This window comes from Macaca fascicularis, chromosome 9, assembly GCF_037993035.2.
Source record: "Macaca fascicularis isolate 582-1 chromosome 9, T2T-MFA8v1.1".
Lineage (NCBI taxonomy): Eukaryota > Metazoa > Chordata > Mammalia > Primates > Cercopithecidae > Macaca > Macaca fascicularis.
Genome location: NC_088383.1, coordinates 49619183 through 49691012, shown reverse-complemented (window position 1 = coordinate 49691012; position 71830 = coordinate 49619183). Strand labels below are relative to the sequence as shown.

The window sequence follows — 71830 nt, the reverse complement described above, 5'->3', positions numbered from 1 at the left end:
GTAGGATGCTGCAGACACCTCTCCATCTTCACAATAATCCTACCTCATTCCATTTCTGGGTCAACAGTGGATTGACTGACCTAAGACTATTTTCCCTCAACTGCAAGAATAGAGAGTTTATAAAAACCAGGTCTTGAGGGAATACAGCTTCATTTCAATACAGCTGTAAAGAAAAAATTCCTAGAAAACATCAGAGCCCAACAATGTGCTGGGATTGTATGTCACATGGCTAGTATCGGTTGCTGTCATTAATGTTGGGGTACATGGAAAGGATAATACTTGCAGGAATGGGAGCCTCATAAAGCTTAGTGAGTTTGCTGGTATTAGAAAATGTTGGGGTTTTTTTGTTGTTGTTCTTGTTGTTTGTTGTTTGTTGTTTGTTGTTTGTTGTTGTTGTTGCTGTTTTGAAACGAGGCCTCACTCTTGTCACCCAGGCTGGAGTGCAGTGGTGAAATCTCATCTCACTGCAATCTCCACTTCCCAGGTTCAAGCAATTCTCCTGCCTCAGCCTCCTGAGTAGCTGGGATTACAGGCGCCCACCAGCACACCCGGCTAATTTTTGTACTTTTAGTAGAGACGGGGTTTCACCATGTTGGCCAGGCTAGTCTCGAACTCCTGACCTTAGGTAAGCTGCCCGCCTTGGCCTCCCAAAGTGCTGGGATTACAGGCATGAAAAAATTTTGGTTTCATAGATTTCTAACAATGCACATGGAAGAAATTTTAATATTCTATAGATGGCTTACCTCTGCTACTCTTAGCTACACCTGTATTCCACTGTTTTATCTTATTCTAATTCTACTTGTGAAAATGGCAATAATTATATTCATTGTAAATTTTCAGGCTATTATGAGGGTAAACAGAAATATTCACAACTGCATTTAAGCTCTTTGATAAAACAAAATGAGCCAATAAACCTAAGGCGTTCCCATTTTTAAATAAAACAACCGGAGAACATCATATGTCTGCATAGGTAATAGTTGGTTTTAAAATGTCATTTCTGGCCACATGTAGTAGCTCAAACCTGTAATCCCAGCAGTTTGAGAGGCCAAGGAAGGAGGATCGCTTGAGTCCAAGAGTTTGAGACCAGCCTGGGCAACATAATAAGACCCAGTCTCTACAAAAAAAGTTTTAAAGATTAGTTGGGCATGGTGGTGTGCACCTGTAGTCCCAGCTACTCAGGAGGCTGAGGCAGGAGGATTGCTTGAGCCTGGGAGTTGAAGGCTGCAGGGAGCTATAATTGCATCACCATACTCCAGCCTGGGTGACAGAGTGAGACCCTGTCTCAAAATGAATGAGTGAATGAATGAATGAATGAATGAATGAATGAAACAAATAAAAATAAAGTATCATTTGTAATACAGCCAAAGAGATCATCTGCTAGCTCATTGAGCCACTTCCAAGGTTCAGACAGGAGATTAGTGTAAACATGCACATGCACTGGTTGGGCAATGCCCTTCTCAGGACTTTCACTCAACTCAGGGTTGCTGCTGTTATTCTCAATTTATTTTAAACACAGTAAATAAGTTAGTATGGATAAAAAACACTATGTAAACCAAAATACATGTCTGAAATTAATCTAAATGTTCTTCAGTACACTCAGGAAGATATTTTGACCCATGGATCTCAAATGCTAAACTTGAATTGCTTCAGAAGAAGCACAAAGTCATTGAAAATTTCAGAAAGCAATATGTGTATATTTACATGTGTACACACATAGACACATACACAGTTTCTTCTAAAGATGACTCTCAATTTTGGTTTCAAACTTATTGAATCAACATGATGATATCATTAATAGTTACATTATTTATGCATTTATGGATTGAAATACCAAGAAGCATACGTACTTCCCCTCCCCCATGTTCCAATTTTCTTATGCAACAAGTTGGCAAGCCTAGACGTTCATCAGGAAATCTGTTAGAGAGTAAGTACTGGACACACTGTCTTATGATAACATTTGCTCTCTTTCTCCAGTCGGGATTATATAATTCACTTGACTGTTGTAGTTATCAAGTTGCATTTGCTTATGTGTCTGTCTCCCCATTGGACAGTGAATCCAGGAGAGTAGGGATTATGATTTTTATCTCTGTGTCTAATCATTTTTCTGCCCCCAGGAGCCAGCTGCCTTATTCAGTAAACGGATGCTCTTCGACACTGTAATCTTGATTGGTCAATTTCTGTACTATATAAGGTTTTGGGAAGCAGAGATGGACAATGATGAGACAGAGTGGATGAACTCAAAAGAAGATGAGGTTGTAGGGAGAATGCAGGAAAGGAAGGAAGGGGGTATCTTTGTAGAGCAGGTAGCAAAATTGGAAGTCAAAGTGTCCAGTGGCAGTGGTGATAAGTGTTGACCAACCTCAGTTTGATGAAGGTGGCGGGAAAGTCAATTTAAACTTTTCACTGGGAAGCAAGGTATTTCTGAGTCTAATGCTTATGGAGAATTGGCCTCTGTATTTCCCTCCAGACTTTTATGAAGCACCCAGCCTGGCCCAAACATAAGCCAGATGCTGAATGGCCTGCCAATGGCCTGCCTATGTGAAAACTATTCAGTTTGATTAAGAAAAATTTCATCATATTCTGGTTTGTATATTAAGCCTGCTAACATCAAAGTACACAGAATTTTCATTTTTATGTCAGCTACTTAGCTGTCATTTTGAAGCGGTGCAATTATTAAATTAAATTAAATCACAGGCTGGGCACAATGGCTCACGCCTGTAATCCCAACACTTTGGCCGAGGTCAGGAGTTGGAGACCAGCCTCGCCAACATGGCGAAATCCTATCTCTACTAAAAATAAAAAATTAGTCAGGCATGGTGGTGGGCACCTGTAATCCCAGCTACTCAGGAGGCTGATGCAGGAGAATCGCTTGAACCCAGGAGGAGGCAGAGGTTGCAGTGAGCTGAGATCATGCATTGCACTCCAGCCTGGGCAACAAGAGCAAGACTCAATCTCAAACAAACAAACAAAAAGCACAAGTGCTAGCATCAGCTTTCACCATTCCCCTAGAAGAGATCAGCTTTTTTGGTGTTAACAACGTGTTCTATAGCACGAAGGCAAGACTACTGTCCACCGTCTGACCTCCTTTCATATCTCCCAGAGGGCTGTGATGAGGGCCACTGCTGCTGGCTGTGGGGGTCTTCATTCCCCTGCCTCTCACCCCTGTACCCTCAGGGCACATGAACCTTTCCTTTTTTACATGGCAGACTAGCTGTGGCTTCTGGTGGCCATGTCGCTTCAGAAGTGTGGTTTTTAGTAGGTACAGATATACTAGGATCTGTCATTCAATTAAAGCTTCTAGGAACTGAAAGACAGCAGGAGATAAAGAGAGCAGGAGAAAGAGGAAGCATGGTTATTAGAAGATAAATGATCTTCATTTCAAATGAAGACTGCTCAGTGAAAAATCTCCTTAAGGCACTATTTCCCAAACTTGCCTGTTCATGAGTGTGAATTACACAGGGACCCTGGGAAAAATCCAGGTCCCTTGGTGCCATTTTAGAACCACTAAATACATCTGCAGAGGTAAGAGTCTGGATAATCTGTGTTTTCAACATGCCCTGGAAATTCCAACAGTCAGGGAAATTAGGGAATCACTAATTTAAAAGAAGTTCGCTCCATCAACTTAAGTCATTAAGATTTGAATATATCAGGATTAGCTCTCAAAAACACATGGCTTCTTGGAGTAAAAATTTCACTAGAATTGAATTTTAAAATTATTAAACCCCCTAATGCTATCCCTCCCCTAGCGCCCCACCCACTGACAGGTTCCAGTGTGTGATGTTCCCCTCCCTGTGCCCATTTGTTCTCATTGTTCAACTCCCACTTACCAGTGAGAACATGTGGTGTTTGGTTTTCTGTTCCTGTGTTAGTTTGCTGAGAATGATGGCTTCCAGCTTCATCCATGTCCTGCAAAGGACATGAACTCATGCTTTTGTATGGCTGCAGAGTATTCCATGGTATATATGTGCCACATTTTCTTTACCCAGTCTATCACTGATGGGGATTTGGGTTGGTTCCAAGTCTTTGCTATTGGGAACAGTGCTGCAATAAACATACGTGCACATGTGTCTTTTAGTAGAATGATTTATAATCCTTTGGGTATATACCCAGTAATGGGATTGCTGGGTCAAATTGTATTTCTGGTTCTAGATCCTTGAGGAATCGCCACACTGTCTTGCACAACGGTTGAACTCATTCACACTCCCACCAACAGCGTGAAAGCGTTCCTATTTCTCCACATCCTAATGTAGCACCGAATGTCGATGACAGGTTGATGGGTGCAGCAAACTACCCTGTCCTGTGTATACCTATGTAACAAACATGCACATTCTCCACATATGTCCCAGAACTTAAAAGTATAATAATAATAAAAAAGATTGAAAATTTAAAATGCTAATACAAAATTAGGCTTTAATTATTTGCAGAAAACATTGTATTTTCAATGTGAAAAACGAAGGGTTATTGCATGTATTATCAATAAAGTTACATAGTTTCTCATAAAAATAACATTAAAAATGGAAAATTCTAAAAGAAAAATAACTAAATTCCTTTAGGACTATTTAAATATGTATCTGTCAATTTTAACATGAAAATTATCTTACATTTATACATCCCACATTCTAATAAGGACTAATTGACATGAATTATGATCAGTAAAGAAATACGTGTATGCGTGTCTGTATACTTATAGGTATATATCTGTTCCTGTAAAAATATCTCTTTTAGAGTCAGAAAATCTGTTTGGTCCCAGTTCTCACTAAAGATACTTAATAAACTCAATAAACTTTACTCTTAATGAGGTAAGAATGAGAACACAGGCGCCAGCAATGAGCTGGGGTTCCTCTGGCACAGGCTTCAGAGATCCTACCTTTAACATCCTCCTTTCATTCATTTGAGCCTGATAAGAGAGGAGTCTCTTGGGAGAGGAACAAGTATACACCTTGGGATCAGACAGCCCATGGTCAAAGTTGAACTCCACCACTGTTCAGCTGTGTGACTTTAGGCAAGTGACTTTCCCTCTCTGATCCTCATGATCATTTTTGGTAAAAACAGCACAGTGACAGGTCTATGAAGATTGGAGGAGCTGAAATAAAAATGTGTGTCTTAGTTTGAGTTTCCTGGAAGTAGATCCTGAGGCAAAGATTCAAGTATAAAAATTTTATCTGGAGATGACTCTAGGACAGCAATTATGCTGCCAGTTCTTCCTTAGGGTACTAATTGCAGGAAACACTAGTACAGGAGTGGAGAACTGAAACAGGAATGGAATGCAGCAGTTAAAGGGACCTTCATCAAGAAAGTTTCCACTGTGGTCAGTCAGGACTCAGCCCTGCCGGGTACCTCTGAGACACAGCATAGAACATGTGTCTCAGAGTCATCCTACTCAGAGCAAGGGAGTTTGGGTATTTATCCACTCTTACCTACCAGTCACTTCTCAGGGCTTCTTCCAAGGGCATGATTCCTCCAGAATGCCCTGCCTGCACTGCAAGAATGAGACCTGGAGGGTCAACGGCAAGGGCCCTGACAGCACTTCCAGCAATGAGCACAGCCTGGGGTGGAGAATTTCAGTCCCTCAGTGACCCCAACACACACACACACACACACACACACACACACACACACACACACACACACACACACACATTCCCTCTCTCTCTCTCTCTATTGCTCTCTCCCCCTCTCTCTCTCTCATGCACACACACATTCTTTCTCTCCCTCTTCTCTCTCACACACATTCTTTCTCTCTCTCTCTCTCTCTCCCTCTGACACACACACACACACACCACACTCCAACACCAACACAGGGTATATGTACATACACACACATGCATACATGACTGTTACCCACTCAGATCCTGGTGAATCCATGGGATAGAAGATAAGGTGGGAATCAGAGGGAAGAGCAAAATTAAGGGGAGTGAAGGTCTTGGGAACAAAATGCAAATGCAGTCAGAAAATCAAGAGGGAAGAGGAGCGGTCTGGACACCAAATGCCTGCTGGTGGTACCTGCTCTACACACACTGTCAGTCATTCCCCAAGCAGCCTCGTAGGGTAGAAGGAATTCCCCTCAACTTACAGATGGCAGAAATGTAGTTCAGAAAAGAAAACTGACTTTACTAACTGATTTTACTGCTCCTGGGCTCTGCTCCTTTTCTTGCTAGGCAATCATAGCAGAACTGACAAAAACATTTTCCCCCTTCACCACCTGGACCAGAGCCAATGAGAGGGGCTGGGGAACAGGCCATGAGGCCCTGCACCCACCATTCAATGTCTTCAGGACTGTGGCCCCTCAGGATTGTTGCACCACATGCTGGCAGCACTCCCGGTGTCTGGGTGTCTTGTGAAGTTGTACAGGATCCAGTAGAGGCCACTGGCTCTGCTGTCATACCCAGAGGCAGCCAGACAGGCTTGTGACTCTTGGCTGCTTCAGCACCAGAGGATGAACAGCACTTATGCACTGAGGCTTTTGGGAGAATGAGAAGAGGGAAAAGAAGGGCAGAATGGAGTGATGTAGGTCCATCCACCACATCCCTGAATGGAAGGACCCCTGTTCCCACAGTAGTCCCACACCGAGACCACCACCGGCATTCATGAATATGCCAGCCTCCATTTCTATGTCCTCGTCTGACAACTCCTTCCCATTTTCATCCTGGAGGCAAGACTCTGAACGTACTAGCTCTGAGGGCACCTGAGTGTAACCTGAGACAGTGCCTGAAGACCTTTCATCCAAGCAGGATCCCTCCCTTGCTATCTCCAGACCTGCCCCACAAGCTCCCTCCCTGGTCTCCTGGCTCTTGTTCATTCCTAGGCAGCCTTCTACAGTCATCTCTAAGATGAATCTGACTGTCACACCTTTATCCAGCATCTTCCATGGCTCCCCAGAGCCTTCCAGATGAAGTGCAAGTTCTTTCATCAGATGCTTGATCCCAAGCTCCATTCTACCTCCTGAATTAAGATCCCGGAGAAGCCCGCCTCTCTCAGCACAAGTGCCTCAATGAAGTCAGAAGCCTTGAACGTGGCCTTGGCCTTGAGGAAGTCATCAACACCCTGGCTAGTGAGGGTGCAGTACTGCTCCAGGATGATGGTGTCTGAAGTTGTGCACCAAGTCAGAGGCCCTGCAGAAGCATTGCTCCTCAGGAATGAGGTAGTACAGGAAGTCCGTGCACAGGCAGATCTGCTGCTGCCATTACACTATGAGGGCACTGAGCTCCAAGATGGCGGCAACGTATTCACTGGCATTTCTGCAGGGTGAGGCTGGGGAGAGGAAGCAGCTCCACAACACATATGAAACCCTGGAAGCCCTTCCCAGCCAAAATCTCTGGACCACACTACTTCCAGAAACGGCTGCCCTCTGAGCACACTTGTCTCTCTGTCTTCCACTCCGAGTTCCCTCCTGGCCCCACATGCCCCAGTCTGGACCAGGACTTTGAGCCCAGCAGGTGTTCAGTCCATGGTGTTGACTGCTCCCTGGGCCAGAAGAGCCCTTGGTGGCTCTGTGACTCCTCCTGTGGGACCACTGCCTCTGCCTCAGGACCTCCCGATTCCCATGGGAAGAACCCAAGGCTGTGGATTGCCCCACCTGCCCAGGGATCCTCCAACCCCATAGGCCTTACTCGATGCCTTAGCCCTCCCAGAACATGACATGCTTCTCAGAAGGTGACTTATTTCCAATGCCATCTGTGGATGTTTCCTGGGGACCTCTCGCTGTTCTCCTTTAAAATCTGTAGGTCAGGGCCAAGAGGAGAAACCAGCCCAACCTCAGAATAAACAAAAGGCCCACTGCCACAAATGGCAACCGCCAAACAGTCAGCAGTGCTTCTGGAAGGAAGGAGGCTTCATTCTGCACAAAACTCCTCGTTTGGCTTCTTTCTGTATCCGGGGAGGGGTAGGTACCAAGCCCAGCTTACCTGTGGTGTCTGTGCCTAGGATGTACAATGGGCCCCTGTTCCCACTGCAGGGTTGATGTTTCCTCCAGCTGGAGATCTGGGCTCCTGACACCGCCTGGCCTGTTTGTCCTGCACTGGATGAGCGTGGAAAGGCTGTACCTGGTATTTCCCTAGGCCCTTGGTTTCCACCATCTAGACATCCAGCAGGAGTGGCCATGCCCTGCCCCACACCTGAAAGGGAACTCCCTCACAGAGCAGCCGAGACATCTACAGAGGGAAGAGTGCTCGGTGAGACAGGCCACAGAGGTCCCCGGGGAGAGAGCTCGGTGAGACAGGCCACAAGGGTCCCCGGGGAGAGAGCTCAGTGAGACAGGACACAGGGGTCCCAGGGAGGATCGGGGGTGGAGGATTCTGGAGGTTTCCAGCCTTGGGCTCTGTGGTTCCTCAAAGAGGTTAGGTCCACCTAGTACCAGGCCTCCCCTCCCATGATTCAAAGAACGGATGAGTGTTCAATGTCAGGAACTCTGATCTGGACCTGTTTTTTCATTTACGTCACCAAGAGACAAGCCCTAGCCCCTCAGCTAAGGATGGTCCAAGCTCTGGGATGAAATTCTCCTCCAGCAATGTGATGCTTACAGGGACAGGTAGAAAAGCTGGTGACCAGGCCTGCTGTCCTCTGGGTAAGGACAGTGTGCCACCCACCCTCTGAGAGTCAGCTGGTGCCAGGCCACAGCACTGGGCGCCTGTACCCCTGGCTCTGCAGACACTAGTCATGGAGGTCCCTCCCTTTCCGCATTACCTTCTTGCTGCTCCTAGATTTCTTCTAGTCAGTAAGCACTTTGAGTCATTTTTCTGTGCATCTGATTTTACATGTTTGCTCTCAGATGACACGCGATAAAGTATGCTGAGCTGCCTGGATTCCTGGAGGAGACCTTGGATGCTGAGTCTTGGGCTCCAGGGCCCTGATGGCCCTGAATCAGAAGGAGCCAGGGAAGGACAAATATTGGGGCCGAACCCCTATGACCCAATGGCCATTGGTTGCCTGGCCTTATAGTCCCAAGACACCCTGTCCTCAGGTCAGAGACACCATGGGCTTTGGTCAGGTCCCAGCCTCCCAGTAGTGTCCTGGCACTAGCAGGTGCTTACCCCTGAGCCACAACCGCAGTTCTGGGTTTGGGGTTTGGTAAAACCACCTCAAGGACAGAGTCCTGGGGTCAGATTTGGCAGGAACCATGGTGCCTCCCAGAGATGGTGTGCCACTCCCACTTGCCATGAAATGTGCACACAGGCTGTCCCCCTGTCCATCCCATCCTGCTGGACAGGATGGAGGAACTCAGGGAACAGGCAAGGTGGGCAGCTGGGGTGCAGGAAGAGGCAAGAACATGCTGGGAGGTCAGACCCTGTGAGGGCTGTGGAGGCATCAGGTGGAGTGGGCTTCAGGTGCACCTTCAGTGCACTGGGCATGTCTCAGGCCAGGCTCCCCCGACCCTGGATGTGTGATGTGGCCACTCCCTGGGGGACTGCTGTCAGGACAGAAATAAGGAGATTAATCATTTGTGAAGGATCCACCTGCCACCATCATTTTTCACCCCTCACCCCCAACATAATCGCCCCATTCTCCCTATCTCCCACCTTCCAACCCCCACTCTCCACCATGATTAAATCATCTTCCACCAGGCCCCACCTTTAACATTCCCCATAACAATTCCACATGAGTTTTGGTAGGGACACAAAGCTAAATTTTATTATTCTGTCCTTGGCCCAAATCTCATGTCCTTCTCACATTGCCAACGACAATGATACCTTCCCTACAATCCCCCAAAGTCTTACATCATTTCATCATTTATACAAATGTTCAAAGCTTAAAGTCTCATCCAACACAAGGCTGCAGACCCTTAGACTCATGAACCTCTGAAATATAAAGCAAGTTAACTACTTCCAAGGTACAATGCTTATACAGGCAATAGGTAAGCATTCCCAGCCAAAAGGAGTAATTTTGCCAGTAAGAACAAAACACAGAAAGGACTTACAGGCCCCATGAAACTCCAAACCCGGAAGGCCAGTCATTCAATCCTACAACTCCAAAATTACCCTTTTTGAAACCTTGTCCCACATCCAGGGCACACGGATGTAAGGGCTGGGCTCCCAAGGCCTTGGGCAGCTCTGCACCTGTGGCTTTGCAGGGTTTATGCCCCAGGGCTGCCTTCATGGGCTGGGCTGGTGTTGAGTGCGTGTAGCTTTTCCCCACTGACAGTACAAGCTGTTGTGGGGTCTATGAATCTGGGGTCTGCATGATGGTGGCCTCCAGTGTGGGGGCTCCAACTCCGTATTTTCCTTCTGCACTTCCCTGGTAGAGGTTTCTTATGAGGTGCTGCCTTTTTGGAAGGCTTTTGCCTGGACACCCACACATTTCCATGCATCCTCCAAAATCTATACAGAGGCTCCCAAGCCTCTAGTCTCATGCTCCATCCAACCAGTGGCTTAACACTATGAGGAAGTTCATGACAACTCACTATCACGAGGTCAGCATCAAGAAGATGGTGCTTAATCACTGGTGAAGGATCCACCCCCCAACCCACCTCCACCCCCTACTGTTTCCAGGCAGAAGCCTGAGGCAGAGGCAGAGCCTCTTGGAAAACCTGTACCATGCCAGTGCAGAAGAAAAACATGGGCTTGGAACCCCTATGCAGGAAGCCACCATCCTCCAAACCCCAGGTTCATAGCCCCACCAACAGCTCGCTCCTTCAGTATGGAAAAGCTACTGGCACTCAACATCAGCCCAGCCCATGAGAGCAGCCGTGGGGCTACACCCTGCAAAGCCACAGGTGCACTGTCCTAGTAGAGGTTTTCCACCAGCCTCTGCCTCTGCAGCAGGCTACTCCTCCTTCCTACTACCCCCACCCTCCCACCACACTACAGCCAGCTTACTCCTCACCACCCTACCCACCCCTTTTCCCTCCAACCCCACCCCCCTCCCATCCATGATAAAATCACCTCCCACCAGGCTCCACCTCCAACATTCGGGATTGCAATTCCACATGAGTTTTTCTAGGGAAATATAGCCAAACCATATTATTCTGCCCTTGACCCCCTCCCGCTGAATCTCATGTCACTCTCACGGAGTAAAATACAGTCATGCCTCTTCAAATGTTTCCAAAAGCCTTAACTCATTCCAGCATTAACTCAAATGTAAAAAGTTCAAAGTCTTATCTAATACAAGGTTACAGTCTCTTCTGCCTATGAGTCCCTGAATTTCAAATGGAGTTCTTTTAAGGTACAATGATGGTACAGACATTGTGTAAGCTTTCTCAATCCAAAGGGAAGAAATTTCCCAGAAAAATAATACAAATGGGACCACAGGCCCAATGCACATCCAAAACCCAGCAGGCCAGTATTCATTGAATCTCAAAGCCCCTAAATCATGAAGCAAACTATCAGAAGGACAGCATTAAAAAGATGGTGTTTAACCATTTGTGAAGGATCTGCCTCCCACCCCTGCCTTTCCCCCGAACCCCACCACAATCCCTGCAATGCTCCTCACTACCCCCACCTTCCAACCTCCACTGTCCACCATGATTGAATCACCATCCACCAGTCCCCACATTTAACTTTTCCCGTTACAATTGCACAGGAGTTTTGGTAGGGACACAGAGCCAAATCATATTATTCTGTCCCCGGTCTCCCAAATCTCCTATCTTTCTCACACTGCAAAATACAATGATGCCTTCCCTACAGTCCCCCAAATCTTAAATAATTCCAGCATTTACTCAAATGTCCAAACCCCAAAGTCTCATCTGAGACAAGGCTACAGTCCTTTCTGCCCCTGAGTTTCTGAATTATAAAGCAAGTTAACTACTTCCAAGGTACAATGATTGTACAGCCAACGGGTAAACATTCCAGGCAACAGAAAAAAGAAATTGCCAGAAAGAAAAACAAAACACAGATGGGACTCACAGGATACATGAACATCCATTACCCAGGAGGCCAGTCACTCAATCCAACAGCTCCAAAATCATCCTTTTTGAATCTTTGTCCCACATCCGGGGCACAGGGGCATGGGGGCTGGGCTCCCAAGGCCTTGGGCAGATCTGCGCCTGTGGCTTTGCAGCGTTCAGCACCCAAGGCTGCCTCTCATGGACAGGGCTGATGTTGAGTGCCTGTGGCTTTTCCACACTCAGGGTGCAAGCTGTCGGTGGGTCTATGAATCTGGGGTTTGGAGAATGCAGCCTCCCTGTGTGGGGGCTTCAACCCTCTATTTCCCTTCTTTGCTGCCCTAGTAGAGGTTTTCCATGAGGCTCTGGCTCTTGGAAAGGCTCCTGCCTGCACACCCAGGTTTTTCTGTACATCCTCTGGAGTCTAGACGGAGGCTCCCGAGCCTCTGGTCTCTTGCTCTGTGCACCTAATGGCTTAACACTATGTGGAAGCCATCAAGGCTTGGAGCCACCTCTGAAGCAGTGACCCAAGCTCTATCTGTGCATCCTTCAGTCATGGCTGGAGCTCGAGCTGCAGGGATGAAGGCAGCAGTGTCCTGAGGATGCACACAGAAGCGGGGCCATGCAGCTGGCCCAGGAAACCATTCATCTCTGCTAGGCCCCAGGACCTGTGACAGCAAGGGCCACTGCAAAGGTCTCTGAAATGCCTTCAAGGCCTTTTACCCTTTGTCTTGGCTGCTTGCACTAAGCTCCTTTTTATGCAAATACCCTGAGCCTTCTTGAATTTTCCCCATTAGCTATTTTCTATTTTATTAGCTATTAGCTGTTAGCTATCCTATTTTCAAAAAGAAAATAGGATTTCTTTTTGACCACTTGGCCAGGATGCAAATGTTCCAAACTTTTGAGCTCTGCTTCTCGTTTAAATAGAAGTTCCAACTTAAGGTCATTCCTTAGGCTCACACATAATACAGGCTGCTCATCGCAGACAGGACACCTCTTGAGCTATGCTGCCTAGATGTTAATTCCACAAGATACATCCTAAATCATCACCCCCAAGTTCATAGTTTCACAGATCTCCAGGGCAGGGTCACTGTGCAGCCACGTTCTCTGTTAGGCCAATCAAATGGAACCTTGGCTCTTGTTCACAGGAAATTCCTCATTTTCATCTGAGACCTTTTAAGTCTGGCCTTCACTGTCCATCCTTCTGCCAGCCTTCTCATCACAAGCATTTCACAATTCTCTACAGTGCTCCAAACTTTTCCTCACCTTGCTGTCTTCTAAGCTCTCCCAACTCTCCCGACCTTTGTCTTTTATCCACTTCTGAACCTGCTTCTACACTGTCAGCTATGTTTGTCACAGCCTGGCAATGTGGTAAAAGAAAAGTCCAATTTCAGGGAAAAAATTCACGCAGGCTTCAGATATTTGCATGAAAAGAAGCTGAGCACTGATTGCCAAGACAATGGAGAAAAGGCCTTGAAGGCATTTCATGGCTTGAGTTCACAGTACTGTCTGTATGACCATAAAGAAAGTTTAATTGGCTCACGGTTCTGCAGGCTGCAAAGGAAACACAGTGGCTTCTGCTTCCGGGAGGACTCAGGTGCCTCCTGATCACACCAGAAGGCCAAGGGGCAAGGAGATGTTTCACGTGGCAGGAGAAGGAGCAGACTCAGAGGAAGAAGGTGCCACACCCTGCTATAAAACCAGATCTCATGAGAACTCACTATCACGAGGTCAGCATCAAGAAGACAGTGCTTAACCACTGGTGAGGCTTCCATCCTGGAAAACCACTTCCCACTGTTTCCAGGAAGAAGCATGCTGCAGAGGCAGAGCCTCTCGGGAAACCTCTGCTCAGGCACTGCAGAAGGAAAATACAGGCTTGCAGGCCCCACAGAGGTCCACCACCCTCCGGACCCCAGGCCCACCCTAGCAGAAGTGGCTGGTTGCTCCTTGAGCCAAAATGGCTTTGCCTGCAATGCACAGGCCCCAGCCACCGACACACTGCTCCGAGTGAGCTTGTCCTGCCTTGTACCAAATTCTAAGTCAGTCCAGGGCCACAAAAGGCCGAGGCCCATGGGTGGTAATCCTGCCTGCTTTCTGCACTTGAACATAAAGTCCTCCTGAAGACGGCCTGTGGTCTGCCTTTTGGCAACCAACAAGACCTCAGTGCCATAGGAGCCCTGAGGCCGCAGTGCCATAGGAGCCCTGAGGCATGGACCGGAGCACGAAAGGCAGCACACACCCTGCTCCTGAGCCTGCTGCTCATTTCCTCTATATGGTTCCATTTGAAGCACGGTTGTTGCACTGAGGCTTGTGCATGCCAGGCAAGGCCAAGCTGGCTCAAAGAGCAACCAGCCACCTCTGCAAGGGTGTGCCAGGAGCAGGTGGACCAGCCACGAACCTCACTCGCTGATGGACATGGTACATCAGTTCTTCCACCCTAAAGGTAGGGCCGAGAGGCAGACCTCAGGCCATCTTGAGGAGGACTTTATGTTCAAGTGCAGAAAGCAGGCAGGATTACCACCCAGTGGACTCGGCCTTCTGTAGCCTACAGTGCCACACGAGCCCTGAGGCATGGACTGGTGCCATCTCCTTTATACAAAAATTAACTTAAGATGGATTAAACAGTTCAACATGCAATCTGCTTTTCCTCAGGTCTCTGTTCCATCAGACATTAGGTGGCAGCCACTCAGGTTGTGGGAACCAGGCCATTCCTGAGTCCTTGAGTAGCTGAGGCTGCTGGATGGTGCACCTGCTCCAGGTGCACGCTTGCAGAGGTGGCTGGTTGCTCTTTGAGCCAGCTTGGCCTTGCCTGACATGCACAGTCCCCACCTACTTACATGCTATTCTGAATTAGCTTGTCCCAAAGTCTGAGTCTGGCCAGGACCACAGAAGGCCGAGTGCCTGGGTGGTAATCCCACCTGCTTTCTGCACTTGAACATAAAGCCCTCCTCAAGACGGTCTGTGGTCCACCTCTTGGCAACCAACAAGCACGCATTACCATACAAGGCCTGAGGCACTGACTGGAGCCCCAAAGGCAGCGCATACCCTGCTCCTCAGCCTGCTGCTTGTTTCCTCTATATGGTTCCATTTGTAGCAAGGTAGTTGCACTGAGGCTTGTGAGTGTCAGGCAAGGCCAAGCAAGCTCAAAGAGCAACCAGCCGCCTCTGCAAGGGTCTGTCAGAAGCACGTGGAACAGCCACCAACCTCACTCGCTGATGGACATGGTACATCAGTTCTTCCACCCTAAAACTAGGGCCGAAAGGCAGACCACAGGCCATTTTGAGGAGGACTTTATGTTCAAGTGCAGAAAGCAGGCAGGATTACCAACCAGTGGACTCGGCCTTCTGTGGCCTACAGTGCCACACGAGCCCGGAGGCATGGACTGGTGCCATCTCCTTTACACAAAAATTAACTTAAGATGGAATAAACGGTTCAACATGCAATCTGCTTTTCCTCAGGCCTCTGCTCCAACAGCCATTAGGTGGCAGACACTCAGGTTGTGAGAACCTGGCCATCCCTGCTTCCTTGTGTAGCTGAGGTTGCTGGATGGTGCACCTGCTCCAGGTGCTCCCTTGAAGAGGTGACTGGTTGCTCTTAGAGCCAGCTTGGCCTTGCCTGACATGTACAGGCCCCAGCTACTTACATGCTGCTACAAATCAGCTTTTCCCAGAGTCTAAGTCTGGCCAGGGCCACAGAAGGCCGAGCCGCTGGGTGGTAATCCTGCCTGCTTTATGCACTTGAACATAAAGTCCAACTAAAGACGGCCTGTGGTCTGCCTCTTGGCAACAAAGAAGCCTGCACTTCCATAGGAGTCTCGAGACATTGACTGGAAACCCAAAGGGAGCACATACCCTGCTCCACAGCCTGCTGCTCATTTCCTCTATATGGTTCCATTTGTAGCATGGTTGTTGCACTGAGGCTTGTGCATGTCAGGCAAGGCCAAGCAAGCTCAAAGAGCAACCAGCCACCTCTGCAAGGGTGTGCCAGGAGCAGGTGGACCAGCCACCAAACTCACTCGCTGATGAACATGGAACATCAGTTCTTCCACCCTAAAGGTAGGGCCGAGAGGCAGACCACAGGCCATCTTGAGGAGGACTTTATGTTCAAGTGCAGAAAGCAGGCAGAATTACCACCCAGTGGACGTGGCCTTCTGTGGCCTACAGTGCCATACGAGCCCTGAAGCATGGATTGGTGCCATCTCCTTTATACAAAAATTAACTTAAGATGGATTGAACAGTTCAACGTGCCATCTGCGTTTCCTCTGGCCTCTTCTCCAACAGTCATTAGGAGAAGCCACTCAGCCTGTGGGAACCTGGCCATCACTGCTTCCTTGAGTAGCTGAGGTTGCTGGATGGTGCACCTGCTCCAGATGCACCCTTGCAGAGGTGGCTGATTGCTCTTTGAGCCAGCTTGGCCTTGCCTGGCATGCACAGGCCCCAGCTACTTACATGCTACTACGAATTAGCTTGTCCCAAAGTACGAGTCTGGCCAGGATCACAGAAGGCCGAGTCCCATGGGTGGAAATCCTGCCTGCTTTCTGCACTTGAACATGAAGTCCTCCTCAAGACGGCCTGTGCTCTGCCTCTTGGCAACCAACAAGCCTGCAGTTCCATAGGAGCCCTGAGACATGGACTGGAACCCCAAAGGCGGCACTCAGCCTGCTCCTGAGCCTGCTGCACGTTTCCTCTATATGGTTCCATTTGTAGCACGGTTGTTGCACTGAGGCTTGTGCATGCCAGGCAAGGCCAAGCTGGCTCAAAGAGCAACCAGCCACCTCTGCAAGGGTGTGCCAGGAACCAGTGGAAGAGTGACCAACATCACTCGCTACTAGTCAGGGTACGTTAGATTTTCTACCCTAGAGGTAGGGTCAAAATATCATCTGCTTTTCCTCAGGCCTCTGCTCCATCAGTCGTTAGGTGGCAGCCACTCAGGTTGTGGGAACCTGGCCATTCCTGCATCCTTGAGTAGCTGAGGTTGCTGGATGGTGCACCTGCTGCAGGTGCACCCTTGCAGAGGTGGCTGGTTGCTCTTTGAGCCAGCTTGGCCTTGCCTGACATGCACAGGTCACAGCTACTTACACGCTGCTCCAAATCAGCTTTTCCAGAGTCTAAGTCTGGCAAGGGCCACAGAAGGCCGAGTCCCCTGGGTGGTAATCCCGCCCGCTTTCTGCACTTGAACATAAAGTCCTCCTCAAGAAGGCCTGTGCTCTGCCTCTTGACAACCAACAAGCCTGCAGTTCCATAGGAGCCCTGAGACATGGACTGGAACTCCAAAGGCAGCACACACCCTGCTCCTGAGCCTGCTGCTCGTTTCCTCTATATGGTTCCATTTGAAGCACGGTTGTTGCACTGAGGCTTGTGCATGCCAGGCAAGGCCAAGCTGGCTCAAAGAGCAACCAGCCACCTCTGCAAGGGTGTGTCAGGAGCAGGTGGAACAGATGCCAACCTCATTTGCTGCCGTTCAGGGTACCTCAGTTTTTCTACCGTAGAGGTAGGGTCCTAGTGCCATCTGCTTTTCCTTAGGTCTCACCTCCATCAGCCGTCAGGTGGCAGCCACTCAGGCTGTGGGAACCTGGCCATCCCGGCTTCCTTGAGTCGCTGAGGTTGCTGGCTGCTCCACCTGCTCCAGGTACACTCTTCCAGAGGTCGCTGGTTGCTCTTTGAGCCAGCTTGGCCTTGCCTGGCATGCACAGGCTCCAGCTACCTACACGCTGCTCAGTCAGCTCGCCCTGCCTTGGCCCAAATTCTACGTCTGGCCAGGGCCACAGAAGGCCGAGTCCCCTGGGTGGTAATACTGCCTGCTTCCTACGCTTGAATATGAAGTGCTCCTCAAGATGGCCTGTGGTCCGCCTCTTGGCAACCAACAAGCACGCATTGCCATTCGAGGCCTGAGGCACTGACTGGAGCCCCAAAGGCAGCACACAGTCTGCTCCTGAGCCTGCTGCTCATTTCCTTTACGTGGCTCCATGTGCAGCACGTTTGTTGCACTGAGGCTTCCGCATGCCGGGCAAGGCCAAGTTGGCTCAAAGAGCAACCAGCCACCTCTGCACGGGTGTGCCAGGAGCAGGTGGACCAGCCACCAACCTCACTCGCTGATGGACATGGTGCATCAGTTGTTCTACCCTAAAGGTAGGGCCGAGAGGCAGACCACGGGCCGTCTTGAGGAGGACTTTATGTTCAAGGCAGAAAGCAGGCAGGATTACCACCCAGTGGACTCGGCCTTCTGTGGCCTACAGTGCCATATGAGCCCTGAGGCATGGAATGGTGCCATCTCCTTTATACAAAAATTAAAGATGGATTAAACAGTTCAACATGCCGTCTGTGTTTCCTCAGCCCTCTGTTCCATCAGTCATTAGGTGGAGGCCACTTAGCCTGTGGGAACCTGGCCATTACTGCTTCCTTGAGTAGCTGAGGCTGCTGGCTGGCCCACCTGCTCCAGGTGCACCCTTGCAGAGGTGGCTGGTTGCTCTTTGAGCCGGCTTGGCCTTGCCTGGCATGCACAGGCCCCAGCTACTTACATGCTACTCCAAATTAGTTTCTCCCAAAGTCTGAGTCTGGCCAGGACCACAGAAGTCCGAGTCCCATGGGTGGTAATCCTGCCTGCTTTCTGCATTTCAACATAAAGTCCTCCTCAAGACGGCCTGTGCTCTGCCTCTTGGCAATCAACAAGCCTGCACTTCGATAGGAGCCCTGAGACGTGGCCTGGAACCCCTAAGGCAGCACATACCCTGCTCCTCAGCCTGCTGCTCGTTTCCTCTATATGGTTCCATTTGTAGCACGGTTGTTGCACTGAGGCTTGTGCATGCCAGGCAAGGCCAAGCAGGCTCAAAGAGCAACCAGCCACCTCTGCAAGGGTGTGCCAGGAGCAGGTGGACCAGCCACCAACCTCACTAGCTGATGGACATGGTACATCAGTTCTTCTACCCTAAAGGTAGGGCCAAGAGGTAGACTACGGGCCGTCTTCAGGAGAACTTTATGTTCAAGTGCAGAAAGCAGGCAGCATTACCACCCAGGGGACTCGGCCTTCTGTGGCTACAGTGCCACACGAGCCCTGAGGCATGAACTGGTGCCATCTCCTTTATACAAAAATTAACTTAAGATGGATTAAACAGTTCAACATGCCATCTGATTTTCCTCAGGCCTCTGCTCCATCAGGTGGCGTCCACTCAGGTCGTGGGAATCAGGCCATTCCTGCGTCCTCGAGTAGCTGAGGCTGCTGGATGGTGCACCTGCTCCACGTGCACCCTTGCAGAGGTGGCTGGTTGCTCTTTGAGCCAGCTTGGCCTTGCCTGGCATGCACAGGTCACAGCTACTTACACACTGCTCCAAATCAGCTTTTCCAGAGTCTAAGTCTGGCAAGGGCCACAGAAGGCCGAGTCCCCTGGGTGGTAATCCCGCCCGCTTTCTGCACTTGAACATAAAGTCCTCCTCAAGATGGCCTGTGCTCTGCCTCTTGGCAACCAACAAGCCTGCAGTTCCATAGGAGCCCTGAGACATGGACTGGAACTCCAAAGGCAGCACACACCCTGCTCCTGAGCCTGCTGCTCGTTTCCTCTATATGGTTCCATTTGAAGCACGGTTGTTGCACTGAGGCTTGTGCATGCCAGGCAAGGCCAAGCTGGCTCAAAGAGCAACCAGCCACCTCTGCAAGGGTGTGCCAGGAGCAGGTGGACCAGCCACCAACCTCACTCGCTGATGGACATGGTACATCAGTTCTTCCACCCTAAAGGTAGGGCTGAGAGGCAGACCACAGGCCATCTTGAGGAGGACTTTATGTTCAAGTGCAGAAAGCAGGCAGAATTACCACCCAGTGGACGTGGCCTTCTGTGGCCTACAGTGCCATACGAGCCCTGAAGCATGGACTGGTGCCATCTCCTTTATACAAAAATTAACTTAAGATGGATTAAACAGTTCAACGTGCCATCTGCGTTTCCTCTGGCCTCTTCTCCATCAGTCATTAGGAGAAGCCACTCAGCCTGTGGGAAACTGGCCATCACTGCTTCTTTGAGTAGCTGAGGTTGCTGGATGGTGCACCTGCTCCAGATGCACCCTTGCAGAGGTGGCTGATTGCTCTTTGAGCCAGCTTGGCCTTGCCTGGCATGCACAGGCCCCAGCTACTTACATGCTACTACGAATTAGCTTGTCCCAAAGTACGAGTCTGGCCAAGATCACAGAAGGCCGAGTCCCATGGGTGGTAATCCTGCCTGCTTTCTGCACTTGAACATGAAGTCCTCCTCAAGATGGCCTGTGCTCTGCCTCTTGGCAACCAACAAGCCTGCAGTTCCATAGGAGTCCTGAGACATGGACTGGAACCCCAAAGGCGGCACTCACCCTGCTCCTGAGCCTGCTGCTCGTTTCCTCTATATGGTTCCATTTGTAGCACGGTTGTTGCACTGAGGCTTGTGCATGCCAGGCAAGGCCAAGCTGGCTCAAAGAGCAACCAGCCACCTCTGCAAGGGTGTGCCAGGAACCAGTGGAAGAGTGAGCAACATCAATCGCTACTAGTCAGGGTACGTTAGTTTTTCTACCCTAGAGGTAGGGTCAAAATATCATCTGCTTTTCCTCAGGCCTCTGCTCCATCAGTCGTTAGGTGGCAGCCACTCAGGTTGTGGGAACCTGGCCATTCCTGCATCCTTGAGTAGCTGAGGTTGCTGGATGGTGCACCTGCTGCAGGTGCACCCTTGCAGAGGTGGCTGGTTGCTCTTTGAGCCAGCTTGGCCTTGCCTGGCATGCACAGGCTCCAGCTACTTACATGCTGCTCCAAATCAGCTAGTCCCAAAATCTATGTCTGGCCAGGGCCACAGAAGGCCGAGTCCCCTGATGGTAATCCTGCCCGCTTTCTGCACTTGAACATAAAGTCCTCCTCAAGACGGCCTGTGCTCTACCTCTTGGCAACCAACAAGGCTGCAGTTCCATAGGAGCCCTGAGACATGGACTGTAACCCCAAAGGCAATGCATACCTTGCTTCTGAGCCTGAAGATTGTTTCCTATATATAGTTCCATTTGTAGCACGGTAGTTGCACTGAGGCTTGTGCATGCCAGGCAAGGCCAAGCTGGCTCAAAGAGCAACCAGCCACCTCTGCAAGGGTGTGTCAGGAGCAAGTGGAACAGATGCCAACCTCATTTGCTGCCGTTTTGGGTACCTCAGTTTTTCTACCGTAGAGGTAGGGTCCTAGTGCCATCTGCTTTTCCTTAGGTCTCACCTCCATCAGCCGTCAGGTGGGAGCCACTCAGGCTGTGGGAACCTGGCCATCCTGGCTTCCTTGAGTCGCTGAGGTTGCTGGTTGCTCCACCTGCTCCAGGTACACTCTTCCAGAGGTCGCTGGTTGCTCTTTGAGCCAGCTTGGCCTTGCCTGGCATGCACAGGCTCCAGCTACCTACACGCTGCTCAGTCAGCTCGCCCTGCCTTGGCCCAAATTCTACGTCTGGCCAGGGCCACAGAGGCCGAGTCCCCTGGGTGGTAATACTGCCTGCTTCCTACGCTTGAATATGAAGTGCTCCTCAAGATGGCCTGTGGTCCGCCTCTTGGCAACCAACAAGCACGCATTGCCATTCGAGGCCTGAGGCACTGACTGGAGCCCCAAAGGCAGCACACAGTCTGCTCCTGAGCCTGCTGCTCATTTCCTTTACGTGGCTCCATGTGCAGCACGTTTGTTGCACTGAGGCTTCCGCATGCCGGGCAAGGCCAAGTTGGCTCAAAGAGCAACCAGCCACCTCTGCACGGGTGTGCCAGGAGCAGGTGGACCAGCCACCAACCTCACTCGCTGATGGACATGGTACATCAGTTGTTCTACCCTAAAGGTAGGGCCGAGAGGCAGACCACGGGCCGTCTTGAGGAGGACTTTATGTTCAAGGCAGAAAGCAGGCAGGATTACCACCCAGTGGACTCGGCCTTCTGTGGCCTACAGTGCCATATGAGCCCTGAGGCATGGACTGGTGCCATCTCCTTTATACAAAAATTAAAGATGGATTAAACAGTTCAACATGCCGTCTGTGTTTCCTCAGCCCTCTGTTCCATCAGTCATTAGGTGGAGGCCACTTAGCCTGTGGGAACCTGGCCATTACTGCTTCCTTGAGTAGCTGAGGCTGCTGGCTGGCCCACCTGCTTCAGGTGCACCCTTGCAGAGGTGGCTGGTTGCTCTTTGAGCCAGCTTGGCCTTGCCTGGCATGCACAGGCCCCAGCTACTTACATGCTACTCCAAATTAGCTTCTCCCAAAGTCTGAGTCTGGCCAGGACCACAGAAGGCCGAGTCCCATGGGTGGTAATCCTGCCTGCTTTCTGCAGTTCAACATAAAGTCCTCCTCAAGACGGCCTGTGCTCTGCCTCTTGGCAATCAACAAGCCTGCACTTCGATAGGAGCCCTGAGACGTGGCCTGGAACCCCTAAGGCAGCACATACCCTGCTCCTCAGCCTGCTGCTCGTTTCCTCTATATGGTTCCATTTGTAGCACGGTTGTTGCACTGAGGCTTGTGCATGCCAGGCAAGGCCAAGCAGGCTCAAAGAGCAACCAGCCACCTCTGCAAGGGTGTGCCAGGAGCAGGTGGACCAGCCACCAACCTCACTAGCTGATGGACATGGTACATCAGTTCTTCTACCCTAAAGGTAGGGCCAAGAGGTAGACTACGGGCCGTCTTCAGGAGAACTTTGTGTTCAAGTGCAGAAAGCAGGCAGCATTACCACCCAGGGGACTCGGCCTTCTGTGGCTACAGTGCCACACGAGCCCTGAGGCATGAACTGGTGCCATCTCCTTTATACAAAAATTAACTTAAGATGGATTAAACAGTTCAACATGCCATCTGATTTTCCTCAGGCCTCTGCTCCATCAGGTGGCGTCCACTCAGGTCGTGGGAATCAGGCCATTCCTGCGTCCTCGAGTAGCTGAGGCTGCTGGATGGTGCACCTGCTCCACGTGCACCCTTGCAGAGGTGGCTGGTTGCTCTTTGAGCCAGCTTGGCCTTGCCTGGCATGCACAGGTCACAGCTACTTACACACTGCTCCAAATCAGCTTTTCCAGAGTCTAAGTCTGGCAAGGGCCACAGAAGGCCGAGTCCCCTGGGTGGTAATCCCGCCCGCTTTCTGCACTTGAACATAAAGTCCTCCTCAAGATGGCCTGTGCTCTGCCTCTTGGCAACCAACAAGCCTGCAGTTCCATAGGAGCCCTGAGACATGGACTGGAACTCCAAAGGCAGCACACACCCTGCTCCTGAGCCTGCTGCTCGTTTCCTCTATATGGTTCCATTTGAAGCACGGTTGTTGCACTGAGGCTTGTGCATGCCAGGCAAGGCCAAGCTGGCTCAAAGAGCAACCAGCCACCTCTGCAAGGGTGTGCCAGGAGCAGGTGGACCAGCCACCAACCTCACTCGCTGATGGACATGGTACATCAGTTCTTCCACCCTAAAGGTAGGGCCGAGAGGCAGACCTCAGGCCATCTTGAGGAGGACTTTATGTTCAAGTGCAGAAAGCAGGCAGAATTACCACCCAGTGGACGTGGCCTTCTGTGGCCTACAGTGCCATACGAGCCCTGAAGCATGGACTGGTGCCATCTCCTTTATACAAAAATTAACTTAAGATGGATTAAACAGTTCAACGTGCCATCTGCGTTTCCTCTGGCCTCTTCTCCATCAGTCATTAGGAGAAGCCACTCAGCCTGTGGGACCCTGCTTCCTTGAGTAGCTGAGGTTGCTGGATGGTGCACCTGCTCCAGATGCACCCTTGCAGAGGTGGCTGATTGCTCTTTGAGCCAGCTTGGCCTTGCCTGGCATGCACAGGCCCCAGCTACTTACATGCTAGTATGAATTAGCTTGTCCCAAAGTACGAGTCTGGCCAAGATCACAGAAGGCCGAGTCCCATGGGTGGTAATCCTGCCTGCTTTCTGCACTTGAACATGAAGTCCTCCTCAAGATGGCCTGTGCTCTGCCTCTTGGCAACCAACAAGCCTGCAGTTCCATAGGAGTCCTGAGACATGGACTGGAACCCCAAAGGCGGCACTCACCCTGCTCCTGAGCCTGCTGCTCGTTTCCTCTATATGGTTCCATTTGTAGCACGGTTGTTGCACTGAGGCTTGTGCATGCCAGGCAAGGCCAAGCTGGCTCAAGGAGCAACCAGCCACCTCTGCAAGGGTGTGCCAGGAACCAGTGGAAGAGTGAGCAACATCAATCGCTACTAGTCAGGGTACGTTAGTTTTTCTACCCTAGAGGTAGGGTCAAAATATCATCTGCTTTTCCTCAGGCCTCTGCTCCATCAGTCGTTAGGTGGCAGCCACTCAGGTTGTGGGAACCTGGCCATTCCTGTATCCTTGAGTAGCTGAGGTTGCTGGATGCTGCAAGCCACCTTGCAGAGGTGGCTGGTTGCTCTTTGAGCCAGCTTGGCCTTGCCTGGCATGCACAGGCTCCAGCTACTTACATGCTGCTCCAAATCAGCTAGTCCCAAAATCTATGTCTGGCCAGGGCCACAGAAGGCCGAGTCCCCTGGTGGTAATCCTGCCCGCTTTCTGCACTTGAACATAAAGTCCTCCTCAAGACGGCCTGTGCTCTGCCTCTTGGCAACCAACAAGGCTGCAGTTCCATAGGAGCCCTGAGACATGGACTGTAACCCCAAAGGCAATGCATACCTTGCTTCTGAGCCTGAAGATTGTTTCCTATATATAGTTCCATTTGTAGCACGGTAGTTGCACTGAGGCTTGTGCATGCCAGGCAAGGCCAAGCTGGCTCAAAGAGCAACCAGCCACCTCTGCAAGGGTGTGTCAGGAGCAAGTGGAACAGATGCCAACCTCATTTGCTGCCGTTTTGGGTACCTCAGTTTTTCTACCGTAGAGGTAGGGTCCTAGTGCCATCTGCTTTTCCTTAGGTCTCACCTCCATCAGCCGTCAGGTGGGAGCCACTCAGGCTGTGGGAACCTGGCCATCCTGGCTTCCTTGAGTCGCTGAGGTTGCTGGTTGCTCCACCTGCTCCAGGTACACTCTTCCAGAGGTCGCTGGTTGCTCTTTGAGCCAGCTTGGCCTTGCCTGGCATGCACAGGCTCCAGCTACCTACACGCTGCTCAGTCAGCTCGCCCTGCCTTGGCCCAAATTCTACGTCTGGCCAGGGCCACAGAGGCCGAGTCCCCTGGGTGGTAATACTGCCTGCTTCCTACGCTTGAATATGAAGTGCTCCTCAAGATGGCCTGTGGTCCGCCTCTTGGCAACCAACAAGCACGCATTGCCATTCGAGGCCTGAGGCACTGACTGGAGCCCCAAAGGCAGCACACAGTCTGCTCCTGAGCCTGCTGCTCATTTCCTTTACGTGGCTCCATGTGCAGCACGTTTGTTGCACTGAGGCTTCCGCATGCCGGGCAAGGCCAAGTTGGCTCAAAGAGCAACCAGCCACCTCTGCACGGGTGTGCCAGGAGCAGGTGGACCAGCCACCAACCTCACTCGCTGATGGACATGGTACATCAGTTGTTCTACCCTAAAGGTAGGGCCGAGAGGCAGACCACGGGCCGTCTTGAGGAGGACTTTATGTTCAAGGCAGAAAGCAGGCAGGATTACCACCCAGTGGACTCGGCCTTCTGTGGCCTACAGTGCCATATGAGCCCTGAGGCATGGACTGGTGCCATCTCCTTTATACAAAAATTAAAGATGGATTAAACAGTTCAACATGCCGTCTGTGTTTCCTCAGCCCTCTGTTCCATCAGTCATTAGGTGGAGGCCACTTAGCCTGTGGGAACCTGGCCATTACTGCTTCCTTGAGTAGCTGAGGCTGCTGGCTGGCCCACCTGCTTCAGGTGCACCCTTGCAGAGGTGGCTGGTTGCTCTTTGAGCCAGCTTGGCCTTGCCTGGCATGCACAGGCCCCAGCTACTTACATGCTACTCCAAATTAGCTTCTCCCAAAGTCTGAGTCTGGCCAGGACCACAGAAGGCCGAGTCCCATGGGTGGTAATCCTGCCTGCTTTCTGCATTTCAACATAAAGTCCTCCTCAAGACGGCCTGTGCTCTGCCTCTTGGCAATCAACAAGCCTGCACTTCGATAGGAGCCCTGAGACGTGGCCTGGAACCCCTAAGGCAGCACATACCCTGCTCCTCAGCCTGCTGCTCGTTTCCTCTATATGGTTCCATTTGTAGCACGGTTGTTGCACTGAGGCTTGTGCATGCCAGGCAAGGCCAAGCAGGCTCAAAGAGCAACCAGCCACCTCTGCAAGGGTGTGCCAGGAGCAGGTGGACCAGCCACCAACCTCACTAGCTGATGGACATGGTACATCAGTTCTTCTACCCTAAAGGTAGGGCCAAGAGGTAGACTACGGGCCGTCTTCAGGAGAACTTTGTGTTCAAGTGCAGAAAGCAGGCAGCATTACCACCCAGGGGACTCGGCCTTCTGTGGCTACAGTGCCACACGAGCCCTGAGGCATGAACTGGTGCCATCTCCTTTATACAAAAATTAACTTAAGATGGATTAAACAGTTCAACATGCCATCTGATTTTCCTCAGGCCTCTGCTCCATCAGGTGGCGTCCACTCAGGTCGTGGGAATCAGGCCATTCCTGCGTCCTCGAGTAGCTGAGGCTGCTGGATGGTGCACCTGCTCCACGTGCACCCTTGCAGAGGTGGCTGGTTGCTCTTTGAGCCAGCTTGGCCTTGCCTGGCATGCACAGGTCACAGCTACTTACACACTGCTCCAAATCAGCTTTTCCAGAGTCTAAGTCTGGCAAGGGCCACAGAAGGCCGAGTCCCCTGGGTGGTAATCCCGCCCGCTTTCTGCACTTGAACATAATAACCTCCTCAAGATGGCCTGTGCTCTGCCTCTTGGCAACCAACAAGCCTGCAGTTCCATAGGAGCCCTGAGACATGGACTGGAACTCCAAAGGCAGCACACACCCTGCTCCTGAGCCTGCTGCTCGTTTCCTCTATATGGTTCCATTTGAAGCACGGTTGTTGCACTGAGGCTTGTGCATGCCAGGCAAGGCCAAGCTGGCTCAAAGAGCAACCAGCCACCTCTGCAAGGGTGTGCCAGGAGCAGGTGGACCAGCCACCAACCTCACTCGCTGATGGACATGGTACATCAGTTCTTCCACCCTAAAGGTAGGGCTGAGAGGCAGACCACAGGCCATCTTGAGGAGGACTTTATGTTCAAGTGCAGAAAGCAGGCAGAATTACCACCCAGTGGACGTGGCCTTCTGTGGCCTACAGTGCCATACGAGCCCTGAAGCATGGACTGGTGCCATCTCCTTTATACAAAAATTAACTTAAGATGGATTGAACAGTTCAACGTGCCATCTGCGTTTCCTCTGGCCTCTTCTCCAACAGTCATTAGGAGAAGCCACTCAGCCTGTGGGAAACTGGCCATCACTGCTTCTTTGAGTAGCTGAGGTTGCTGGATGGTGCACCTGCTCCAGATGCACCCTTGCAGAGGTGGCTGATTGCTCTTTGAGCCAGCTTGGCCTTGCCTGGCATGCACAGGCCCCAGCTACTTACATGCTACTACGAATTAGCTTGTCCCAAAGTATGAGTCTGGTCAGGATCACAGAAGGCCGAGTCCCATGGGTGGTAATCCTGCCTGCTTTCTGCACTTGAACATGAAGTCCTCCTCAAGATGGCCTGTGCTCTGCCTCTTGGCAACCAACAAGCCTGCAGTTCCATAGGAGCCCTGAGACATGGACTGGAACCCCAAAGGCGGCACTCAGCCTGCTCCTGAGCCTGCTGCTCGTTTCCTCTATATGGTTCCATTTGTAGCACGGTTGTTGCACTGAGGCTTGTGCATGCCAGGCAAGGCCAAGCTGGCTCAAAGAGCAACCAGCCACCTCTGCAAGGGTGTGCCAGGAACCAGTGGAAGAGTGAGCAACATCAATCGCTACTAGTCAGGGTACGTTAGTTTTTCTACCCTAGAGGTAGGTTCAAAATATCATCTGCTTTTCCTCAGGCCTCTGCTCCATCAGTCGTTAGGTGGCAGCCACTCAGGTTGTGGGAACCTGGCCATTCCTGCATCCTCGAGTAGCTGAGGTTGCTGGATGGTGCACCTGCTGCAGGTGCACCCTTGCAGAGGTGGCTGGTTGCTCTTTGAGCCAGCTTGGCCTTGCCTGGCATGCACAGGCTCCAGCTACTTACATGCTGCTCCAAATCAGCTTGTTCCCAAGTCTATGTCTGGCCAGGGCCACAGAAGGCCGAGTCCCCTGGTGGTAATCCCGCCCGCTTTCTGCACTTGAACATAAAGTCCTCCTCAAGACGGCCTGTGCTCTGCCTCTTGGCAACCAACAAGGCTGCAGTTCCATAGGAGCCCTGAGACATGGACTGGGACCCCAAAGGCAACGCATACCTTGCTTCTGAGCCTGATGCTCGTTTCCTATATATAGTTCCATTTGAAGCACGGTAGTTGCACTGAGGCTTGTGCATGCCAGGCAAGGCCAAGCTGGCTCAAAGAGCAACCAGCCACCTCTGCAAGGGTGTGCCAGGAGCAGGTGGACCAGCCACCAACCTCACTCGCTGATGGACATGGTACATCAGTTCTTCCACCCTAAAGGTAGGGCTGAGAGGCAGACCACAGGCCATCTTGAGGAGGACTTTATGTTCAAGTGCAGAAAGCAGGCAGAATTACCACCCAGTGGACGTGGCCTTCTGTGGCCTACAGTGCCATACGAGCCCTGAAGCATGGACTGGTGCCATCTCCTTTATACAAAAATTAACTTAAGATGGATTAAACAGTTCAACGTGCCATCTGCGTTTCCTCTGGCCTCTTCTCCATCAGTCATTAGGAGAAGCCACTCAGCCTGTGGGAAACTGGCCATCACTGCTTCTTTGAGTAGCTGAGGTTGCTGGATGGTGCACCTGCTCCAGATGCACCCTTGCAGAGGTGGCTGATTGCTCTTTGAGCCAGCTTGGCCTTGCCTGGCATGCACAGGCCCCAGCTACTTACATGCTACTACGAATTAGCTTGTCCCAAAGTATGAGTCTGGTCAGGATCACAGAAGGCCGAGTCCCATGGGTGGTAATCCTGCCTGCTTTCTGCACTTGAACATGAAGTCCTCCTCAAGATGGCCTGTGCTCTGCCTCTTGGCAACCAACAAGCCTGCAGTTCCATAGGAGCCCTGAGACATGGACTGGAACCCCAAAGGCGGCACTCAGCCTGCTCCTGAGCCTGCTGCTCGTTTCCTCTATATGGTTCCATTTGTAGCACGGTTGTTGCACTGAGGCTTGTGCATGCCAGGCAAGGCCAAGCTGGCTCAAAGAGCAACCAGCCACCTCTGCAAGGGTGTGCCAGGAACCAGTGGAAGAGTGACCAATTTCACTCGCTACTAGTCAGGGTACGTTAGATTTTCTACCCTAGAGGTAGGGTCAAAATATCATCTGCTTTTCCTCAGGCCTCTGCTCCATCAGTCGTTAGGTGGCAGCCACTCAGGTTGTGGGAACCTGGCCATTCCTGCATCCTTGGAGTAGCTGAGGTTGCTGGATGGTGCACCTGCTGCAGATGCACCCTTGCAGAGGTGGCTGGTTGCTCTTTGAGCCAGCTTGGCCTTGCCTGGCATGCACAGGCTCCAGCTACTTACATGCTGCTCCAAATCAGCTTGTTCCCAAGTCTATGTCTGGCCAGGGCCACAGAAGGCCGAGTCCCCTCGTGGTAATCCTGCCCGCTTTCTGCACTTGAACATAAAGTCCTCCTCAAGACGGCCTGTGCTCTGCCTCTTGGCAACCAACAAGGCTGTAGTTCCATAGGAGCCCTGAGACATGGACTGAAACCCCAAAGGCAACGCATACCTTGCTTCTGAGCCTGATGCTCGTTTCCTATATATAGTTCCATTTGTAGCACGGTAGTTGCACTGAGGCTTGTGCATGCCAGGCAAGGCCAAGCTGGCTCAAAGAGCAACCAGCCACCTCTGCAAGGGTGTGTCAGGAGCAGGTGGAACAGATGCCAACCTCATTTGCTGCCGTTCAGGGTACCTCAGTTTTTCTACCGTAGAGGTAGGGTCCTAGTGCCATCTGCTTTTCCTTAGGTCTCACCTCCATCAGCCGTCAGGTGGCAGCCACTCAGGCTGTGGGAACCTGGCCATCCCGGCTTCCTTGAGTCGCTGAGGTTGCTGGCTGCTCCACCTGCTCCAGGTACACTCTTCCAGAGGTCGCTGGTTGCTCTTTGAGCCAGCTTGGCATTGCCTGGAATGCACAGGCTCCAGCTACCTACACGCTGCTCAGTCAGCTCGCCCTGCCTTGGCCCAAATTCTACGTCTGGCCAGGGTCACAGAAGGACGAATCCCCTGGGTGGTATTACTGCCTGCTTCCTGCACTTGAACATAAAGTCCTCCTCAAGACAGCCTGTGCTCTGCCTCTTGGCAACCACGAAGTCTGCGCTTCCATAGGAGCCCTGAGACGTGGACTGGAACCCCAAAGGCAGCACATACCCTGCTCCTCAGCCTGCTGCTCGTTTCCTCTATATGGTTCCATTTATAGCACGGTTGTTGCACTGAGGCTTGTGCGTGTCAGGCAAGGCCAAGCAAGCTCAAAGAGCAACCAGTCACCTCTGCAAGGGTGTGCCAGGAGCAGGTGGAACAGCCACCACCCTCACTCGCTGATGGACCTGGTACATCAGTTCTTCTACCCTAAAGGTAGGGCCGAGAGGTAGACCACGGGCCGTCTTGAGAACTTTATATTCAAGCGCAGAAAGCAGGCAGGATTACCACCCAGGGGACTCGGCCTTCTGTGACTGCAGTGCCCACGAGCCCTGAGGCACGAACTGGTGCCATCTGCCTTATACAAAAATTAAGATGGATTAAACAGTTCAACATGCCATCTGCTTTTCCTCAGGCCTCTGCTCCATCAGGTGGCATCCACTCAGGTTGTGGGAACCAGACCATTCCTGCATCCTTGAGTAGCTGAGGCTACTGGATGGTGCACTAGCTCCAGGTGCACCCTTGCAGAGGTGGCTGGTTGCTCTTTGAGCCAGCTTGGCCTTTGCCTGGCATGCACAGGCTCCAGCCACTTACACGCTGCTCTTAATCAGCTTGTTCCAAAGTCTAAGTCTGGCCAGGGCTACAGAAGGCCGAGTCCCCTGGGTGGTAATCCTGCCTGCTTTCTGCACTTTAACATAAAGTCCTCCTCAAGACAGCCTGTGGTCTGCCTCTTGGCAACCAACAAACCTGCAGTTCCATAGGAGCTCTGAGACATGGCTGGAACCCCAAATGCAGCACATACCCTGCTCCTGAACCTGCTGCTCATTTCCTCTATATGGTTCCATTTGTAGCACGGTTGTTGCACTGTGGGTCTTGCATGCGAGGTAAGGCCAAGCCGGTTCAAAGAGCAACCAGCCACCTCTGCACGGGTGTGCCAGGAGCAGGTGGAACAGATGCCAACCTCATTTGCTGCCGTTCAGGGTACCTCAGTTTTTCTACCATAGAGGTAGGGTCCCAGTGCCATCTGCTTTTCCTCAGGTCTCAGCTCCATCAGCTGTCAGGTGGAAGCCACTCAGGCTGTGGGAACCTGGCCATCTCAGCTTCCTTGAGTAGCCTAGGTTGCTGACTGGTCCACCTGCTCCATGCGCACCCTTCCAGAGATGGCTGGTTCATCTTTGAGCCAGCTTGGTCTTGCCTAGTATCCACAGATACCAGCTACCCACTCGCTCCTCCAAATCAGCTTGTCCTGTCTTGGTGCTAAATTCTAAGTCTGACCATGGCCACAGAAGACCGAGTCCCTGGGGTGGTAATCCTGCCTGCTTTTTACACTTGAACATGAAGTCCTCCTCAAGAAGGCCTGTGGTCTGCCTCTTGGCAACCAACAAGCATGCAGTACCTCACGACCCCTGAGGCACTGACTGGAGCCCCAAAGGCAGCACATACCCTCCTCCTGAGCCTGCTGCTCATTTCCTCTACATGGCTCCATTTGTAGCACAGATGTTGCACTGAGGCTTCTGCATGCCGGGAAAGGCCAAGTTGGCTCAAAAAGCAACCAGCCACTTCTACAAGGGTGCCCCAAGAGTCGCTGGATGAGTCACCAACCTCACTCGCTGTCGGTCAGCGTACATCAGCTCTTCTACCCTACAGGTAGGGCCCCAGTGCTATCTGCTTTTCCTGAGGACTCTGCTCCATCAGCCATCAGGAGGCAGCACCTCAGGCTGTAGGAACCTGGCCATCCCTGATTCCTTGACTGGGTGAGGTTGCTTGATGGCCCACCTGCTCCAGGCGTACCTTTGCAAACGTGGCTGGTTGCTCTTTGAGCCAGCTTGCCCTTGCCTGGCATTCACAGGCTCCAGCTACCTACACACAGATACTCCGAGTCAGCTTGTCCCAAATTCTAAGTCTGGCCAGCGCCTCAGAAGGCCAAGTCCCCTGGGTGGTAATCCTGCCTGCTTTCTGCACTTGAACATAAAGCCCTTCTCAAGACGGTCTGTGGTCTACCTCTTGGTAACCAACAACCCTGCAGTTCCATAGCAGACCTGAGACATGGGCCCCAAAAGCAGTGCACACCCTGCTCCTGAGCCTGCTGCTCATTTCCTCTATATGGTTCCATTTGTAGCATGGTTGTTGCACTGAGGCTTGTGCATGCCAGGCAAGGGCAAGTTGGCTCGAAGAGCAATCAGCCACCTCTGCAAGGGTGTGCCAGGAGCAGGTGGAACAGATGCCAACCTCATTCGCTGTCATTCAGGGTACCTCAGTTTTTCAACCCTAGCGGTACGGTCCCAGTGCCATCTGCTTTTCCTCAGGTCTCACCTCCATCAGCCGTCAGGTGGCACCCACTCGGGCTGCGGGAACTTGACCATCCCGACTTGTTTTTTTGTTTTGTTTTGTTTTTTGTTTTCTTGGGTTTTTTTTGTTTTTGTTTTGTTTTGCATTGTTGTTGCATTGTTGTTGTTTTTGCAGCCACAGGAGATTCAGCCAATTCAGATGCCTTGCTACCCACAATTTGGAACATTCCTTTGGATTTGACCAAGTCAGGAAGAGATGGGAGAAAAATGAAACAACAACAATAAAACCCCAAACACAAACAGAGTTCAGCAAAACTAACAAATGCACAATCCATATGATTACTGAGTGTTCTAATGGTAAGGAGAAATTAAAAGACAAAACTCTAATTCAGCTACTTACCTGGAAATAAGGTTCAGGCTAGTCATCGTTTTCTGTCCTCTTAGAAGCTGGAAAAAACTTACACTCACCTTCCCTTAAGAAGCTGAAACTCAGGAAAGGAGGTGCCTGCTCTCCATCATCATGGAAGCAGGAAAACTTGCCATCCTTGTTGGAAATGAGTAAAACTTCAGAAAAGAGATATACAACAAAATCAACCATAGATCTCAACCAAATTTTGGGAGATCAGAGGCTCTCTGTTAAGCTCCCCAACCTCAGCAAATTATCGTCTTGGTTTGGGCAATAAAGATAGCCCAGGTTGGTATCAAGCAATAATGAGATTTCTCAAAGGTCAGAACCACCTTTGTAATGTCCTCTTTTTATCTTTAATGGTAGTCTGTTTTGTCAGAAACTAGGAGTGCAACACCTGCTTTTCTCTGTTTTCCATTTGCTTGAAAGATTTTTTTTCCATTCCTTTATTTTGAGCCTATGTATGGCACTGCATGTGAGATGGGTTCTTTGAAGATGGCGTACTCAAATGGGTACGGTTCTTTATCCAGCTTGCCCCCATGTCTTTCAATTGGAGCGTTTAGCCCATTTACATTTAAGGTTAGTAATGGTACATGTGGATTTGATCCTATCATTATGCTGTCAGATGGTTATTTTGCAGACTTGTGTATGTGGTTGGTTTTTAGCATCACTGGTCTGTGTACTTCAGTGAGTTTTTGTAGTGGCTGGTGGTGGTCTTTTCTTTCCCTATTTAGTGCTTCCTTCAGGAGCTCTCATAAGGTAGATCTGGTGATACTGAATTCCCTCAGCATTTGCTTGTATGAAAAGGATCTCATTTCTCCTTCACTTATGATGCTTAATTTTGCTGAACATGAAATTCTAGGCTGAAAATTCTTTTCGTCAATAGCAGTTGGTATAGGCTGGGGTGGGTGCTGCACTCCCCTGTGCTGTCAGGGCAAGTACAGCAAAATCAGGTCTCAGAGGAGAACTCTTTCAAAAGTGAAACCCCACCACAGCACAGCTGCTCTACACAAACGTGGCCAGACTTCTTTTTTAAGCAAGTCCCCTTTTTAAAGAGGGGAACTCTCAGACCTGATCTCTGCTGGGCAATCTTGTACATGAGATGTGGCTGGTCTAACCTCAGCATTCCTAAAGTGCTGGGATAAAGTGTCTCACGAGAGCAAGTGGACCCTAGAGAGAGAGCTGTCCCTGCCTTCTGGGCTCCACATCACCTGACTTGCTGCTCCACCACTTTGCTCCTCTCCTGGGTGCTCCATCCCAGAGACATGTGAGTTAGCAATCACTAGTGTAATCAGCCCAGAATGGAGGGTCTGTGCTGTGGGCCCAAGCCAGGGTTGCTTGTCTGGTGATGAGCAGTGGAGGGCATGTCATGCACATGGGAGATGGACTGGCTTGCTCCAATAAACTGCAGCTTATTGGAGGTGTTGTCAAGGCACTTAGGGTCTTTGCTCCCTTGATATTCTGAGGGTAGCAAGGGCAGTTCCACTGCAGAGACCGTGGCAGAAAGGATTTCATTGGCTCCTGGAAGCTCTGTCCAGGGAACTGGCAGTTGCTGCTCGCTTGACAGCTCTGGTGTGGGCTGGCTAGAGACCCAGGCCAGGAGGACCTGCCCATCAAGCAGACAGTCTGGCCACTTTTCTGTAGGGCTGCTGTGGTATGCTGGGGGTCCTCTCCCATCCCTAATTGCCTCGTATTTTCCAGGGAAGATGATAGCCTGCCCCTTCCTCTGGGAGCTCTGTACCACTGAGGTGCGAACTTGTTGCCAATCTGAACACACCTGTGAGACATGTCTGGAGGCAAGTGGAGAAGTCTTACCTAGTCAGGAGAAAGAAGAACAGGGACTTGCTTTAAAAAAACATCTGGCCACATTTTTGTAGAGCGGCTGTGCTGTGCTGGGGGTTCACTTCAGCCCCTGGTTGCCTCAGACACTCTGAAGCCCTAAGGCTAAAATGGCTGAGTCGCCCAAACAGTAAACAGTCTGGTTCTCCCCCTGGGAGCTCTGACTCAGGGAGGCCTGAGACCTCTGTCGGCCAGAGAACAGCAGTCAAGGTAGCTGGAGACCCTGGTTGAAAGACTTCACCCGCTGACCAGAAATGGGGTCAGTGACTGACGTAAACAAGAGGCTGGCCACATTTTCGTAGCATGGCTGTGCTGTGTGGTACCTCTTCCATCCCTTGTCAGCTTGGGCTCCCCAAAGCCTGCAGGCCAGAACAGCTAGTCATCCAAAAAGCAAAGGAGGTGGCCTGTCCCTCTCTCTGGGAGCTCTGTCCCGGGAACATTTCAAATTTCCACTGGCCAAGGAATGCCGGCCGCGGTAGCTGGAGGCCCCAGGTGGGAGGTCCTGTCCAGTGAGGTGGAACAGGATCAGGGCCCTGCTTACAGAATCAGTCTGGCCGTGGTCTGGTAAAGCAGCTGCTCTGTGCTGCGGGATCTCTTCTGTCCCTGGTCGGGGCAGGCTGGAACGACTAAGTTGCCTGAACAGGAAAGATGGTGGCCTGCTCTATCTTTTCTCTCAGAGTTTATCTTGTTTGATGGAGCTTAATTTTCAGCCTGTTGATTTTACTTTCTACATTAGACTTGTTCAGAAAGAATCTGTTATATTTTAGGTTAGATATATGAGAATTCACTGTTTTCTGTAAATAAACCTGTTCATGTCTTGTTCTCTGGAAAGAAGTCTCTTTTAGCTATCTGACTTTGGTCACAGTCATGTAGAGCAGTAGCCAGTCCACAATGACATAACTGAATTTCCATTTCCAGTGTTTCCTTGGTGTGTCTTACATTGTCCAGAACTGAGCATTTTATTCTAACTTGTCAAAATGCTAAGCTGTTCACTGTATTGAAATACTGTGCTTCCTCATTCAATTTTTTTAAGGTGTGCACTTTCATCCAATTCTTCTCAAGTCAGAGTACAGGTAAGCCCTGGCTGCCTCCAGCCACTCTCAGGGAGACCAAAAGCCTTCATACACCCCGAGTTGGGGTACAAAAAAGGGGGCCATGAAAACTGTTCAAAATGAAACAAAATCAAAAAGTACTCAGGCGAAGATTTTAAAAATTTTGCATTACATAATTTACATGAAAGCAATGCTATCATCTCCCCTGTGTGAACTCGGGAGAGGACTGGGGCATTCTCCTTAAAGAGAAGTGGGGTGGCTTTTAGGAGGGCAAGGGGCTTCCTGAAACAACGCATCTCACAAAATTTGGAATGACTATTGAAAAGAAGAACAATGTACAATCAGAGTCCTCAGCCACATTGTAGAACTTTGGGGGATGCTCACTCCAACCAACTGCTGTCACCTTCAGCATTCCAGTTTTTAAATCCTAAGTCAAGTCAATAATAAAAAAAAAAAAAAAAATTGAAACAATAAAACAAATAAAGTCATGCCAATCTCATCTTGTTTTCTGCGAAGTTTGGTTTTGTCAAGAAAGGGTGTAACGCAACTAAGTCACAGTCCACCTAGAAGCATTTGCGGTGGACAATGGAGGGGCCTGACTCATCATACTCCTGCTTGGTGATCCACATCTGCCGGAAGGTGGACAGCGAGGCCAGGATGGAGCCACCGACCCACACGGAGTACTTGCGCTCTGGTGGAGCAATGATCTTGATCTTTATTGTGCTGGGCGCCAGGGCGGTGATCTCCTTCTGCATCCGGTCGGCGATGCCAGGGTACATGGTGGTGCCGCCAGACAGCACTGTGTTGCTGTACAGGTCTTTGCGGATGTCCACGTCAGACTTCATGATGGAGTTGAAGGTAGTTTCGTGGATGCCACAGGATTCCATGCCCAGGAAGGAAGGCTGGAAGAGCGCCTCGGGGCAGCGGAACCGCTCATTGCCGATGGTGATGACCTGGCCATCGGGCAGCTCGTAGCTCTTCTCTAGGGAGGAGCTGGAGGCCGCTGTGGCCATCTCCTGCTCAAAGTCCAGGGCGACATAGCACAGCTTCTCCTTGATGTCACGCACGATTTCCCGCTCAGCGGTGGTGGTGAAGCTGTAGCCACGCTCGGTGAGGATCTTCATGAGGTGGTCAGTCAGGTTCCGGCCAGCCAGGTCTACGCGCAGGGTGGCATGGGGGAGGGCATTCCCCTCATAGATGGGAACACTGTGGGTGACCCCGTCACCGGAGTCCATCACGATGCCAGTGGTACGGCCAGAGGTGTACAGGGACAGCGCTGCCTGGATGGCCACGTACATGGCTGGGGTGTTGAAGGTCTCAAACATGATCTGGGTCATCTTCTCGCGGTTGGCCTTGGGGTTGAGGGGGGCCTCGGTCAGCAGGATGGGGTGCTCCTCGGGAGCCACACGCAGCTCGTTGTAGAAGGTGTGGTGCCAGATCTTCTCCATGTCGCCCCAGTTGGTGATGATGCCGTGCTCCATGGGGTACTTCAGGGTCAGGATGCCTCTCTTGCTCTGGGCTTCGTTGCCCACATAGGACTCCTTCTGACCCATGCCCCCCATTATGCCCTGGTGCCTGGGGCGCCCCACGATGGAAGGGAAGACAGCCCGGGGGGCATCGTTGCCCGCAAATCCAGCCTTGCACATGCCGGAACCGTTGTCAATGACAAGCACGGCGGTATCATCATCCATGGTGAGCTCATTCAACTGCATAGCCTTTAAAAGATCATCATTCTCTTTTTTCACGCTTTCAATTTCCTCCAAATATTTCTCTTCTCTTAGCTGGCTCTGATGTTTCATCATGTCTAGCTCCAGTCTTAGCATGGCAATTTCTTCCTGCAACATACTATTTTCATGCAAGAGATCTTTTTCTTTCTTAGGACAAGGAGAAAGCTAAATAAACAAAGGGAACTTTTAATTAGCACTCAATAGAATGACATATCATGATTTCTTCTGAAATTAAAAAATAACATGTGTATTTGTATAATGAAAGAATCCCCATAGTGGACATTTAACTGGAAAAAAAAATTGGACAAAATTTCAAACCTGATAGAGTGTAAATTCCCAAAAGTTTAAGTATTTGTTTAAAGACTATGAAAAATAAATCACTAGAGGATTTTAAAGAATCTCAGAATTTATAAAGCCTTTCTCTGAGTTACAAAAAAACCCAGAGGTTAAATTCTTTAAGTTCCTTTTACTGAAGAACATTTTACTGATATTCTACATTTCTAATATTTTTATACTCAGTTATAAGAGTGACATTTATTCATAACGGTTAAATCTAAGCATTGTACCCTTCCACAATGTACACATCTGCATCTAAGCACTGTACCCTTCTACCTGTACACGTCTGCATCTAAGCATTGGACTTCTACATGCAACACTGAACTCATTTAAGATCACGATTCTTAAAAGGAGAGGTCAAAAAATATATACAAGATGCAGGATTTTCCCCAGGTCTCCTGATGCTACTTCTAGTGATCCTCCACAAAATCACAGTTACTTCTATGGTGTAAATACATAAATACAAAAGAAGCCTTTTATTTCAAAATATGAATGGTAAATAAGATAGAACTTAGAGAGATTTTCTTAGAAATCACGAGATTATTTGCCATTGCAATAACTTTTCTTTCCTCTTTACAATGTTTGAAACAGTAGTAAGTGTGAAATAGGGGAAATACACTGAACTATTTCTCTAGGAACAAAATACTTATCAATAAATTATCACTAAATGTGTATCATGGCATGTCATTGTTTTCAAAGCTCTTTGCATTGAAATGAGAAACTTCTTGGAGCAAACTGTTCCTCTCTGCAAAAGCAAGGATAATGACATCCACAATGTGGCCTCTGACCCAGCTATACATTTCCGACTTTCCTATCAGTGAAAATAATCAATTCACTTCTCTATTAATATTTTCAAAAAATAAACCAATGTCCAAAAACTAGACAATTTCTTTTTACTAGCGAAACTTATTTTTGATATTGGAAAGATCATCAATTCTGATGAAAAATATCAAATGCTTCTCCTTTGGATTGAGGCCATTGCTCGACTGCTGCAGGCAAATGGAGTTGAATTCAGAACATAGCTTTATCCTATATGTACATATGTAGATATATGACAAAGGATATATAGAATATATACACACATATATATGACTTAAAAATCCTTTATATTTCCAAAATATATCATGTTTTAAATATATACACATATGAAAAATTTGAAAATAACTAAAGAAAATACCTCAGAATTCATTTTCTTTTCAGTTACTTCTATCTGCTCTTGTTTATTAGTCAGAATCTCATCTTGTGATATTCCAGTGTTCCGTTCTTCAGAAACTTGCTTCTGAGTATCATTTTGTTCATCACTAGAAGAAATTTTAATTTTCATGAAATACTGGAGGTGTCCCTAAAATGATCTACAGGGCACGATGGCGCCATCAGACGTCATTCACACGATGTATATCTGCACATGAATCCTAGACAAGGCAAAGGGGTCTCACATCTGTTAACCCAGCTGCCCCAACCATGTTGGCACCAGGGACTGGTTTTGTGGAAGATAATGTTTCCAGGAACCTGAGGTGGGGGATGGTTCCAGGATGATTCAAGCACTTACATTCATTGTGCACTTTATTTCTATTATTATTCATACATAATGAAATAATTATATAACTCACCAAAATGCAGAATGAGTGGGAGCCTCAGCTTGTTTTCCTGCAACTACATGGTCCCATCTGGGGGTGACAGGAGACGGTGACAGATCATAAGGCATTAGATTCTCATAAGAAGTGAACAACCTGAATCCCCTGCATGAGCAGCTTACAACAGGGTTCGAGTCACACTCCTATGACAATCTAATGCCACCGCTGATCCAACAGGAGTAGGAGCTTGGGCGGTAATGGGAGATTTGATAAATGAATCAGTAAAGTCTCAGAAGTTACAAATTAAATGAATACCAATCAGTAGCACCACTATACACCAACTACGACCAAGCTGAGAGTCCTTATCAAGAATCCAATCCCTTTTACAAAGGCTGCAAAAAAGTGTGAAATACCTAGGAATATACTTAATGAAAAAGGTGAGTGATCTCTATAAAGATAACTGGAAAACACCACTGAAGAAAATAATAGATGATGCAAACAAATGAAGATCCATCCTATGTTAATGGACTCAAAGAACTGATATCGTGAAAATGACCATAGTGCCCAAAGCCGTCTACACATTCCATACAATTTCTAGCAAAGTACCAATGTCATTCTTCACAAAGTTATTTTAAAATGCTGACATTTATGAAGGACCACAAAAGAGCCTGAATAGCAACAGACATACCAAGCAAAAGGAACAAATATGTTGGCATCACATGACCTGACTTCAAATTATACTCTAAGGCCACAGTAACAAAAACAGCGTGGCACTGGTATAAAAGTAGATACCTAGATCAATGGAACAGAATAGACAACTCAGAAATAAAGTCACTACAACCAAATGATCTCTGAGCAAGGATACAAAAACATACACTGGAGAAAGTACACGTTATTCAACAAATGGAGCTGGGGAAAAAAGATAGCCACATGTTGAAGAATGAAACTGGATCTCTATCTCTCACCATGTACAAGAATAAATTCAAGATGGATTAAGGGCCTAAACCTAAGACCCGAAAATATTGGCCTAGGCAAAGAATTTATGATGAAGACCCAAAAAGCAAAAGCAACAAAAATGAAAATAAATAAGACCTAATTAAACTAAAAAGCTTCATCACAGCAAAAGAAATAATCATCAGAGTAAACCAACAACCTATACAATGGGAAAAAATATTTGAAAATTATGAATCTAACAAAGGACTAATATCTACAACCTACAAGAAACTCAAACAAATCAACAGGAAAAATACAAAGAATTCCATTAAAAAGTGGCCAAATTTACATGAATAGACATTTCTCAAAAGAAGATGTACAAATGGTAAACAAGCATATAAAAACATGCTAAATATCTCTAATCATCAGGGAAATGTACAATAAAACAACAGTGAGATATCACCTCACTGCAGCCACAATGGCCACTTTTAGAAATCATAAAACAACAGATGTTGGTGTGGATGTGGTGAAAAGAGAACAGTTATACACTGCTGGTGGGAATACAAATTCGTACAAATCTATGGAAAACAGTATGGAGAGTTCTCAAAGAACTAAAAGTAGATCCTACCATTTTATCCAGAATTCTCACTTCTGGATATCTACACAAAAGAAATCGTACTCTCAAAAAGATACCCGCATACATATGTTTACTGCAGCACAATCCACAATATGCAAAGATATGGAATCAACCAGTGTCCATCAACTGATAAGTGGAATAAAGAAAATGGATATATATATATCTCACATCACATATATATATCATATATATGTCTGTGTGTATATACACACACCGTATACATACATACATACCCAAGACTGGGTAATTCATACACATACATACCTGAGACTGGGTCATTCATAAAGGAAATAGGTTTAATTGATTCACAGTTAGGCATGGCTGGGGGGGCCTCAGGAAACTTAACCATAGCAGAAGATGAAGGGGAAGCAGGCACCTTCTTCATAAGGCCGCAGGAGAGAGAGAAGTGAAGGGGAAAGAGCCCCTTAAGAAACCATCAGCTCTTCTGAGAACTCACTGACTATCACAAGAACAGCATGGAAGCAACTGACCCCATGATCCAATCACCTCCCACCTGCTCTTTTCTCTCAACACCTGGGAATTACAATTTGACATGAGATTTGCATGGAAACACAAAGCTAAACTACTGGGGGGTGTATCCTTACTTTTAAAATATCTAAATGTCATTATTTATAATTCAAAAATGGTAATTTTTATTAGTTATGATTTTATTTGAAAATAAAATGATCTGGTAAATTTTCTTCACTTTTAACTTATTCAGTCAAAATATATAAAAAGCTGGATTTGCCAGCAGAAAATTGTAACTACTTTTTAATGAGATAAAAATGTATAACAATATCATGATTACTGTACAGAGACGAAAGTGAACAAGAAAAGAAAAGGAATTTAAAAAGAGAGAATATCACTACCATATACATACATGAACTGACAAGGAGACTAAAATCTCCTACTAGAGATTATGTTAGGACTTGAGCAAAAGCTTCTAAAAATACCAAAAACAAAAATAAAACAATTATTTTCAAGAAATAAATTATACACAGAATTCTTCTGGTTAAGATGATGTATCAAAAAAAAATCATCCTGAGAGCTACTATTAACCAATCCATCATAACCAAAACTCTAAGTCTACAATTCTGGAATATTAAAAAGTTTCATTTTGAACGTAGTTAATGGAAGGCAACTTTTGAACAGAAAATTTCTGGTTAAAGTTGACTCAACTTACGAAAGAATTGACCTGTAGCCATGGTAACAAGAAGCCACCCAGAGCCAGTTCAAAATCTAGTCAATCCACCAATGACCACTGGCCTTGCTCACCAACCCATATCCATGTGAGCAGCTTGCTTCTGAAAGACAGCCCAGCAGCAAGAGCTGCTCCATCAGAATAGACAGTGCCTGACCAGTATACGTCTTACTAGAGGAAGCAAAAAATTCCAACTCTGACTTTTTATTTCAAATACCAAAGGTCCATAATCCCTTGGAAAGAATTTGTGGTCCATTAAATTTACCACTCTAATAGTTTTTAATATAAAATACTAGTGGTCGGGCGTGGTGGCTCACGCCTGTAATCCCAGCACCTTGGGAGGCCGAGGCGGGTGGATTGCCTGAGGTCAGGAGTTCAAGACCAGCCTGACAAACAGGGTGAAACTCCCTCTCCACTAAAAATACGAAAATTAGTCGGGCGTAGTTGCGCGCACCTGTAATCCCAGCTCCTCAGCTGGCTGAGGCAGGAGAATTGCTTGAGCCCAGGAGGCGGAGGTTGCAGCGAACCAAGGTCATGCCACTGCACTGCAGCCTGGGTGACAGAGCAAGACTCTGTCTCTAAATAAATAAAATACCAGTAAAGTTTGCAATTCCTCTCACTCATTTTACCATAATTGCAATTATCATGATTAACAGTAAAAGAATAGTGAATAACCACAATATTGGGCTTTTCTCCCTAAGCGAAAAAATATTAATATAAACAATGTAGCGTATTATAAAGTGCCATAAGAATTTTAAAAATGCATATAATCACCTGGCAAAATTGTTAAAATGAACCTTGTCGAACACTTTTTAAGTGAGACTCAAGCAACATATCCAGGATAAACTCCACTCGTTTGTCCAATAACTATTTATTAGGTAGCTACGTCTCATATGTTAGGCCTTTTTCTAGGAAGTGAGGATATGGTAATGAACAATAAAACCCCTATTCATGAGAGTGAGATAAACACACAATACAACAGACAGGTAAGGCAAAATACACAGTACGTTAGAGGAGAAAAACTAAAGCAGGAAAATGAAATGTTTATGTGTTTGACGAGGAGGGTGGTGGGAAAGTTGGGAGGCCAGAAAAGCCCCTGCTGAGAAAGAGGATTTTTCTTTAATACAAAGAATATTGTATTTGTATATCAAAGACTCTAGAAAGTGATGATGTTAACAGAGTTGATGTCAAGATACAAACAGGTTTAAAGTTAGAGATGATAAACCACTGTTGCACTGAACCTTCCCTTGATTATGTTAGACAGCATCCCTGGTAGGCTCCCAGCTGAATCTTAAGCATGATGTGTCCTGGTGATACAATTGTAATTCCTTTCTGCTAGTCATCGTTCTCTCTCTTTTTTTCCTTTTCCTTCATTTTTCTCTGGACTAGGAATTGTGCTGGTACACGGTTCTTCCTCAGAAAGTGGTTATTCCTTAATGTGTTTCTTTTACCCCTTTTCTTCTTAGAAAGGGGATTTTAAGTAAAGAACTGAAGAGATGGAAAGCTAGACGAATATCCAGACACAGGGAACTTCTAAGGGCAGACAGAGGTGTGCCTAGAGTCTAAGCACTAGGGATAGGTAAGGAATAGCAAGAAGCTCAGTGTGGCTGAAGCAGAGCAAAGAGGTAAGGAACAGAAGTTCAAGCAGGAGAGGTAACATGCCAGATGGTTTACTGCCTTTTGGTTATTAGGAGGAACTCTGTCACATACTCGAAGAGTGAAATGGGAGGCAATCAGAAGGGCTGGGGCAGAGGAATGACACAATTTGACTTATGTTTTAAATCCATCCACTAAGTTAAGAATTGATGAAAGGGGAAGTTTTTAAAAACCAGGACTATCAATTCCCAGTCTACGACACTCATGTAGACTGCAGATGATGGTGGCTCAGATGTGCAAGATATGACTGGCTTCGGGATACATTCTTCAGGTAGGCCTGGCATTTACTGAGAGATTAGATGTGAGGTGTCAGAGAGAGAGAAAGATGAGTCAAGAATGACACCAAGGTTTTTGGCAGAGCGACTGGAAGAGTTGCCCTTAACCAGAGGAGGAAAGACTACATGAGCTGTAGATTTCTGGAAGGCATCAGGAGCCCAGTTTTGCATCTCACAAGTGTATGATACCCAACAGCTAATCAAATAGAGATGTCAAGTAGGCGGGCTGATACAGAGATCTGGAATTAAGGAGAGAGACCTGAGCTGGAGACATACATTTGGAATCACTAGCATATACACAGTAGAAAAAGTCATGAGGGGCAAGGCATGGTGGCTCACACCTGTAATCCCAACACAGACAGACAGATCACCTGAGGTCAGGAGTTTAAGACCAGCCTGGCCAACATGGGGAAACCCTGTCTCTACTAAAAATACAAAAATTAGCCGGGCATGGTGGCGTGCACTTGTAATCCCAGCTACTCAGGAGGCTGAGGCAGGAGAAGCACTGGAACCCAGGAGGCAAAGGTTGCAGTGAGCCAAGATCATGCCACTGAACTCCAGCCTGGGTGACAGAGCGAAACTCTGTCTTAAAAAAATAAAAAAGTTATGAGAAAGAAGATTGAGGACTGAGCTCTGGGAAACAACAACGTCCAAAAGGAGAAAGATGAGGAAGAGCAAGCAAAACAGACCACGATGAATGGACTAGAAAGGCAGGAGGAAAAACCTGAGGGGGTGAGGTCCTGAAAGCCTAGTGAAGACGCCGTTAGGGAGGAGATGTCCTTCACTGGCTCAAATATTGCTGACAGATTAAATGAGGTGTAAGAAAAAATGCCTAGATTTAGTTACAGAAAAAAGTAGTGATAACCTTGAGAAAAACAACTTTGGAGGAGTGCTGACACCGAAGACTTACTGGCATTGAGATCAAGAGTGAACAGAAAGAAAACCTGAGTTCGTGAGTGTAGACAGTTCTTTTAAGGACATCATACTTAACACAGTCATGACTGAGAATGATGTAATTTTCTTCCACAGTCATGGAAAAGTGATAGACAAGCAATAGCAGTTTTCAAATTGTATATAGCAGGTGGAGTTTTCAAATTTTATATAACAATTATGTATTTTAAAGTTTATAAAAATTATATACATATGGCATTAAAAAATGCCAGACTGAGATATTAAAGGTCCCTTGAACATTTCTAGATTACATAAGCTGATTATCATTTTGTTCATGCTGATACATAAAGACCAAGAAATACTGAAGGTTTCAGGGAGAGTATTTCTTGCTTGATAAAAATCAGCCAATTCTAGGAGAGTTGATACTCATCAAATATACAAAGTCATTGATCACAGTAAAATACTGAGTTCTACTAACAGGAATAAAGTGGGAGAAATGCAGAAAATAATCTTATTTTTATTTTAAAAATTTTATGAAGCCACTGTTGAAAAATACGGTGAGGTGAATACTGAAATATATCCTTTTCTCAAAGGGAGGATAATGTCACACGCAGGGGACTTTTACAAATAAGAGTCACTGCATTAGCAGCACCTTCCTTTTAGCACAAGGGTCGGAAAATAAGCACCTGTGGGCCAAATCCAGCCCACTGCCGGTTTTTATAAGTCAAGTATCTTGCAACGCAGCCAGGCTTACTGACTCTACAGTCCATGGAGTCAATTAGCTGGGTGTGACGTTGCACACCCGTGGCCCCAGCTAGTAGAGAGGCTGAGAGGGGAAGATCGCTAGAGCCCAGAAAGTCAAGGCTGCAGTGAGCCGTGATCACACAACTGTACTCCAGCCTGGGCAACAGAGCAAGACCCTGTCTCAAGAAAATAAATATATATAGTCCACAAAGACTAAAATATTTACTAACTGGCTCTTTGCAGAAAAAGCTGGACAACTCCTGGTTCAGTAGATAAAAGATCCTTTGATGTATTTTAATAAAATTTTTACCCAATACACTGAAATGTTTATATTAAATCTAGATCCCCACGTATAATCCCTCGGCAATATTCAGATTGAGGGTCCAATATTTCAGCACTCAGGCCACTGACAACACAAATTTAGTCACTAGCAATCTTGTGGCTAACAAAGTACAGTGTCAATGTAGCATGTAGCTTCCATTTGCAACACAGCAGATATTACAAGAATTCTAACAAGAATTCTTAAGATGTGTCATCAAACTAAATGCTTTAAATACATTTTAATTGTGAAATAATCAGTACTCTCCAGATCTAACCTCATCTTAAAAAAAATGGTTTATACTACCTTATTTTGGGGGTATGGAAACTGAGCTATTTCCTATTGATAAGGAATTAGACTAGCTCCAACTTTTTGATATAATAATGCTGTAATAAATATATAGGTAAGTATATATGTAACATATCTATACAAACATCCTTTACATGTATTATATATCCTTACTATGTTATATATGTGTGTGTGAATATGCCACTAAATTAATGCTCAAAATGTATACTAACAGTGTATGAAATGTCTTTTTCAACAAAACCATTTCCTTTGCAGCAACACGGATGGAGCTGGAGGCCACTATCCTAAGCAAACTAATGTAGGAACACAAAATCAAATGCCATATATTCTTACTCATTAGTGGGAACTAAACAATGAGAACTCATGGACACAAACAGGAGAATAACAGACACTGGAGCCTACTTGAGGATGGAGCATGGCAGGAGGGAGAGGACCAAAAAACTACCTTTTGGGTATTTTGCTTCTTATGTAGCTGAAACCTCCATGATACAGTTTACCCATATAACGAACCTGCACATGTACCCAAGAAGCTAAAATAAAAGTTCACTAAAAAGAAAAGAAAATGCCTTTTCCCTCACATTTGCCAATACTGGTTATTTTTCAAATAAATTAATGACTGGAAAAAATGGTAACTCATTGTTTGCTGATTTTCATTTTTCTGATTACCAGGCAAGGCTGAATATCATAGTAAAAGTATAAAATGTGTTCATCATGAATATTAGCCCAAATTAGGATTAGTTTGACAGCACATGGTTGTCTCCTGTTAAATGTTGCCAGAGGCTTACCTGTGACACTCTTCATTCTCAGTGTCAGGAAATTGCTGACTTTCAGGTGTTCTGCTCTTTCTTTGTGGAATTAATCCATCATCACCATTGCCAGCAGCAGCACCATCAGTCAGGTTTTCTGGTAATCCCACATGATTACTTCTATGCTTCTTCACTTCTTCTTCAACCTTGAGTGGAAGTTTGATATTAAGGATGGTTATCGCTTTATTGAATAGAAAGGATCTTTTCAATTGATTTTATCACTTGAACAGTTTATCATTATTTTAGTCATTAAAAATATTTCACATTTAAATTTAATCATATATACAGAACTAGTAGCATATAATTTTATGATGTAATTATCATTAGTATCTCAGTAAAATTTTTGAAACGTTTGCTTGATTTCTGTTTTACTGAATAAAACAGAATTTTCCAAAATTCAAAAAGGGCCCTCCTTCATTTTATGCTTTTATTCCCAACCACTCTTCAGAATCTTATATATGTATTTACCCCATTTGACTCGTGGGAACACACACATAAAAAGACAAAGACGCAAATTGTGTCTCCTGTCTTTACCACCTAGATTTTACATTCAACGGTCAGATTTAGAGGATGAAACACTGTGGGGCTTCAGGAGTAGAAAGGAAGATTGCTCTTTTCTGCACTAAGATATTCTTCTCCCACTGCCTTTGATCATTCCTTTTTCATGTGGTTCCTGGGATATCGAAAACATGATGGTGCTCACTGAAACATGGGAACCAAAGTTCACCACAACACAAGGAGCAGAGTGAAGCTGCTGAGGCACAAGCGTGGAATTCCAGAAAATGAGATGCTCCCCAGATTTCACATTCAATAGCCATACAATTTTCCAGCTGGAAAATACACAGAATAAGAAACTGTCCTCTTTAGCCACATTATCTATTGATAATCAGACTAAAACCAAGAAAGATAAAATGACTGATCCAAAGCTCCTAAAGTGGCATTACTTAGCATTTTAAGGCACCATTCAGGATTATTCCATAATAATGAAAGAACATCTCTAGGGTTTGCATCTCTTTAAAACTCAGTATACAGAATTCTTTCTGAGTTAAATATTAAATTTTTCACTGGTGATTTATGCTACTTACACGATAGGATCATGTATGCCTAAACTTACTACACTTTGTTAAACAATGTAACATAAAAATCTAATTCAACAGAAACATCTGAATATAAAGGTATACCTCTCTATCACAATCCTTATTTATTTCTGGTTCTTCAGACATTTTCTGCAAATGCAAAAACAGAAGGTTAATCTGCTTGCTGTATTTCCGTGATGTCTCCTCTTTCGGAATTTATGTTTTTAAAGTAATTTTATTCTTCAGTAATCAAGTATGGACAATGAAAAATAAGAAAATAATTAAACTTAAAATTTAACTGTTAAAATAATTAAATAATTAAAATTAAGAATTAACTTTTTAATCTACATGTAGCTACTGCCACATCACTGGCTTCTAACATGTGAAAAATAATTCACCTTAGATAAAGGGAGAAGAAAAACATGAACCAGCAAACTTAACTTTTCACCATTTGTTTGGACTAAACTTAATTTGTTAGTGTTAGATCTACCAAAAATGAATTAGCAGATGATTTGTAGTGTTTCAAAGGCTTCCTCACTTGAAAAGGGTTTACCTCACGAAACCCTAACTAGTGAGCCCCTACATTGCACTGAAGTCCTTTTTTTAAAAGATTCCTAACTGAACTGTATGCACGCTTTAAATTATTAGGAGTTGAAATAAACACCAAACAGAAAGAAATGCAAATTCTTAAATTTTAATTGAAATTATATGCTGTAATATGAGAGTGTTATGAATATAGATTATGTGCTTAAGTCCAGTTCTATAATGTGTACTAATGACAGTGGATAAAATTGTTTGATAATCTGTACTGATTTTCTGCAACTGAAGTAAGTTCGAATGTTACTGTGTTTGTGCCTCAACACCAAAGCTCCCATTCTGCAAGATGTGATTCTTGGAATAGGCAGTTGGGTTGCTTTTATGAACCTGATTCCCTCCCTGAACAGAAACGCTGAGGTCAATGAGAGACCACAAGGCAGAATATATCTTTAACCTTGGTATCAGTGACTGACAATAGAAAACTGCAGATTTTCAATCACTGGCCATGATTGCTCCTTAACCATGAATCCAGCTCAGGGACCATCAGGATTACATTGTTCATAATTCTACTGCTTAATAATATAATCCAATAATTGATGTTACTTTATCATGTTAGGGTGTTTTAAAAATAAAAGAACAAAGTTCTGGAATTTGTTTTTGCCTCTATTCCAAAAGGAAAGATTAGCTATAAGCTAATCAAAAAGGCAGATAAGAATATTTTAAATAAGAATACTGCAAAATTAGAGTATTTTAAATTTCACAGTGGTTATGTTTTTGAAGTTAAATATCAAATGTCAATTAGAATCCATTGATTCTTCTGTTAATGAGATTGCTGAATTTATTAAAACAAATTTTAAGAATCTATTTTTAAATTCTTAAAAAAAGAATCTATTGATTCTCAAAACCTAGCCCGAAAGGTAATTTCATTTGGACTATCTAATATTATTAAAGCAAAGAAAACAACATTAAATCAAAAATTTAAATTTAAAAGTTTCCATGCCTCTGGCTGGCTATTTTCACTGCCTTTAAGCCTTTGTGACTCTTCCTCTGATGTCAGCTTTAAGTCTTGTTCTGTTGAGAAATCCATGTATTCAGTTAAAATGAACCACTTAGAACAGTTAAAAACTATTGTCTTTATAAAAATAGATTTAAGACAACATTTTATTTTATTTCATAAATTCAGGGTTTAGTCTTTCATGAAATAGTTACTTAGGAAATAATTATCCAAAACTTCAACAAACCACTTGGGGAGACACCTGATGTGATTCACTCACAAATTCATCCACCCAACAGAAATGAACAAAACCACCAGAAACACAACTTTAAAATACAGTAGAAACGTATAAGGTGACATGGTATGTTGTTCTCCACTTCCTAACAGTGAAGCAGTAAATGTAATGAAAAGAAAATTTAGTTTTCCTGCACTTAGCTACTCTGACTCTAAGGATAGCAACAGGCAGGACCCAGGAAAGGTCGGGGTGACCCTGTCTGAGAAGCCAGAGCCCACAGGTATGGGCTCCAGACATCCCAGAGCAAGGTTAAGAAAACAAATTCCTTTCCCATCTCCCCTTCCCCTTAGCATTTACTCATAGCTATTTTTATAAATGCATATATTTTGCAACTTTCTGTTTTCCTTCAAAGCAGCTGCAAGGTCACAGGCTATGCTGAGGTTGCAAAACTGTCACTATATGATTAATTGCCTTTATTCTGCTTCTGGAAGCTTGCCTATATAAGCCAAGCCCTCCCTTTGTTCAGAGCTCAGCTTTTGGATGCAAATCTGCTGAGCTGATGTGTACCTAAATGAAATCCTCCTGTTTCACCCACAGGGTCTCTCCTGCCTCCTGTTTTTTGCAACAATAGTACCTTATAAATGATTCCCAAAATTACTACTGACTGACACCTTTATTAGTGTACAATGTCTTCCTAACATCTAAAATGTTTCCCTCCAGGATTCTGACAAATTTATTTTTTTCTTTCTTTCTTTTTTTTTTTTTAGCTGGGGTCTTACTCTGTCACCAGGCTGGAGTGCAATGGTGCATTCTCAGCTCACTGCAACCTCCGACTCCCTGGTACAAGTGATTCTCCTGTCAAGCCAGGATTACAGGCATGCACCACCATACCTAGCTAATTTTCGTATTTGTAGTAGAGATGGGGTTTCACCATTGGCTAGGATGGTCCTGATCTTCTGACCTTGTGATCTACCCGCTCCAGCCCCCCAAAATGCTGGGATTACAGGCATGAGCCACCACACTCAGCCTTCTTTTCATCTCTTAAAACAATGCTGTGTGAAGTCTTCCTTGATTCTGCATGTCTTTCCCCAAATAAACAGGTACCTCCCTCCCTGAGGCTGCCTTAGTACTTCAGTGATTTTTCTACTGCATCTTTACCACCCGAACTGTGCATTATTCCTCCACGTGTCTGTCCCCTCTGCTCCAAGACTGCAGAGGACAATCCTGCACATCGTCTTACTCACATTTTACTCAGAAATTTCTTACTGAGTCCTGCTACATACATGCTAGGCATTAGGGCTTAAAAAGAATGAAAATAAGGCATGTCAGGGATGGCTTTTCTAGAACACATGCCTAAGCAGAGACTGAAATATTGAGGCTAGCCAGATTAAAAGGGTAGAGGCAGGAAAAGATGACAGCATGCCATGCAGCAGCAAGGGCAGGAGTGAGGCCTAAAAGAGGGAAAGGATTTGCCTGCAATAGAAGGATGAGTGAGCAGGGCATTACCAGCAGGTCATCAATGCCAGAGAAAGGGCACACAGGGAAAAGGGCTAAAGATGGAGAGTGGGGCAGAAGGCAGATTATGAAAGCCTCACATCCAGGTTAAATACTAGTGTACAACCTGGAAAGCTGGAAATTATCTGACATTTCTCTCTGTGCCCCAAACCTTTCTCACTCAATTATCACTAAATCATATTGACTATATCTCTTTTCTGCCTCTGCTTTATACTCCCACTACCACTGGGAACATAAACATTTACAAAATGGTTTTTATTTAAAAGAAAATGCCAACTATTAACGCGTTTTTTACATGAAAAAAATTAAGCAAAACAAATGAAAAAAGCATAACACCAAAAAAAGGCCAACATATTAAAATGAGTAACTGAGATTCTGAACTTTATTTATTTCACCGTGGATGGGTGAAAACCTTCTAATACACTGATACTAGTCCAAGGATGTGTGACAAGGAAACTATAGTTCACTACTGCAAAAGCTTCCTTTGTCTCCTGGTTTCTTTACCTGGTTCCCTTCCATCAATTCCAGCAAACTATAGGCCACAGGCCAAATCTGATCTGCCTATGGCTTTGTAAATAAAGTTTTATAGGAGCTCAGTCATGCCTCTTTGCTTACATAGCATCATCGTGGCTTTCACACTACAACAGCAAACAACAGCAGGGTAAGTAGATATGATAGAGACCACATAACCTCAAATATTACCCACCTGGTCCTTTACAGAAAAAGCTTGCTAACTCGTTTTACACCATGACCAGAAGGCCTTAGTACTAAAATTTAATATTGCAATTCCCCTGCTCAAATGTCTCCAATGAGCCTCTGCAGCAAACACTGTGGTCTCCCTTGCAATAGCCATGCCTTATTCTTTCTTGCAGAAGAAACACAAGTCTATTGGGATATTTATTATCTCAATCCCCCTCCTCAGCCTCAGAAACAGAAATGTTTATTCTAAGCTAATCACATATTTGCCTTCCCAGTGCCTGGTTTGGGAATGAGCATGTGATGTGACCCAGCCAATGAAATGTTACAGGAAGCCCCTTGCATGCTTCTAAGTTTTCTCCCTGTTTAAAAGACACATGTGAAGAAAAGCAGCTCTTGTGATGTTGTGCTGTGAGAACAAGATGTTTGGAGCTGCTGCGATTAGCCAACCCTGAAAGGAGACATGAATAAAACACTGCCAACAGCACAGCTGAAAGAGGAACAAGTGGGATACCTAAGATATCACCGAACAACCAAAACAACTCTGGTTCCTACTGTTTTAGCCACTGCTCATCAGTATTTGCAGTCCAAACCATTCTATCTGGTAAATTTCCTATGGCCCACAGGATAAGACCTACTCATTTCTACAGTATTAAAACGTCTACCATAAATTTGCCTTAGCTAAGTATTCACCTCATTCCCAACCTCTGGTATCTCACACTTTTGGTACTAGCAAAAGTGAACTGCTCAGAAACCCTGAAAAGTTCACTCAAGCATCTTGTCTTTTGCACTTGCTGCTCTTTCTGCCAAACAGGCAATCTCATTAGACATTCCTTCTGGCAAACACACCAACTCGTTCTATGTTCCTTCTGCCAAACATTATTCTTCTGCTTCTTTACCTAGAAAAATTCTTCTCACTCTGTATGTTTACCTTAAATCACACCTGTTTTTTTTCCAAAACTTTTATTCCTCATCACATATGTCTGGCACATAATCAATATATAATAAATCATAATTATAAGCTTCCAGTGGGCATCTAGCACACAGCAAGCACCGAACAAAGTAGTAAAATAATAAAAACGACAATGATAATAACAAGCTCCTGTCTGTATTTTTGTTTGTGTTCTGTAGCATTACAAAAATGGTTAGTATCTAAAAGATATTTGATAGTTATTTGTTAAGTGGACAAGTGAAAACATAGATAGAAATGTGTTCTTTGAAAATTCTGTTGAAAAAGCACAGAAATGGAGACAGCTCTATCATGAGCACCTTAAAGATCAAAACTACATCTGTTCCACCTTTGTCTCCCGCAACTTATGAAACCTACCTTACAGAAGCTCTGTGATAAATAGATAGCTAAAGGTGTCCTCCTACAGTTTGGATTATACAATGTATCAGGTGTCCACAACCCAGTAGCATACTAGCATTTTTGTTATTGTGAAACATTTTTCTACTTTTATTATAATCTACTGAGCCTAGAGTGGGGCAATTTGTATATTTATTATGGCAATCTTTTGGCAAATGATAGCAGAGCATCTTGTTCTAACAAAATTACTGTTACCATGACAATTAACTAGCAGGTAGAACACATCTTGTTCCAACAAAGTAAATGTATCTCTTTCCAACTTCAAATGAGGAGGAATGAAGTCAGTAATAGTGAAACCTTGTTGGGACAAGCATGTGTAACACGACTTGTGCTTAGCATTCTTGTGATCAAAAATTCCTTACTTTACTTTTTTATCTATGGTAGGACCACCCAGAGCAGGAGTCCACAACTCCCAGGCCACAGACTGGGACCAGTCCATGGACTATTATGAGCCACACCACACAGGAGGAGGTGAGCAGCAGGCAAGCCAGGGAAGCTTCGCCTGTGTTTACAGCCACATCCCAAGGCTCATATTAATGCCTGAACTCTGCCTCCAGTCAGACCAGTCAGAGAATTAGATACTCATTGGAGCATGAACCCTGTTGTGAACTGCCCGTATGAGGGATCTACGCTGTGTGCTTCGTATGAAAATCTAATGCCTGATGATCTGTCAGTGTCTCACTTTGCCCCCAGATGAGACCGTCTAGTTGCAGAAAAATAAGCTCAGATCTTCCACGGATTCTACATGATGCTAAGTTGTATAATTATTTCATTGTATATTACAATGTAATAATAATATAAAGTAGCACAATAAAGTCACATGATTGAATAATCCTGAAACCACTCCCACTTCTCTCAGCCCATGGAAAGATTGTCTTCCACAAAACCAATCCCTGGTGCCAAAAAGGTTGGGGACAACTGACCTAAAGTAATTCACTATCACAAGTCTTACCTGGATTGCTATTTTCAGAAGAGATTTTTAGCATCCGTTTTTCTTTGTAGTCAGAAAATAACTGGCAAATTCTATGTATAAAATGCAATAAACCAAATTACTATTTTAATACTGATATAAAAAATACTTACCAAATGTAAAATTCTTAGAGTATTTCTAATATCATAATATCAGAACTTAACAGTATTATCCCATTCACTTGTGAGTACATTCTACAAACTTCTCTTTAAGCTTCTAATTAAAGAAGAAAACAATGTAAGGTGAAATGCTCAGAAATCAAGGGCATTGTGACCCAGTAAATTAGCTTACATTATCATGACATAATAGAAAGCATCTCAGCTCTGCGTAAGTCCTAGCTCCATAATGAACAGCTATTTGTTCTTGGACAATTTGCTTCTCTTAGGCTCAATGCCTTCTTCAACAAAGTGAGGACTTTGCTGCCTTATTTCATATTTCACTAGGTTGTTATAAAGATTTAACAAGATATTTTTTAAATGCTCAGAGAAATAGTAAAGCTATGGAATAATCTGTTCCTAAACTTTATGACTAAAATTATCTTGGAATCCCAAATAAAACCCAATGTGTATTTTGTTCATAGGTTCTAATACGCAAATGTAGTTTTCAGAAAATGTTATTAAGTCCTAATTTTGCTTTTCAGTTGTCCTACTCCTTATGGCTTATAATTCAGGGCATCTCAACTATGTCATAGTTTGCAACTAAATTTATTCATAAATATCTCATTAAAGTAGCTAATGTGATTGTCCACTATTATGGAGTTGGCCAATCACACCAAGGGCAGAAAAACTAATGGATGTTAAGACTTGGCTTGGACCAATGATCCTTCTCTACAGACTCCAACTCTGAGCCAGATGTTTGTTAGGATAACGCTTTATATTGATGTTCAATGCCAGCTGGCAGGGGAGACCAAAACTCTTTTATTTTTTTTAGTTTCCATGAAGAAGTTGCAAGTTGACATTTTCTAGTTTTCGACATACATGCTAACAATATAATTTTGCACCGAACATGTTATTCAGCTCTAAGTCATCTCATAGACCATCTTACATGACTATTTTTGCAGCGCAAATCACAATTTCAGTATTTTGGTGGCACCCATCTTTTGCTTTGCTTCACAGTGTTTCCTTACAGCTAGTCAGCAAATACTCAAATGACCTTCCAGTGACTGCACAGAATATGGAATGCTTCAAAAATTTGTGCTGCCTCCTTATGCAGAAGCCACGCTAATTTTCTCTGTATTGTTCTAATTTTAGGATATGTGCCGCCGAAGCAAGCACAAAGCCCTACTTTTACACATGATTAGTGATGAGTCATGGACGAGGCTTGGCTCTGTTAAGTCCAACTAACCATTGAAGAGATTCTGAGAATTCTCTTCAATGGCTTCCTGTGAGGTAGAATTTCAAAACATTTTAAAATCTTGAGCTAGAGATAGGAGTAGCTTGGACGATTTTCATTATCATGTAAAACAGATCACTCAAGGGGCCAACCACAACTGGGAGTCCCTGCTAGGGGAAGGTTCATATAGGACTTTCTCCTGCCTAAGGTTCTATACAGGATATAAAGGTGCCTCACAGCACAGATCTGGTAGCAAAGAAGAAGAAACAAACACTGATCTCTTTCTGCCACGTTATTTGAACCCCTCTGACCCTTCAGAACAAGCCCACCTGATATCTGCTAGAGAAAAGACCAACAACTGCCTCAAAGGATCTCTGACTATGAAGGTCTCAGCGAATTCTTGGCTAAGATGTGAGTTCCACATTAGGTTCTGAATATGGGGGGAAGGGTCAATCTGCTCACTTTGTCTGCGGATAAAGTCAGGATGCCCAGCAGCCAGAGCAGGGTGCTGGTGCTTTGGGAACAATGGCTGAGAATATAAGCATAGGTATGGGAACTAAAATACGCTGTAACTTCAAAGTCACCGCATGAATTGTCAGGAAGGCTTGAGGGATCTGAATCAGTAAGGGCATCTTGGTGTCAAAGGTCAACCATTACCAGGCAGCAGGACCAGTTTGAGTGGCAACAATGCAGCCACAGAAACAATGGAAACAACAGAATGACTGGAATGTCCTTTTCTGCCTCCTCCTTCTGACTTGATAAAAGGGACTGTCTTCCTTGGATTTAGTGAACCCCTTCGGTTCCTGAAAAATTCATGGAGTATGTAGGAGATAGTCCCCAGAGGACAGTACAAGACTTTCTGCTAAACTGGACATTTCAAGACCCAAATAACTAATCAGAAAAATCAAAGATGTGACACCATTTTTTATCCCATGCATAGGTGTTATACTTGGATGAAATGAACAATGTTGGGATCTCTAAGGATAAAGGTCTTAAAAGTCCTGAGATAAAGAATCCTCCACCCACTGGTACTTCTAACTTGTCTTGCTTTTTTTCTGATTTCTGGCTGATGCAGGGTACTAACTCACTGCCATTCTAAAACTACCTGAACCGAACTATGACATCTCACCTGATACGTAAGACGCAATTGTTATAATTATTTTAAACCTCAATTTAGCATTAACTCCCCTTTTAATGTAAACACTTACACATTATGATGACTAGAAACAGCATACTCTCTGGCCGTCTGTCCAGATAGATCTTGAGAAGATACATCAATATTTTGCTCAAGTAGAAGGCTGACTAGACTTGCTGATCCACAACATACAGCAAGTATGAGAGCGGTTCTAAAATGACAGAGATAATTTCTCCCTTAGGAACTGCAATAAAGTTATTTTTAAAGCTAATTTGATATATTTTACCAATTTAACATCTTGTCTCTCCATGCAGAATCAAACATTTACATGCACCAAAAGACATAGCATCTTGGGTGCTCAAGTGTTCATCTTTGTAAAATAACACCAAGGTTAAAAGAAAGGGACAAAAAGGAAACCTCTTATCTCACTGGGGCATTGCATAGTAGAAGCTACTAATTTAAAGTCCTTTGATGGGCAAGAAACAATGTTAGGGCCACTTATCTGAAGTGGACAAAGATTTAAGTGAAGATTTCATCACAGCTTCCCTAGACTGATACGCTGTAATAGAAAATTAGCTAGAGGGTAACATAAACAAGAGCTCTCTGCATGCTGAAAGCAGTAATAATAATAATAGTAAGAATAGTAGTCACAGGAGTGTCAGTTAATGATGCCAATAAGCATGTACTAGGCACTGAATTAAGTGCCATATATATCTCTCTTACTTATGCACAGTCAACTTTGAAGCATATATTCTCCTGCTTTTCATATATGACAATACATTTGGTGGTAAGTAACATTCCCAAGGTCACACACCTAGCAGGTAAGAAAGCTAGGAATTAAATTCCGTCTTGTGTGAATCCAAAGCCTAGCTCTTTTCTCTTTATCACCCACCTACAGCTTGCCTTCATGAAAGGAAAAGTGTATCCACTTAAAACTATCTTCACTCCCTCTTTCCATACCAATTAAAAATAAAAACATCAAAATACACTGGAAATAAAAAAGGAAGAAAGCTGTTGAACCCACAGTATGTGGGAATAGCAATTAATTGTCATGTAGGGATAAGCTAACATTAATATTCTTCAAAGAAAGCAACTTAAAGCAGAGTCATTGAAAAGACAAAAGAATTTTCAACCCCTACTTATGTTTAGTATAGCATATTTAGTGGAAAAGCATGTAAGACACAGAGGTTAAAAACTGGTAGAAAGAGTTAAGAAGTTCAATACTGAGTCATAAAGTAAACTGAAAGTTAAAGTTCACACTTCATAAAATTAATACGAAATCCCTCTAGCTAACATAAGATCATGTAACCAAAACATCATACAACAAAGAACATCAGTCAATACAATAAGAGAAGATGAATCCTACAAAAACTGTTCTTTATGTTGCCCAGTCCAAATAATTGTTTTTCTACCTGACTGATTTGTGTTGATACTGATCACTGTCCCCATAAGTATACATTAATCTTATTAATTTAACATTTATGACTTGAGTGACTGCTATCCATCTAGTTAACAACACACAGATTGAAAGAAATAACTATACCTTCCATATCTATCAAATGCATTTAAATTAGCTTTTTTCTTGATTAAAAATTTCACCACTTGCTGTTTTTGTTCATGTACGCCAAGTAACAGCGGTGTGAGGTCATGCTGTAAAACAATATAAAGCAAAAAAGAATGTAATTCAAAAAAGTACACATTCCTCAACTGAAGCAGAAACTTTATATAAGATCCTACGGACTTACACGCATACAAAGTAAGTAAAATGTAGCTGCTTCCTTCTCAATCTTCTGTGCTTTCCCACGTGCTGCTCCCTCCCTTGGGAACACCCCTCTCTGCCTCACCACATTAACTCTGATCATCTCAAAAACTCACTTTCAACATTCACTGCTTCCAAGACTCTTTGCTTCTAACCCAGCATTTGGCAAGCCATTATTGGATGATAATATTTTTCCCATCTAAACAAAGAGCTTCTTGAGGGCAGGGGCTGTATCTTTTATCTCTATATCCTCCACCCTAAGAAAAATTGTTGTGTATAAAGCAATAATTTGCATGTAAAATATTTCTTTCGTTTCACATGTTTTACCAAAAGTTCAAGCTCCAACATGCAATAAAAATTGTTATTAATACTCATACTGCCCATTTGAAAAAATTTCCCAACATTTATTTATTTAAAATCTATCTGTATTTAATTTTTCCAGATTGTTAATAGATAATCAGTTCATAGGACTACTGAAACTAAATTAACAGAATTCCTATCTGTATTCTTAATAACTCCATGGTTTCTAGTGTTTAAAACTCCCATGTTGATTATGCCAAAGCTCTACATACTTATGAGACACACTGGATAGTCCATAATACAGCTTCAATTGACAAAAAAAAATTTTACAATTTGCTACAATTCTAATTGAGAAAACTCTGCTCTTAACAATGGCTTACTGACCTAAGTACTTGAATGACAACAAAGAGACACAAAATCCCGAGAGGATCATCCTCTACTGACTCAAAGACTACTCACTGCACATTTCTAAAGACCTTCTGAATGGCAGCGAATAACTGACGGTAGGAAGGAAAGGGTATTACTCTGTAAGCTGATGAATATTAAGCCAATAATATTCATTTTAATGTCTCACCACAGAGATAAAAGTCAGACTAGGCCAGGAATGGTGGCTCACACCCGTAATCCTAGCATTTTGGGAGGCTGAGGCAGGTGAATCACTTGAACCCAGGAGTTTAAGACCAGCCTGAGAAACATGGCAAAAACCTCATCTCTACTAAAAAAAGAAGAGAAATACAAAAACTGAGGTTGGAGGACCATCTGAGCTTAGGAAGGTCAGGGCTGCAGTGAGCTGTGATTGCACCACTGCACTCCAGACTGGGAAATAGAGTGAGACCACATCTCCAAAAAAAAAAAAAAAAAAAAAAAGTCAGATTAATGTAATTGGATAGGAAAGATTTAAAGAAATCAGCACATATCCAACTCCAACTCTTCTACAGATATCTTAAGTTTCTGAGATATAAGAATTTACATATTACATTTATGTATTCAGTGGTTCTTAAGCAGGTGTGTATCCAGATTTTGAGAAAATTGTTGTTGTTGTTATTGTTGATGTTAGAGACAGGGTCTCATTATGTTAACCAGGCTAGACTCGAACTCCTGAGCTCAAGCAATCCTCCCCCCTCAGCCTCCCTAGCAGCTGGGACTACAGCCATGCACCACCATGTCTGGCTTCAAGGAAACATTTTTGAACATACATATCTAGGCTTTACTGGACTTACTCTATCAAAATCTTCAGGAAAAAGCCTAGACTTATTGATTATTTAAAAATTTTCCTGAGGTTACTGGGATGCAAATTTCTAGCTGGAAGCTAGTACAACAGACAGTTAATTCAGTCTCATTTCTCACCCACGTGACCAATTCTCTTTCTTATTTGAAGATTTGGCCAAAAAGAGGAAAGAGTAGGAGACAGACTCATTTGCTGAAAACACCACATAATTTTCCCCGGTAAGAGAAGAACAAGGTCTAGTAAACTCAAAATCCAACTTGATCTTGTTACTTAAAGCTCCTTATCTCCCACCTTCCCATCCAGACATGCTAGATTTGAAAGCAGAGTTGAGACTCTAACTGGCCATTTCTACCAGAATAGGGTACTAAGTCAGTTAATTACTTGTTATTCCCTCTGCTCAAGGGTTTCCCATTACATGACCACCTATTTACTGCCAATCTGGTTCTTCAGAGGCCTCCTAAAATTGATCTCTAGGCAGTTCACAACTCACTAACTCCCTCTCCCAAAATGAAAACTGTCATTCTCTAAAATTGAACCTTGTCTCACCATAAAAAGGAAACAAATAAATGAACAATACACAGACACACACACACACACACAGAGACACACACACGCATATGCACACAACCTCTTCATGGTCTTTTCCCTCTATTACCTAATTTCCAGACTGGCCTTGATATTTCTGATTGCTCTTTTTCCCTTTCCACTTCTGCCTCATGAGCAATCAGAAATATCTTAAGCCTTGCCACTGAGAGGTGCATCACCTCATATCTATTACTGTTTTTTAGGAACTTGCCAAAGCAGCAGGATTTCTATTCACTGAAACATGTTTAAGTGTTCTTGGAGTTTTCATGTAAAACCTATTTCAGGGCAAATTTTGCAATTTTACATTCATTAGGGGGAAAAAAAAAAACCTAGGAGGGAAAAAATGAAAAATAATAAGTATTACCTTTTACCAATTCAGTGTTTTCAAAAAAGTATTTACCACAAGTGCATTAAAAAAAACTGTACCCTCAAATGCTTCTTTGAAAGTAACAATATTTAAAATAAAATCTTAGATAATTAAGTCATTTCAAAATATTTTCATTCAGGTTATGCTTGAGCTTCCAAATATGGAAAACTGGCCCTTACACAGGTCACTGTTAAAATGAATGCATTTCAGTATTTTGAAAAGAAAACTGGTAGATCTAATACCTTGTTTTTTGATTCAATAGCAGCACCATGTAAAAGCAGTGCTTTGGCCATTAATTTATCTTCATTGTAGATAGCATAGTGTAGAGCAGTATTTCCATACTCATCTGGAATATTTGGATCAGTGCCATGTTCTAGCAACATTAATGCACATTCATCTTCTTGGCATTGTACGGCCTGTCAGTGTTAGACCAAAAACAAATTATAAATGCTAGGAATTCAAAGTAACATTCCACAGCTTTCACCAACTAGTTACATTTAAAGGAGAAAACTCATTTTTGTGCTATGTATTGAAATCAAACCCATCTCACACTGATATAGTCGGCTACTGCATACCTTTGTCAGAGCTGTCCTGTTTTTGTTGTCAAGGACATTAAGTTGACATTGTCTGTCCAGCAGGAGTTTTACTACTTCTGAATTCCCATTGGCAGAGGCCAGATGTAGAGCAGTCCTAGGAGAGTGAGAAGACTTTTTAGGAAATTGTTAGTGCACTAGCTACAGGCACATCAATGATTCGTGTAATTACAAACACTGAATAGCCTGCTGTTACTCTGCCTTCAAAACAAACATTTACTTTTCCCATGAAGAAAGCACACTATTTATTACCTCTCATTACTCGCTGTATTAATGAAAGAGCAGCCTATTTGAATAGAAACAGCACAGCCCTTGGATGACATTCAGCTGGGACTGGAACCCTACTTGAAGCTCTGTCGCTTCCCAGCTGTTGCTTAGCCTTTTGGTGTCTCAGTTTCCTCATCAATAAAATGGGAATGAAAATAGTAGCTTTCTCACAGGAAACCACTGTAATGCTTAAATGAGACTCTACGCAAAAGATATAGAATAGTTCCTAACACAAAGAACAGCTCAATAATTGTTAGATATTATAATTTTTACTAATACCCTAAAGACATTTGAATTAAGTGAGATGATACAATTATACCTACATTTTCAGGTATGTTTTAAAGACTACAGGTAACGTTGTATTTCAGTGATTCTAAGATGATCATCATCTCCATGTTGTCTCCACTGAAATACCACTTATAACTCATGATTTACTATAATTGGCGGCATTTAAATAATTCTCTTATTGAGACATAAAATAATGGGGCATCATATAACCCCTGGTGCCTTACATTAAGTAGAATATGTTATAACAGGCCTGGGGCAGTTCCAGTCAGATGACCAGCATTTAGATAAATTTTAGTTCTTAAAAAAACTATGGAATAAGAGGGCTGAGGTGAAAACAAAAACAAATTTCTAAAATAAACTAATTCTTACTTTGGTTTTCAAAAAACTTTAAGCCAAAGAAAACCTGGAAATTCAAATAAACACCATGGGCTCATTTGTTTCAATACTTAGATTTATACAATGTATGTACATCAGATATTTCCAATCTTTCCTATTAGGATTTAAGACTGTTATAAATTTCCTCTTTTTAAAATGGATTTATGAAACTATTTGTGGAGCTTTTTTCAACGTTTACATTCAGGGGTACAGGTGCAGATGTGCCGGTTTGTTACACAGGTAAACGTGCGCCAAGGGGGTTGGTTGGACAGATGATTTCATTACCCAGGCGTTAAGCCCAGTACCCGTTCACTCTATTTCCTGCTTCTTTCCCTCCTCCCACCCTCCACCTCCGACAGGCCCCAGTGCGTGTTCCTTCCCTCTAGGTATCTGTGTGTTATCATTTAGCTCCCACCTATAAGTAAGAACACGCAGTATTTGGTTTTCTCTTCCTATGTTAGTTTGCTGAGAATAATGGCTTTCAACACCATCATGTCCCTGCAAAGGACATGCTCTCGTTCTTTCTTTTATGGCTGCATAGTAGTCCCTGCTGTTTATCTACCACATTTTAGTTCTTAAAACAACTAAAACAGTCTTTATCCAAGACTTATAAATGTTCAAAAAGGCAATTAAAGGTTATCTTTTACTATTTTCTACCTTCAGAAATGTTTTTGTTTGAAAGGAGGGAGGAAAAGCTTCAATTGAGATTAAGTCCTAATGCTCCAACTTTAAATCTCTCAGCTTGCTCATGCCCAGCAGGTAAACATGAAGTTTTCAAAGATGGAAGGATCCTGAGAGATAGTAGAATACGCCTGCCACATAATAGGTGTCTGGCTTATGTCTGATGACTAAATGGACTGAAAGAATGGATAAACGCAGCTTGGGAGTTCAATATTTTTAAAGGAAACTGCTGTAGAGTAGGAGAATACATCTGCAACAGTAATAATCATTTATATTTGCTATTTTAATTTTCATAAGTACATAACTCAACTAAAATGAATCACACTTTTTACACATGTTAACCTATATATAATGAAAAGATAATTATATAATAAAATGTATATACAATAAAATCTACAGGAACAGGTAAACAGAATCTCTCTACTTCTGAAGAGGATAAAAGTTCACAGAAGACAGCCATCCACAGAAATAAAAATAAATAATAGAATGTGAGAAATTAGTTGTATCTATGCAAGCAGCATATTCCTTCTCTTCCCAAGGATTATTTCATTACTAATGAATCTTAACTAAACTTCAGATGTTCATTGCAGAAATCACAGATAAGAGAAAGGAAAAAAATTCACTTACAAATCCCCAGAAATAAGTTTGATTATATTTTCTACATATTTTCAGCTAACACAAGAGCAGATTATATTTGTGTATATGTGTAACAAACTGATTTTTTTCTCACTTGATATAGCAAAGTACATCTTTGCATGTCAACATATCTCTGTATCTACTGACGCCCTCAATAGTTACTTATTATTCCATCCTATGGATGCACCAAAATTTGTTCATAAAATCTATGAATTCTTCTAAATACACTGCTGTTTTAAGCAATACTAAGAAAAACAGATGTATCTGTTTCGTAAAGATATTTCAGTATAATGGAATTGATCAGTAAAAAGCATATACATTTAAAAAATGTGGTTCTTACCACTAAAGTGTGTGTTTGAAAAGCTGCAGCAACTTAAAACTTTGAACAACTATATATGTACCACTGTTCTTCATCCTCACAAACTTTGTGGATAAAAAACAGTATTTCATTCCTTTTTTTTTTTTTTTTTTTTTTGAGATGGACTCTCACTCCATCGCCCAGGCTGGAGTATAGTGGCGTGATCTCGACTCACTGCAACCTCCACCTCCCTGGTTCAAGCAATTCTCTTGCCTCAGCCTCCTGAGTAGCTGGGATTACAGGTGCATGCCACCATGCCCAGCTAATTTTCTGTATTTTTAGTAGAGATGGGGTTTCACCACACCGGCCAAGCTGGTCTCACACTCCTGACTTTGTGATCCGCCTGCCTCAGCCTCCTAAAGTGCTGGGATAACAGGCGTGAACCACTGCACCCGGCCTTTCACTCCTCTTCTAACTTAAGTAGAAAACAGTATTTCATTCCTCTAACTTAAATTCCTTCTCCTACCAGGAACACTGTTTTCCTACGTACATAGGTCACTGGTAGATACGCTAAAAAGTACTATGCCCAATTTTAGAATGCTTATTTTATTATTACATCTGCATATATAGGCCGGGCACAGTGACTCACGCCTGTAATCCCAGCACTTTGGGAGGCCAAGGTGCATGGATCACAAGGACAGAAATTCAAGACCAGCCTGGCCAAGATGGTGAAACCCCATCTCTACTAAAAATAAAAAAAAAATTAGCCAGGCATGGTGGCAGGCGCCTTTAATCCCAGCTACTTAGTAGGCTGAAGCAGATAATTGCTTGAACCTAACAGGCAGAGATTGCAGTGAGCCAAGAACACACCACTACACTCCAGCCTGGCCAACAAAGTGAGACTCTGTCAAAAAAAAAATATATATATATATATAAATATATATATATATATATATATATATATATATATCTGCATATATAAATAGGCATTTGTGTTTTCTTCTGGTATGTTTCTCCTTTTGTATATTTAAAATTTTTAATCTATACTCTTATTTTTGTGACATAAAAATCTAGCTAGTTTTCTCCAAAAATGAATTATGAACAATCCACCTTTTTTAAATAATACAAAATATCACCATTATCAAGTGCTAAATTCTTACATATATTTGGGTATTTCTGGATTTCCTATTCTGTTCTACTCATTGATCTTTTCAGCTGTTAGTAAACAATTTGTGGAAATAGCACATGCACATTTTGATATCTGGAAAAGCAAGTCTTTTTCCATTCTGTTACAAAAAAAATAATTTATCACAATAATAAAAGACAGCATGTGTAAAAACTCTAAAACTTTCCTATTTTTATTTGGCTTAGGTAAAAGTGATAAACAGAAAAAGCTCACATCTTCAGAAAATTCAATCTTCCTTTTCAAGCACACAAACCTTCTTGCCATTTCAGTTTCCTTCTAAGGTTCCTCAGTAAAGAACATATTTACATAGGGTACATCGATAAAAAATCCATACTGGATTTTATTTGAAGAATATTTAGCCTTGAAGTTGATATGTTATGGGGCTTCGTTCTTAGTTCTCAATATACACTTTTCTATAATACATAGAACATTGCTTTAAAATGTGTACATTAAAAATAATCCGCTGCATCAACTTAATTTTTCGAGTTAAATCACTTTAAAACCATTTATTAGTGTTCTGTGAGGGAAATTATAATTGGATTGGAAATCAGCTCAAGTTTTGTTTTGTGTTGCGGCTCACGAAGGGACCTGTGCCCTGACCTCTGACCTCGCTGAGGTTTCCACACCCAGGGTGGTATGGGGCCTGCGGAGACAAGAAAGCCAGGTCCCCCTCCTCCCCCACCAGGAGGGTATGTCCCCATCATCCCCCCACGTCCCTCCTCCTCCCAGCCCAGGCCCCGTTACCTCTTTTGCTTGTCCGTCTTGTTCACGTCAGTGTCCCTGAGCATGACGATGAGATCCTTTCTGGGGACTTTACCCCACCAGGCAGCTCTGTGGAGCTTGTCCAGATCTTCTCGACGGACGTGGTACCTCGGCTCCACGAAGGCGCTATCGTCGTATTCTTCCCAAGCGCCTACGTTGCTCTTGCTGCTCCTGACTGTCTTCACAGCGGAGTCATCCTGGTCTCCAGAAGCGCCCAGGTTGCTCTTGCCGCTCCCCCTGCGGCAGGGGAGGCAGTGGCAGCACCACTTGGCCATCTTGCTTCTGAGTGTCTTCATAGCAGAGTCATCCTGCTCTCCAGAAGCGCCCACGTTGCTCTTCCTGCTCCCCCTGCAGCAGGGGAGGCAGTGGCAGCACCACTTGGCCATCTTGCTCCTGCGTGTCTTCCTAGCGGAGTCGTCCTGGTCTGCAGAAGCGCCCAGGTTGCTCTTTCCGCTCCCCCTGCAGCAGGGGAGGCAGTGGCAGCCCCACTTGCCCATCTTCCTCCTGAAACCAAATGGCTTCTTCACAGAGGACGCAGCCGGCATGGAACCGACTTCAGCCACCATCTGCTTTTAACAGCAGATCCCGTCTACCAACCAGTTTCACCAACTAGCAGGTAACTCCGGGTTTCCGATCTGTTTGAAGAGAAAGATCAATCCCAGCCAAAACCTGCCAACCCCAGCAGGGGAGCCCAGCCCACCCCACCCAGGGAAAACCCACGCCCACCCAAGGAAGGGCCACCCCCCCCCCCCAATAAAACACCCAGCCCACCCAAGGGAATGCCAAACCCAGCAGAGAAAAGGTCAAGCCCAGCAAAGGAACTAGGGAGGAAAGGTCAACCCAAAGGAGAAAACGTCAATCCAAGGAGGTTCCAGGAGGAACAGAAGGCCAAGCGACCGACGCCAAGCCAAGCAAAGAACGCAAAGCCAAGCCAAGCCGCTACGCGCGTGTGCCGTGCGCGTGCAAGCCGTTACAGGCCAGCCAGTTACCAGTTACGCGCGTGTGGCGTGCGTGTACAAGCCGTTACAAACCAGCCAAGCCGTTAGGCGTGTGGCGTGCGCGTGCAAACCGCTACAGGTCAGCCAGTTACGTGTGTGCGGCGTGCGTGTGCAAGCCGTTACAAACCAGCCAAGCTGTTAAGCGCGTCTGGCGTGCGCGTGCAAGCCGTTACAGGCCAGCCAAACCGTTACAGGCCAGCCAAACCGTTTCGCGCGTGCGGCGTGCGCGTGCGGCGTGCGCGTGCGGCGTGCGCGTGCGGCGTGCGCGTGCGGCGTGCGCGTGCGGCGTGCGCGTGCGGCGTGCGCGTGCGGCGTGCGGCGTGCGGCGTGCGGCGTGCATCTCAGGTGGCGCCAGTGCACGTGGCACAGACAGTGGCGGATCCGTGCAACCCGCATGGTTAAGTCTTGGCGCCACGAATGTCACTGACAGCCTTGTGTTCCCAGCAAACTTTGCCGAGTCATAGGAGCTTTCAGGCCATTGAGAAGCCTCTGGTGGGGGAAAAAAGCCTCTTGAAGCAGGACTGGGCCTGAGCGCCTGGAACCTGAGGATGCTGACAGCCTCCTATGAAGAAAGCCCCCAAGACACTCCTGGCGGTGCTGTTGTGCCTGGCAGCGGCTGCAGCTCGGAACTCGGGCTGAGGGAGCTGGCTGCAAATGGCCTCAAAATCGCGGAGCACAAGACGCCCACCGAGCCCAGTGCCTGCCTGAGGTGCCTTCCACACTTGCTCCTCTTTGGTCGGCACACAGAACACGAGGCCATCAGCGAGGGGGCACTTGCGGTCACAGGATCGCGGCCACCTCCTGCCCCGGTGCCCCCTGCCTGGTGTCCAAGCCAGAGCCAACAGCTGTGGGGCTTCTGGCCTGGGGGGCTCTGCTCCACTGGCATGCAATAGGGTCAAGGTGCAGGCTGCTGTGTCCAGGCTGGCAAGAGGAGGCTTGGAGGAGCACCTCCCACGGATGGGGAGATGCAGAAAGTCACCCCCCTGTGCAGATCCTGGGAACACGACACTGTTCCCGCCTCCCTGGTGCTGGCGTCTGAGCTGGACCAGGGCAGTGGCACCTCAACCCTCCTGCTGCATAAGCTCCTCTTGCTTGATAATAAACTAAATTTTGAATGAAATAAAAAGAAAAAAGACACACACACTAAATTTCCTTGTCCCTCTGTGATCCCGAACCAGGAAGCAAGGGGAAGCCTGACCTCCTGGTCTCTCCCCCCAGCTGCAGGCTGAGCAGTTTCCTCCAGTTGGGCTCAGTGGGACCGGGCTGCCCTTCCTTCCTGCATGGACATCCCCATATCTTCCATTGCCCCATACAGAGTGCCATGATCCGGGTTCAAATCCCGGCTCCAGCACTCGCAGCCTGAGTTACCTGGCAAATGCCTTGCCCCCAGGCACCTGCTGTCTGTGTCCTTCCTGACAGGAGGGACAGGAGGTGCTGTCCCTGACATGAAGTGCTGTAACAGTCAAACAAGCGGAGCACGAGACGCCTGGGTGGGGGCATGAGGATAAGCCAATCTCTTCCCGGCAGCTTTGGGTCCCAGGGCACCCTCAGTGGACAGAGAACCCAGAGATGCCACAAGGCTTGAGCTGCATCCCCGAGTTCCAGCCCAGCCATGCCGGGCCCAGGGGTACTTTGGGCACTAAGTTGGGATGAGGAGGGGCCAGGTGACACTCCTGTGTTCCAGGATCTGGTCAAGAGGGTGGTACCCTGTCACTGCCTGGCTCCACCTGGTCCCAGTGGAACAAGAAGAGCAGGAAGCTTCTAGCACCCACCCTCTGGGCCACCAACAGCCAGATCCACAGTGTGGTTACCTGAGTCAGCACCACCTGCCTTGGGGACCGGAGCATGAAGGCCCAGATATGACCAGCACAGTGGGGCAGAGGATGCAGGTGGGCAGGATGTGCTGTGCGGATCCAAGGAGCCCCTCTCTCGAGGCTGGGGCATAACCTCTCCATCTTATTGACGCATAATATTTTACCTCTTTGTAGGGTACATACTGTAGCAGGACGAGCCGCAGACAAAATTCCTCAGACACCGGATTAAAGAAGGAAGAGGTTTTTTATTCGGCCAGGAGCATCGGCAGACTCGCGTCTTAAGAGCCGAGCTCCCCCAAAAAGAAATTCCTAGCCCTTTTTAGGGCTTACAACTCTAAGGGGTCCACGTGAAAGGGTCGTGATAAATCGAGCAAGCATGGGAAATGTGACTGGGGGCTACATGCATCAGCTAACAGAACAAAAAGTTTTACAATGCTTTTTTCATACAGTGTCTGGAATTTACAGATAACACAAGTAGTTTAGGCCAGGGGTTGATGTTATTATTATTACTTTGTTTAACTCATAGGACTGGGTAGTGGTGCCAAGGTTGTCTGGCTATTTATCTTACTTTTGTTTCTCTCTCTCTTTTCTCCTGTCTTTGAACTAGGCAAGGTGGGGGGAGGAGGGCAGCAGTAGTAGTAGTGGTCTCCTTCCTTAATACAAATGCTTGTTACATGCATAAAATGTGTATTCTGGTTACTTCGAATATTTACACATAATATTGTTATTTAGTCACCATAGTCTGCTGTCAAACATTACAGCTTATTTCTTCTAACTGCAGGTCTGTACCCAATAGCCAACTTCTCTTCATTCTCCCTTCCACACCCCGTCTTCCCGGCCTCTGGTACTGCCATCGCATTCTCTGGGTCCATGAGATCAAGCTTTTTTTGGCTCCTACATGTGAGTGAGAACCTGCGGTATTTGTCCTTCTGTGCCTGGCTTATTTTACTCAATGACTTCCAGATCTACCCTTATTTCTGAAAATGACATGATTTCATTATTTGTTATGCCAAATAGTATTCTACTGTGTGTATTTAGTACATCTTACTTATCCATTCATCAGTTGAATACTTGCATTGACTCAGTATCTTTGCTATTGTGAATAATGCTGTGATAAACACAAGCATGCAAGTTACCCTTTGTTACACTGAACTTTTTCCTTTGGAAGAATACCCCTCCCCCACACACCCCCACTCCCCGCCCAGTGAGATTGCTGGACCATACAATAGCTCTCGGTGTTTTTAGAATTCTCTATACTTGTTTCCATCATGCTTGTACTGATTTGCATTCCTACTGACAGTGTAGCAGAGTTTCCATTTCTCTGCATTCTCATCAGCATCTGTTATTTTTTGTTTTATTAATAATACCCATTCTAAGTGAGGTGAGATAATATCTCGCTGTGGTTTTGATTTGCATTTCCCTGATCAATGATGTTGAACATTTTCTCATATACATCTTAGCTATTTGTATGTCTCTATTTCTGTCCTTTGCCCATTTTTAATGGTATTGTTTTGTTAGCTGCCCCCGCAGCCCATGGCCCATAGCTACTCCCACCTGAGCACGCCTGGGGGCCTAGCACAGCAGCTCCTCGCCTGGAATCCAGCATATGCCCTTCCGGACCCGGGCAGTCCTCCCGACGCTCTGCCCAGCCCTGCTGGGAGGGTAGCCGCTGGGTTGGTGTGGCTGCAGGCGGAGACCTTGCCTGCCCTACTCAGCCTCCTGCACCAGCGCCGGGGAGGGTGTCCAGCGCATGGGAAGGTGTGGGCTGGCTTTGAACTCAGGGGAGCTGGAGCGGGCAAGCTGGGAGGGGACCGTGGGCAAAGCCATGGGCTATGGGCTGTGTTCAGGAGGAGGTTTGTGGCCCACCAAGCCTGTGGTGGTGGTTAGGGACGTGTAGTCACAGGACTGGGCAGGGCCTGGACCAGTAGCCCAAAGTCGGCCTCAGCATTGGCACAGCAGGACAGGCCTGGGAGGCCCACTGCGAGGACTGGACTGGGTGGAGGGTCTGAGGCCCTGGCCAGAGTCACAATGGGGCACAGAGCAGGGTGGTTGGAGAAGCCTCCTAGGGCAGAATAAGAGAGTGAGGACTTAGGACTTAGGGGAGTAGTAGAGGAGGAGTTGGGTGTGCCCCCTAAATCTCATAACATACCACTAGGTGCTGTGGGGTTGTCCTTGTCCCCACCACACAGGATGCTGACATATCTGCCACCTTCACCGCCTTCAGGCCCAGATGACTCACCCTGAGCAGTTAGAAAAGCACAGGGAAACATTCATCCTGTAAGAAGCTCGGGAAGCCACTTCCCTTCTCAGGACACCTCCTCAGGCAGCAGAGGCCAGGCTGGCAGGGAAGGTGGGACAGCCGGAACATTCCTGGGGCTGCCCTGACACCTGGTGGCGGCCCTCAGAAACCAGCAGCTGCATGGAGGAAGTGCCAGCCAGCAGGAGTGCAGGAAGCGGGAGAGAGGAAGGAGGAAGGGGAGAGAGCAAGTCCATTCTAGACCAGTGGTCCTCAAACTTGAACCTGCAGTGGCATCACCCTGAGTGCTGTCCCTGACTTGGGAAACTGCTGGAAAACTCGGAATTGCTGGAGAATCTGCATTTCCAAGAGGTTCCCGGAGGCTGCTGTGCTGCTGGTCCGGGACCAAGCCATGGGTCTGAGAAAGGAATGAAGGGATGTCTGCGCTC

General features: G+C 45.7%; 1 protein-coding gene, 1 non-coding gene and 1 pseudogene across 3 annotated transcripts; all 3 read right to left on the bottom strand.

The window, feature by feature from the left end:
* The window catches only part of LOC135964887 (fatty acyl-CoA reductase 2-like), a 21865-nt pseudogene extending 16540 nt beyond the window's left edge, over window positions 1-5325 (bottom strand).
* A 30945-nt stretch (window positions 5326-36270) lies between these two features.
* LOC135965071 (POTE ankyrin domain family member I-like) lies at window positions 36271-67170 on the bottom strand. 2 transcript variants are annotated; one of them, XM_065520553.1, is made up of 12 exons: window positions 66548-67170; window positions 66316-66484; window positions 61823-61937; window positions 61490-61663; window positions 58552-58658; window positions 57082-57219; window positions 54524-54594; window positions 49766-49836; window positions 48334-48378; window positions 47132-47298; window positions 38985-39108; window positions 36271-37636 (listed from the first exon to the last, which is right to left on the bottom strand). In XM_065520553.1, the coding sequence occupies exons 1-12, from the start codon at window positions 66897-66899 to the stop codon at window positions 36308-36310; spliced, it is 2862 nt and encodes a 953-aa protein (XP_065376625.1). In that variant the 5' UTR covers window positions 66900-67170; the 3' UTR covers window positions 36271-36307. The 2 variants fall into 2 exon arrangements, with proteins under 2 accessions (XP_065376625.1, XP_065376626.1); XM_065520554.1 differs by having other exon boundaries at window positions 66659-67169.
* LOC135965221 (U6 spliceosomal RNA) lies at window positions 55709-55815 on the bottom strand. The gene has a single exon (XR_010578147.1). It is a non-coding gene; the product is annotated as a U6 spliceosomal RNA (small nuclear RNA).
* Window positions 67171-71830: the final 4660 nt, after the last annotated feature.

What these genes read in the sequence shown, in the direction of transcription:
- LOC135965071 (XM_065520553.1), bottom strand. Translation starts at nt 66,899, where the DNA reads ATGGTGGCTGAAGTCGGTTCCATGCCGGCTGCGTCCTCTGTGAAGAAG. An exon ending in AAGACGGACAAGCAAAAGAG is followed by an intron (nt 61,938 to 66,315) that starts GTAACGGGGCCT and finishes TCACTCTCCTAG; the next exon opens with GACTGCTCTACATCTGGCCT. An exon ending in TTCTGAAAATAGCAATCCAG is followed by an intron (nt 49,837 to 54,523) that starts GTAAGACTTGTG and finishes ATTTCTCAACAG; the next exon opens with AACAAGACTTAAAGCTGACA.